The sequence below is a fragment of the Chelonia mydas genome, chromosome 12, assembly GCF_015237465.2.
Source record: "Chelonia mydas isolate rCheMyd1 chromosome 12, rCheMyd1.pri.v2, whole genome shotgun sequence".
NCBI lineage: Eukaryota > Metazoa > Chordata > Testudines > Cheloniidae > Chelonia > Chelonia mydas.
In genome coordinates, this window is record NC_051252.2 from 14,114,304 (window position 1) to 14,186,392 (window position 72,089).

The 72,089-nt window shown below is 39.2% G+C and overlaps 1 long non-coding RNA gene across 2 annotated transcripts; it reads left to right on the forward strand.

The window, feature by feature from the left end:
• Positions 1-16,221: 16,221 nt before the first annotated feature.
• On the forward strand, positions 16,222-43,047 carry LOC122462564. 2 transcript variants are annotated; one of them, XR_006285197.1, is made up of 3 exons: positions 16,222-16,749; positions 19,148-19,272; positions 42,845-43,047. It is a non-coding gene; the product is annotated as an uncharacterized LOC122462564 (long non-coding RNA). The 2 variants fall into 2 exon arrangements; XR_006285196.1 differs by lacking the exon at positions 16,222-16,749 and adding an exon at positions 16,764-17,488.
• The last annotated feature ends 29,042 nt before the right edge of the window (positions 43,048-72,089 follow it).

Consider the following 72,089-nt stretch of genomic DNA (forward strand, 5'->3'; position numbering starts at 1 on the left):
ATAAAAAGACACCACCATAATCAGGTCAAAATTGAAAGTCAACTTTCTTTTGGAGTATAAACTATCAAGATTGGTAATGTCTGATTCTGTGCTGTGGGACACAAGGGAGGCAGTGTGATCTAATGGACAGGGCACTGGACTTTGAGTCAGGAGACCTGCATTCTAGTCCTGGCTTAGCCATTCACCTCTTGTGTCACCTTGCACATGTCACATCACTTCTCTGTGCCTCTGCGTCTCATCCCACACGTCTATTTAAATGATATTGTCTTTGAAACAGACACTATTGTCTTTGTACAGTGCCTAGAGCAATGGGACCCCAGCTCAGTTGAAGTAACAAGGTGCTACTCGAACATAAATAATCATGTTCTATAAAGTATACTTCATGGTCATAAGAGTATTTTTTAGTGTTGTTTTTCTTTATGGAAAAATACCCTAAGAATTCTCTATAGTCAGTTTCATTCAGGGGTAGATGGAGGATATTTTTGAAAGAAATTAGTAATCCCTATTACTAACAGATTTTACAGTAAACGAAGAAAGAAGTGAAAAGTAGTCTTTAAAAAAACTCGGAGTTGACAGGTCAGACTTTGCTTTGTTTGGGTTAATGCTTAGAATTCTGAGTCCACTCTGTGGACTGCCAAACCCAAAAGGAGGAACACCAGTTTCAGGAGGAAAAGATTTAAAATGTAAATCAAAGAACTGGAGAGCTGGCTACTGTCACTGAGCTACTATTGTATCTTCATCATGCTGAACAACAGAACTGAATAATTCTTTAATCATTCTTTATAACAACCCAGGTAAAGCTATATATGAAATACCTTTATATGCAATCCACTAATGCCAGCTAATAAGGCTTTTAAGGGTACTCTTTACATTCATTCTCAATGGCTAAATAGTTGAATATTTAAATTGGTAGGGTGCAAAGTGTTAAGTGATATGAGTACTGAATCTGAAATATTCGTCATTTCTGTAGTTATTTCAGCTTATCCATGCTACTCCTAGTCACAGAATTATTTAAGCTGGAGGAAATCAATTGTGATTATAATGTTTTACATATAATTAGAACTGACTAGAGAATGGAAAAAAAAACAACTCAAACTCTATACTTGTGAATAATTGTAAGTTTTTAAAGGCATATATGAAATAACAAGGATGATTATTCTCAGAGCTTTATTCTTACACCTGTGGTGCTGGTCAACTCATATTTATTTCTGAATTATGAAATAAGAAAATGGCAAGTTCTCAATAAATATTATTTACAGGGAGCTATTCGACCAGCTCTTTATATGTAGTCCCTGACTCAGGAAAACATTTAAGCATGTGCTTAACTTCAAGCATGGGCTAAAGTCTCATTGACTTAGCACCCTTCTGCTTCGGGATGCTTTCCTGAATTAGGGCCATAACTCTGTGTGTAGGATGACCATATATTCATTGTGAGACATTGTCTTCTCATGTGGCTGGGAATGGGGCACAGGGAATTTTTTCGGTAGAGCTAAAGATGTCTGCAGCTAAGGGACAAGAAAAAGTGACTCCTCCTCCTTCCCCTCTTCTTTCTAATCACCCCATTCAGCATCAAACTGAGACTAAAATGTTTGGGAAGGGAAGGAAACCAGTATGGACGCCCGCATCCTTTTTACTGCTCTTTTACTATGTTTTCTACCCTGTGTCTGCAGGCCCTGGTTTTTTGGTAAATTCTTGAATTCAAAGTGCAACTGTGTTTCTTGTTCTCTTTTTACCTCTATACTCTGTCTTCCTCCTGGCCATATGGTCCCAAGGCTGTCCTTAGGATTTATGGGGCCCAATGCAGTATTATTAAACTGGTGCCCCTATGCCGGATGGCAGCCCGGACTCGCATGTGTATTTTAGATAAGGGGGGGGGAGTCTTTTGAAGGATTTATTTAAAAAACTCTGTCTGAAGATCCAAGCATTTAAGGCTAAAGCTGAATATTCAGATTGTGCATCTAAAAATCTATGCAAGGATTTTTTAGAGATGTGATTTTTGTAATCTTCACCAACACACTAATGAAATATTTTTAAAGCAGATTTTAAACTAAGGTCCTGTAGACTAACCTGTTCTCAGTAAATATTACAGTAATGCACAACTGTTTTTGTCAGTAAATTCAGAAACTGACAGTATATACCTGGGGGTTGGCAAATGCCTGTTAAACGGCTTCATTACCACTTGAATGGCTCTTTAACAGTTTCAGTGTTGTGCTCATAGGTCTGGCAGGCTAGAAAGCTTTTTCACTTTTATGTTACTAGATCTCCTCCAGAGGAAGACTCATCAGGCTTCAGCAGCCAGCTGTGGTGGGTGCCTGCAGGAAGGGTTAGAACAGGGATAGGAGGAGGTGGGTATATGGACACTAAGACCCAGGGGTGCCCCAAATTTTCAGGTGGCCTACTCAGCCGCAGATGCTGTGGATGCCTAAGGACAGCCCTGTATGATACTCTATGTATATGTGATCTAGCACAATTATTGCTGCCTTTGTCACCACTAGACTAAGTCACTTTAGTGTATTCCACAAGGAGCTGCAGCTTATTTAACAGGACTTCTTGAAACGAATATGTTGCATTTATGCTCCAGACACTATGCTAATTTCTAATTCATTTCTGATGATATCTGAAGTGTTAATTTTGATCTACTGCATAAAGCTCTCTTATGGTTTTGGGCCTATGTACACTATATTAGAGACTGTGGGCAAAATTCTGGTCTATCAAAGTCAAAGGGAGTTTTGCCATTGACTTCAGTGGGGCAGGATTCACTCTTGTTGTCACTTCTGTTTTCCCCACATCTGAAGAGTTTACAGTAACTGTTCCCTGTTTTAATGGGAGTGCGCTGGTGACAAGTTGTTACCAGTGGAAGGCCCTCGACTTTGAAATTGGGTTCTAGTCCATGACTGGCACCCCTAGGCATTACATCATCATAATCAGTAGTAGTTGAGCAACGTCTGATTTTGTTGTCTTCCAAGGCATACTGCAAGACCTAGCTACTCCTTATTAGGCTTTCTCTGATGATGGGCGAATGAGCAGAAAATGCTGAGTTGGGTCGTCTAAGCGAAGTGCCTTTGTGCCAGGTGTGATTTCTGTGTGTGATTTCAAATCAATTTGTTCATGAGAGTCAAGATTTGGAGATGTTTTAGAGTAGCAGCCGTGTTAGTCTGTATTCGCAAAAAGAAAAAGAAGTACTAGTGGCACCTTAGAGACTAATCAATTTATTTGAGCATAAGCTTTCGTGAGCTACAGCTCACTTCATCGGAAGCTTATGCTCAAATAAATTGGTTAGTCTCTAAGGTGCCACTAGTACTCCTTTTTCTTTTTAAGATTTGGAGAGTTATATTTTAACAAGTTGAGGGTGCAGAAGCTCAGCACAAGGCCTAAGCACCACAAAAGTCCTACCTAGGCCTTAGAGTAGTGTATAGGCCTTGTACTTGCCCTCTGCACAGGGGTGCAGTTCAGCCTAACCTACATGACTGAATGAATAAATATGCAACAGGTTCATAAAGCATCTCCCTCAAACTCTCAGGGAATCTCCTCTGCCCTGATTGCTGTCTTGATGTCACCAAACTTCACACTTTCTGCCATCATCAGTGTCTCTGATGGTTCAACATCCTACATAGTCTTTCCTGCTAAGGGCCCTGACATGTCACTATATCATACGCTACATACATTTAATGAAAGGCTAAAGCAAGAATCTCACTGGCAGCTTGGAAAAAGGTCATCTTTGACTTGAAATCACTTCCCTAGGGGAAAGTGGCCTTCTCTATCTTCAACTACAAGGCGGAGAAGAAGCTGACAGATGTTTCAAATGGAACAAATCTGGTGTCATTATGAATCATTTGCGTTACATGAAGTTCTTATAGCTAAAAATGAACTGTTTGACTTTTTAAAAATAACAAATGTCCTTGCCTATAAATACCAGGCAATGTCTCCTTTAACTCCATTGGAGTTTAATCATTTTACTTGTTCATTTAGTCTGCTGTCATGTCCAAAAAGCTCCAGCTGCCACTGCAGCTTCATTTGAAGGAGACTGGGCCAGATCAACCATCAAGAAAATAGCTGGCAGGGGAATTTAAATGTGGTGGCAGGGAGTTGGAGCTGAACACTTAGATTTTGCCTCCCTCCATGTAGTGCAGAGGAGTCTCCTTGGATTGCCTTATGGTGGCTCTGGCATGTGCGTGTGAACAGCAGATGTAACAAGCTGGCTGTGATGAAGCTGGTGTATGAAGGTATCTATAGAACATAAGGGCAGCTTTGCTGTAAGCCCTTTCAGTACTGTTAAAATCAGCTGAACTTCAAGGATGAAATGGAAAGAATAAAGAGATCCATTAGGAGAGGAATGGTCATTCCTTAGTCTAATACTTGCAGGGTGGACTGAAGTTGCAGTCTTGTGGGCTTGATTCTCTGTGGCCCTGTGTAGCCACTTACACCAGTGTAAAGTGAGTGCAAATTTAATGTCAAATGCTACTATTCTGACTTGTTAGCATTTCGTGCTCACTTTGCACTAGTAGAAATGATTACTAGTTCAGGGCATGGAAGAATGAGGACCTGTGTATTAGACTTTAGTCCAACCTCCATTGTAGCTGCAAGTTTATCTGTTTGTCTGCCTTAGCGGTCGCTAATTAAATGGAATAAAAACATCTCTAAAAACATGCAAGAAAACAGCAAGGGCCAGAACTGTCAAACCAAGAATTTCCCCAAAGGTCACAAAAAAGAAGAGCCCTCTAGTTTAGAAGTCTGTCCAGACTAAATAAATGCAGAGACGTTTGGGTTCCACTCCAGCTTCTAATGCTGGCCATAATGTGCTGGAAGGAAGCAGATTCTGAATCTAAATCTAGCTTCCTCCCTCTGCCTGCAGTTTGGAGGCACTCCAGGATTGCAAGTTTCTTCTGGGACTGTCTTTATAATACATCTATACATTGGAGGAGTGAGCTATCAGAATAAAGGTTTTCCTGGCCAAGAACAGGGATATAACACTCTGGCTTTCTTTGCCAGAGAGCTTCTCTGGACCAGCTGCAGGGTAGCAAATAGCCCCATCCTTCTACTTTGCACTCTGAGGATGGGCTTCTGGAGCAGAGGATGTTTTTGGTCTTCTGTGAAGCATTTGGATGCCAAGACTGAGAAGATATAGGCTGCAAAGCAGCAAAACCCCTAAACTCTGGTATCACTACTTGCAAAACCTTGCCTCTTAAGATTCCATCTTGTATCACAAATATAAAAGCCAAATGGTTCTTTACTACATTTAGAAATTATGTGCTGGATGTTTTGAGTGACATATCTGATTGTTGCCTTTAAACTGTCAGCCAAGTGTCATCGGTGGAGAGTACCTCTATACAAAGGGAACTGTCCACTGACTATCTCCAGCCATTTAAAAGCCAGTTGGTGAAAAGTGACCATATTGGACCAGGGAATCCAAGCTCATCGGGGACTAGCTGTCTCAGGAAATTAGTGGACAGGGTAGGATAGGTGGACAGATTTTGATATCACTCTTACATGGGTGTGATACCATTAATCTCAATGACTTCAGTGAAATTATTCCTGTTTTATACCAGTGTAAGATGAGAAACAGCCTGGGGAGTCTTTTGGATTCATATAGTCATAGATGTTTAAGGCCAGAAGGGGCCATTATGCTCATCTGTCTGACATCCTGTATAACACAAGCCATAGTGTTTCACTAAGTGGTTCCTGCATCCATCCCATAATTTCTGGTTGAGCAAGAGCATGTCTTTTAGAAAGACATTGATCTTGATTTATACTTCAAATGATGAAGAATCCACCATATCCCTGTGTAAATTGTTCAAATAGTTAATTACTCTCCAAGTAAAATCTGTTTCAAATCTATTCCAGATTAGCAGGGAGTGGAGTTAGGAATAAAATTCACAGTGAAGAATTTGTTAAATTTAGCTTCCCCCCACCCTGTTTGTTTGTCCACAGAGAGATAACAATTTGTTCATTCTTTGAAATAATTCAACAAATGACATATGTGCTCAGCCTTCAGGCTACAGATTGTTTTCAAATTCTTTCTGGATATTGTTTGGCATAGTTGATATTTCCAGTTCAAAATTTCAGCTGTTTTGACTGGAGTATTCAGGCTCTCTAATTGGATTAGTCTAATTTCTTAGAACTGTGGTATCGTGCAATTACTTACAATCTGAAAATCACTTTCTGGGAATATTCTGTAAAGTTGTCTTAAAGTCTGGAATGAGGTTGTGTATGTGTCAACATTCCTGCCAACTAACTTGTTTGTTAGGAAATGCATGGAGAGCAAACACAAAAGGAATATAAAACTTGAATGGGTGATTGCAAATAATTCTTTTGCAGAATTTTCTCAGCCCCGGTGGTGACTAAATGGTAGCAGCCTCGATGCGATGAGTTTTGTTGTTGCAGTCTGGTTCGTAGTAGATAAATGTCCATGGTACATCACAAAACCAAAACAAAAATGGGCACCGAGTTGCTCCTTTGTTGGTTATCTTGGAAAAAAATCCAAGGATTCCAATGGGACTTGGGACAGAACTCCTCCCTCTCACCTCTTGAGGTGTTATGCGTGCGGTATATGAGGAGGAAAGTACGCAGACAGGAACAGTGCAAGCTTCTGTATTGTGTTGCTGCTTCAGATAAATATATTTCAGACTCCTCGCCTATCAATCTAGCATATTGCTCAAGCACTAACCTCACTACATGATGGTGTGGAGGGACGATGATGTTGATGCAATATGGCTTTAATTTTTCTTTTCCCTTTGTATTTTTTCTTAACTTTTCTGTCCTTTGGAAAGAAAAAGAAATGCATATAAAGTTATTCCCACCATTTTTGTTTAATGTTAAACTGAATATTTGCCAATTACTGGAAAGATACATTAAGAAAAATTTTAATGAATGTAAGAATCCCCCCTCACCCCCACAAAAAAGTGTAAAAACAAAACACAAAAACCCCACTATTAAAATATATCTATATCTTAAAGCTCCTGCTTCACAACTGAATAAATAACTTATTGAGCAATAATTTGTGTTCATGCTGTTAATTAGAAGCATAATTAATTTTTGTAGATTATAAATAATGGTGCACAAAATGCCATTCCCAGCAGCTCAAATGGAAATAATATAAACAATGTTAAAAAAAACAAGAAAAGCTTACAATGAAGCTGATTTAAATGGATTATGGAATTTGTGATGTCTTGCATTAATGAAAACTATGAATTTGTGTCTGAAGTTAATTTATTGGCAAAATGCAAGGGTTCATTAATCACTCCGCTCTCTTATAGTTGGCACATATGGAAGGAAAAATCTCTGTTTATTTGAAGCAGTGATAAACAGTTGCATAAGTAGATTATTCCCAATAGAAAGATTTTCCCCACACCCTAATCTCAGAGCAATCATTCACTGATCTAAATGAGCAGTTTCTTAAACTGTTAAGAAGGCATGCTAATTAGCCAAGGAAAACTAGGAAAGAGTATTTAATTTGCGCCCCCCTTCCCCCCCCAAAAATTTCTGCTACCTTATTTCTAACATGCTGTTTAAAATCAGTTTCCTTGGATGTTGTCTTTAGAACTATTCAGTATAATATCATACTTAAGTTTACACGCTCAGAAAGATGGGTGCCTTTTTGAGGTTGAAATCTAAACCCTCATTTTTGCAGCTTCAGTTCGTTGTCAGCACAAATCTGAGCAGCTACATCTTTAACGTTCTAGTTAATTTAGGTACTTAAAAGCACAGCCTCTCGTATGTGCATCCATAATGCATTTTGCAGGTGCAAAAAATGCAAGGCTAATTTGCTCCTACTAACAGAGAAGCCAGACCTTAGCCCATCTGGAATCATGGCCCACTAAATACGCACAAACACATTCCCATCTTTCCCAGAAACCTGCCTCAAACCGCAAGGGCCAAATTGCCTTGACAGCAACTAAACCCATCTGGGAAATGTTAATAAGTTTTAAGGCAAAAAGCTCATTTGCACGGATTCTTCAACCAGCTCCTTATTTTATTTTGAAGTTGTTCATGGGATGATTGGCAAAGGCATCATGAACAATAAGGAAGATGGTTCTCATTAGATCCAATTGGTAGGGACTTAAGCCCAGAACCTCAAAGGTATTTCAATGGGAGTTAAGCGCCTATGTGCCACGTAGGCTCTGCCCTTATTTGGTATTTCTGAAAGGGCGTGTGTGATTGAGATGGAAGTCTGAGCGCAGTTGAACCTTACTGAGTATTTGAACATCAATGAAAACACACCAAGCACACTGTCTATTTGAAATATCAATGTATGCGATCTATAAGCACTAAGGGCTCTTTCTTGTCTGGTGGTTATGCAGATAAAATTTTGGAGACATAAGTCACCAGTTTGGCATTTGCCTACTGAACAGCCAGTCATCATTCTGAGCCTCTGCCGTGTTCCACATTAAACAGGAATGTGCTGTAACCAGCTGTACAGTGAACGAGAGACCGAAGACATAGGGGGAAAGACCTGTATTCTCATAAGCTGTGCAGGCAAAGCTGCATCAGCACATGAATTAATATCTGGTACGCATATGGCTAGAGCCAAAATACTGGCAGACTTCAGGGCTCTGCTTAGGGTGACCAGATGTCCCATTTTTAAAGGGACAGTCCTGTATTTAAGCCCTCCTGCAGGTGTCCCGACTTTTTCTTAAAAACAGGCAAATTGTCCCGTATTTTCTGTCTCCCCACCATCAGTACTGCTGCTGGCCGGATTCCTGCTCGCCAGCCGCCCGCCCACCAGCGGTGAGTGGTGGTGTCTAGTGACCAATGATGGGGGTAGGTGTGCAAGGCTGGTGATGGGGCAAAGTTGCAGCGCATGGGGGCCAGCTGGTCCCCCTGCTGGTCACTCAGCACAGCCTCCTGCTGCCTGTCGGCTCTCGGCCAGCAGGGCCCCACCCCATGTCCCAGGTCAGCACTGGCCATGTGCTGCAATGGCTGGTGAGTGCAGGTAGGCGCCAGGTGGCGGCTCGTTACATGTCGCTTCTGCTGCCCACCCATCAGCCCTTTACGTGCTCCCCTTCTTGAGGTCCTTCACTGCTTTGCCCTTTGCCCAGCGGCGTACATCCTGCTCCCAGCTTTGTATGGAGAACCTGCCCCCGGTCGGAGCGCTCAGCTCATTAACAGCCTGGCTGGCAGGCTCCTTCCATCTCCCACTTCCTCTCGCTGGGCCAGCGCCCCAGGAAAGCCCAAGATCCTCCAGCCCAGGGTGCTGGCCAGGAGGAATTGAGCCCTCCATATGCCAAAGCCCCTCACACTGTTGGCATGGGGAAGCCTCTCTGCCCCTCAGCTAAGCTCTGGAATGGTGTGGGGGGAAAGCAATTTCCAGCCTGTTCATGCCCCAACCCTGCAGGCCTCACAGCAGACCCCCCGGGCAGGAGCTTAGGGTCCTCTTCACCCGCTCTGTCCCATAGGCACCCTCATCTGCTGAGCCACCTCTCTGGCTGGGTTCGCTGAAGCCCCTCCAGTCAAGTTCCCTGGGCACTGATGCATCTTTATGGTTTAATCCCTTCCTACCCGCGCTGTAATCAGGGGACAGGTGGCAGCTGGGTTATGTCGGTGGCCAGCAGCAGCCTGGAGGTGTTAGCTGCCTTTTGACGCTGTGCGGGCAGGAAGGGACAAGCTGCTTCCAGCCATGGGGGTGGGAAGAGATGAGTTCTGCAAAGACATGGGCCAGGTCATCTCTTCCCTCCCACACAGTGCTGAAAGGCTGCTGCTGGCCACATTCTGGTATGAATCCTGGCAGAAATCTGGGGAGGAGGGGATTTGACCCTGTGTGCCCCACTACGTGTTGCCTCAGGAAGATGCGGCACCAGGTACCAGGAGAGGCAGGTCTGTCCTGGGGGCCCAGCCAGGCATGGAGGGCAGAGAGCACCAGGCAGGGACAGTTGGGTTCGTCAGTCAAACTACTTCTGTGTGGGAAAAATTGTCAGATTTTGGAGTATCGCTATGTGGAAACATAAGAAACTCTTTATTAAGGTGAAGTTGTGGAAGACAACAGATTTTAAGAGGTATCATACCAATCATCATCTGTTTTTTCTTTATTCTGAATTATTATTGCACATGCCTGACTCTGCAGCTCTTATGCTGAAAAGCACCATGCTCCTCAAGAAGCCTTATTGAAGCCAAGCTGTTACACGGCACGTTTAAGATTAGGTTTCCTGGATTTTGTGAAAATGTTTGAATCTCCAGGTTTCTAATTGTTTGGTTTAAAGCCATTACTTGAATGGAATACACTGCTATATGAAAAGAGAATTGTATATATGGGAATTATTTGGGGCTTTTATTTGCTAAAAACATCTTACCTGGCATCTGAATGGAAAACAACTTGGATTTTGTTCTTACGCTGTCATGAATAACAGATATTAACTAGAGACGTAGAAGATGATCCACACATAACAATTGACTTTAGGTACCCAAACATGATTACAGAGCGGTGGAAATGCTGCATGCACTGTAGTGCAATTTATTAAATACAGTGTGGGATGAAATTGCTGTTGTTGAAGCACAGGACACCATTAGAAATGAGTATCTCAGATGAAGAGAAAAGATAAATAACCTTATTTACTCACCTTGCACAAAGCATGTATGTTTTAGGAGATTGTTCTTTAAAAACAGTTGACAAACTTGCTGTGCTCCCAGAATGCAAATTCCAGTTAATTGTTTTATCATAAAGGAATAAAAATAGCATATGCTACCAATGTTTGTCCCATCAATATGCTCATCCCTAATCAACTATTGTGTGGGGAAATACATACATATGCACATCTATGTACAAACACAGTTTTTGCTTTCTAAACCACAAAATTTGGTATATATGTCATAAATTATGAGAGTAAATGTACATTGAATTTAAACTGATGATGGGTTTAGGTTAACGGACAAAAGTCTGATCCCATGAGCTCTTGAGTGGTGAGTCCAATAACTCAGTGGGAGTTGTGGGCACTCGGAACCTCACAAGTTGTGCATGGGGTACTGCATCTAATAGTTCAGAGTCGGGTTTTCAAAAGGGACTTTCAATAGTCACTTACATGATTTGCAAAATCACAACTTCAGTCTTCTCCTTCTAGCAATTGTCTCATTCCCGTAAAGGTTCTGAGACATGAATATTTTCGGAGTCAGCACTAGGTTACATTCTCCTCACTGTTATACTTGAATCCTCAAGCTGTAGAATAGTTTGAAAATTTCACCTGTGAAGTAGCTCATGTTTTCTACAAAGACTTGCATTTTTAAGCAGCTGTGGAGCTATGCTGATTTACAGCAGGTGAGACTCTGGTCTTAAATATCTAACTCCTATTCTAAACTCTAGTCTTCCTCTTACATGCATTTTATTCTTTCATTCTGTGTCACTTGTTTTTAATCTGTGAATGAGATCCCAGAGTTGTTCTGATTTCTCATGTTTTTGGTGTGTGTTTTACTAGTTTTCCAATCTGTTTCTAACTCTACCTGGCTTAGAGCAGTAAAGAGAAGATCATTCACATTACCTCTTTCTGGCTCAATGTTACTTTTCTCCTCCCACATCTGTTATTTCTCATTATATCTCCCTCTTCCCTTTCTGTTTTCATTAGGATCCTAATAACACTTACTCTCAGCGTGAGCCTTCAAACTGGGATCTTACAGTTTCAGTTCTGTTGTTGTTGTTAAGATTATTTCTCTTCAAAGAAAGAAAACCACAGCTGAAAAGTTTGAGTTTAGTTTGGATGTTATGCTTCATGTAGCTAAGAACCTGAGCACAAGAGCTGGCCGAGCAATATTTGTCAGATAATACAGTCAACCAATTTCATGATAGCTTTCAAGTAATTTATTCAACTGGTCTTTCCATTTTCTATACACATTTTCTGAAATTATGGAGTAACGTGTTTTTCTTTCAGTTTAGTGTCTCTTCCTGCTGTGTCATTCTAGGGCCCAAATTTTTTAAATGACCAACCAATTTGCATATGCAATTATTGACAACTTCATTTTAGCAGCTGATACTTCATAAACTATGACCACAAAACATTAAGGCCTACACTTTCATAACCTGGTGCACACAGATCCATATGTAAATATGTGCATTGAAATTGAGTACAATTTTCAAAAGCACTTATGTGATTTTAGGAGTGCAAGCATTTTTAAATGAAACTTGATTTTCAATATGAATTTGACTTAGAAAGTCAGTTGAGTTTTAATGGGACATGTGCTCCTAAATTACTTAGGCACTTTTGAAAATTCCACCATTGTCTGCAAATGATCATTTATGCATATGAATATTAATTCTCATACCCCAAACACATGCAAGTATCTGAAAATTTAGACCTAACCATTCAACTAAGGTTTTTTTAAAATAATTTGAAATAGTTTGTTTAATCATTTGAAATTTAGGATTCCAAAGTTCTCATAAAGGCATAAAGCATTATTATTTGAAACAGTGGCTGCTAAAAACATGACAGAACTGCTAGCAGGATGCTGTTCAAAATAACATGACTGTAAGGTCCAACTTTTTTTTTTTATTATTATTGGTATTTTGTCAAGGCTAGAAAAACTTTGGCAGAATCAAGTGCAGAAAACTTTTCCAAGCAACTGTTCTTCACCACTTACCACAAAAGATCATTTTGATTCCTGTGGCTTTCATATGACAACTCAAAGTGTCTTTTTTCATCCTCCAAGATCAGTGCCTTCTGGTTTGTTTCTTTTTAAAATTTATTATTTGGAGCAAAATACATTTTACATACTTATCCTGTAATCTGAATGTCTCCAATATTACAACCAAGTACATGGTCAGCCTTCCACAGATTTGCACCTAAACAGCAGGTTGAAAAATGTGTTGGTCATGTACATAGTGACAATTCTTAGTTCTGAATACATTCATCCTATATATTTTCCAGAATGTTTGCATTTCTTTACTAAAGGCTTTACATTGTGGTTGCTGGAGGCATTGCTCAGTCTGTTAATATACTAGCCTCTCAGCTCTGGACAGTTGGCTTCAATTAATAGTTTATGTCATGAAAGAGAGAAATAAGTTGTTTCTGCTCATTCTAGTATCCACTGAACATGTGTCTATTTCACAGTATCTGGCCCAGTTCAAGTAAAATCATTATTCTCATGCTAAGTTTGCAGTCTCTGGTATGGCAAAGGTGCTGCAGGCTGGGGTTTAGGTTGGGATTTAGAAGAGCTGTGTGGAAGCTTTTAACACATTACTTCCTCCCACCACATATGGCTTATGCCTCCCACCCAGCACATCCACACAAACACTGAAGACAAAAAGAAGAAAATCCTCCGAATGGCTTAGCAGATTTTAAGCATCTGAGATTTTACGCCTAAAAAAAGACCATAAAGGAGAAAAACAAGGAGCTGTGAGGTGGCATGGCAAGAGTGGTGAGACACCCTCCTAATGACTAACAGCATAGAACATTGTAGGAGGTTTACAAATGTACTGTGACCTTTACAAAGGCTAAAAAGGCTGATTCACTCGGATCTCTGACTTGATGACTCATTTTATGTTTAAAGATACAGTATACCCTCTCTTCCTACAACTTGTTCTTCTACTTTTATGTCTGTTTAAATTCCTCTGAGAGTCACCATTGTCTTTGCTACTGATGCATAGAGAGAGTGCCTATCCACCTTTCCTCTGGGATCTTTTATACTCTGGTACCGTACTGTGGAGTAGGAGAGGCTCTTGATTGACTCTGTAGTCTGTGCAGGCTTCCAGAAGAGGACTCCTAGCTGCTAAAAATCTGCCCTGCTCTGATGGGCTGGCTGGAGCTAGTTTGACTAGTCATCAAAGTACCTGATGTCTTGGTTGGTCAGGTCACCCAAGGATACTCTCGTACCTAAGGCAGCCTCTGCTGGCAGGGCAGCTATTGAGCTCTGGCTGCACAGTAAAACTCCTTGTCTTTGGTGGAGCCTCTCAGGGTAGATAGCAGTACAAAAATTACCTGCCCTCCTTTAGGGTTTAATCTCTCATGGGACAACAGTGATGCAAGAGAAGGGAGAGAATCAAGCCCAATAAGATTCACTCTGTTAATTTCTCTAATACACTGTGCCATCAAAAGTTAAACTAATTTGTTAATCTGCAGATGAATCTCACCCACTTTTACTTACACTGTATTCTTACTGGCAGAGAAAGTTTGCAGGGAATAACATGCAAGCTAGTGAGTGATCTCAATTGCAGTCCTTGAGTCATTAGAGTGTGTGTTTGTTCCCCCCCACCACCCCCGGTATTATTTTCTTTTAAAGCCAAAGTACAGTGTAAAGCAAGACTTAAAAATGGAGAAATGTCAAGGCTTGCCACTGTTTTGGCTAGCCAGGGTTGGGCTTTCAGGCTTTGGCACTATTTTCTCCTCACTTCCTACCCTCTCTATCCAAACCCTTTTTGCTGTAGACAAAAGTCTTTTATTTCAGATCTTGAGGAATTGTGCCAGGTTGAGCTGGCAGAGAGATAAGTGCCACAGCAGGGAGGGAGATTCATAAATGATGAAGACAGAAACTCTTCAACTCCCTCGCTCACAGGTGTTTTGTTATTAATGAAGCTGAAAAAGATGCTCCATATTACATCTCCTCCTTGACACGAGAGGCTTGGCAGCCCTTTGTGACTGAGATCTCCTGCTCTTGCAGGTGTGCGGGATAAACCTGCAAGACAGAATGGGAAAATAGGAAAGAGAAAAATGTCTGTGTGCTCAAGGGATCCTGTGAATGAAAGTGGGAGAAGAGTCGGGGGGGAGAGAGAAGCTAGATCAATGCCTTGTATAATGTATTCTGTCAATAAATGAGAAAAGAGATACCTACAAACTTCATCTCTGTGTGAGGATGTATTTATTTCTCCAACCTACATGCACCTGCCAGCAATGGGAATCATAATCTGCTCTGCTTATAAATTTGAACAAGATGTCAGTGTAGGGTTGCACAGCAATCTAAAGGCATCATGACTAAAAAAAATAAGTTACAAGGAGTTATTTTATATGTTAGAGCTTGCAAACTGCTCGAAAAAAAACAATAGATATGGATGTTAGGCTGTGGAATGAAAAATGAGACTGTTTACATTGAATGTGTTAAGACTCAGTTTACGAAGCGAATAAGAAATAATTATATTATGCTGTTTTATTGTTACATTAGGGACAGATGAACTTCATTTTAGCCTTTTATCGGCTCCATCTGTTTATTTCCTGGCAAGTATCTATGATGGCATCACCTGGTGGCATCACGGGGAAAAAAATGTCTTTGTACTAAGGTATCCAGGTAGTTCTGATCATTCAGATATGCAAGTCTCTGTCTCTCCCCATCACTCATTCACCAACACACACACACGTACACGCAAACTATTACCTACAGTTTCAACTGGGAGCTATTACAAATGGTTACCAGTTAGAGCTGGTTGAGAAACAGGATGACTTTGAACTGTTTGTGAATTTTTTTTTTTATTCTGTGACTCTGCCCTCCCCTCTCCCCCCGTTCTTCTGCCCAATTCAAATGTCAGTGAAAATATTTGCTAAAAAATCAATATCTGGACATTTTACCAAGCATCTTCATAAATGAGCTGATTTGGAGTCCACTGCACTTCTGAAGTCAGTTACAATTTTGCCATTGACTCCAGGCACAAGACTAAGCCCTGGGAGTGCTCCAGGATGATATGTGTGGTTTATGAAAGCTTTTCATTGGTTCACACTCATTCTAACCATTCTTCCCAGGGATACTGAAAATAAAGATGTGTTGCTTCCCCCCCCCTTTTTTTAAATTAAATGTTAGCAAGCATTTATACTCATTGATAGGTTTTTGCTTAGGGTATGTATATCTAACTATTACAAAGTCTCTTTCTGCACATAGAAACCAAATATCTGCACTTTTGTGTTAACAGATGTCTACCAATGAGACCCTTTAATTAAGACACTTCCAGAAGTCTTTACTATGTACAACACATTGGCAGGTCTGGGGAAAAAAGTATAGGTGCACTTCAGTATTCCCCAAAGCCAGGAGGTGCAGAGCTATGACAAAAAGTCTGGTTTTGATTTTAAGTTTAACTTCAGAAAGGGTTTGAATTTGGGCCAATATGCGCATTACCTAAAGTGGTCCATAGCCCCTTCACTATACGCGGCTCATCTTGATGCAGTTCAATGTGGAATAAATGTATTAAATTGGGAACACAAGAAAAATAATGATGATAGGAGCTTTAACAATGATGGGACTCATTTCTTTAGCATAAACATGATTCACTGTATCCTCCTCTTTCTGAGTCAATGTTTCTGTTGCCAACAATTTAGAGTAATAAGATCTAACACCTACTTTATATGGAGCACAGATACTTCTGCATCCAAATGAAGTCATCCATTATAATGCTGAACAGCTGAGAAGTTAGCCTATACCTAAGCTGCTGAGTCATTTATTTTGGATGAATAGAAGAATGCTGTCTTGTTTTCTCAAATTTGTATCAATAAGGATAATAGGCATAGATATGTGAAATCTGTTAACACAGGGCAAATGATTTTGGTCCCAAATTTTTTTTGCTGACTTGTACAGATTTGGGTGGTTAAACATTTTCTTGAATTTGCATTAACTGTGGCAGATTGTTTGGGTTGAAAGTAAAAAAGAGAGAAAATTCAGAAATGGCAAAACAATTGGCTGAGATAATGGAGGAAGCCTGGAATATGCTGTAGGCTGGTGATTAGGACACTCAGCTAGGAGCAGGGTTGTGTGTTCAAGTCCTGCCCCAGAATCTCTCCAGAGCATGGATTCAAACCTGTCTCCCACATCCCAAGTGAGTACTCTCACCACTAGGCTCCATCACCTGCTGCTCCTCAGGTTTGTGAAACTAGTCTTTCATTTCCTTTGCTTTGATTAAAAAAGGCTAAAGATGTGAACAAAACATTTTGTTTGATTGAAAACAAAATTTTTACAATTTTCTTCATTCCCTGAAAATTCTGAAAAATGTTGGTTTTGGTTTGACCCAAACTTTTTTTTATTTTTTTGTATTTTTCAGAGCCATTAGTGAACCCCCCCAAAAGTTACTTGTACCACTCTCCTTTGTGTGCTTACTAGGTTTTAAATTGCAAAGGGTCCAAATATTACCTGAGGGCTCTGTTTCATGATAACATAATTAGTTTCCATGGAGACAATTATGCTGCCATAAACAGAGGGTTATGACTTCAAGTGAGAGAGAAACAGCAGGAGCACACAAACTTCTAAGCAGCAAAGATGCTCCTCTTTTCCTTAATCTGCAGTAGTAAAAAGCAACCACAGGGAACAAAAGAACTATCTCTGCTTGTAATATTTTCAATGTTTAGTATACGAATACTGTATGCTAATGTTGCATGTGTCTACATGTATCTCACCTATCTTCTTTTAGCTCAAAAGGTGTGTAATATAGAGCTTGCAGCCCCTTCTGTGGATAACAATTTGAATAGCTGTACTAAAATGGAGCCAGATGCTCAGCTGGCATAAATTAGTCCAGCTCTATTTAGGTCAATGGAACTATGCTGATTTAAATCATCTGAGGATCTAGTTCCATGGTGTGAATCTACACTTTCAGGCAGCGGGTCAGGTAATATAACCATCTTTTAGCATTGAGGACAAATATCTGATTTAAACAGAAGCTTTCTTCAAACCCTGAGTGATTCAGCATCTGCTCTCCAATTACTGTCTACTCAGGAGTTCAGGAAATGAGTGAGGAATCTGTGATAGTGTTGTTTAGGTCACCATTCAGGCCAATTAGCAATGGCGGACTTATTCCCACTTTCTCCCTCCATAGTCACCCATCTCCTTTGATATTAGTGGTGAACCGCACATGCGTTTTAAAGGGAGTGGGGTGGATTTTCATAAGAGCCTTCACTTTTCTCTGAGGCTGTTTGCATCCTCTCTTTGGTCCTCCCACTAAATAATCCCCCTCACTTTTTAAACTAAACCTGTAGCAGCAGTGGAAAACAAATCCAATACAATCTAATGTCAGGATTGATATATCTTAAAGGACAGTGTGGTGGATGAGACTGACTGGTGCATGTTCACCATCCAATGAGTGAGTTGCACGATGTAACTAGGTAGGTTAGTTGTTGTGCACTATGCTTGTTGGTATTTTTAATTTTGCCTTATTGTAATAGGGATGTAACCTGTAAGCGGGGAAACATATTCAGCATTTGCAAATGAACGTCGCTCATTTTGTGTACATTTAACAATTATTCGACAGCAACAAAAATAAATAATTGCTATGGTAATAGTAATTATAGTTCTAAAAAGACACTGAGGGGCAGATTCTGCCACTCTCACTAATGCTGAGTAGTACTTTGCTCCACATGTAATTTTACTGAAGCCAATGGAACTCCTCAGGGAGTAAGAAATGACACAACTTGACTGAGTGTGGCAGAGTTTGGCTCTTAGATATTGTTTGGGTGGGTAGGAAAGACAATAACAAAGGGAATTCAAAACAGTTTCATCCAGCATGGAAATGAAACGTTAAGTATTTGATATATACTGTATATACTTATAAAATACACAGTATAAATATAAGAAGGGGTGTGTGTGTATATAAAATGGTGTGTATATAGTGTATTTTATACTGTATATAGTGTATGTAGTGTATTTTATATATACATATTGTAAATATATATTGAGACTCCTTCTCTCTCCTTCAATTTAGTAATTCAGTGGCACTGTCTTGGCAACACAAATGGCCAGTTTTCTTTGTTCAGTGCTGACAAGAGCTTTTACCATTTAAAAAAAATCTGACACAGTTCCAGCTTTTTTTTTTTTTTCTTTTTTCCAGGGTTTCATGTTACATGAATGAGAAGGATATATATACTGGGTGAACCTTCTGTGTTCAGCTGTTAAACTGACAGCTTTTTCTTCTGTCATGAGAAGGCTTTCAGTAATTTGGATATGGTGCCTTTTTCCTGTCACTGCCAAGAACAATGCTTCTGTTCAGGCTGACATCAGAGGCATAGAATTGCTCTGTGTTTGACCTCTGGTAGCTCTGCATAATAGATCTGTGAATCGCAAATACTCCACAAATAGTCTATTTGGGTGCATAGCTCAAGTCAAAGCACCAGTATAGATGACAAATATGTGTACGTCAGAGGGGACAGAGGTTGGGGGCGTGTGTGTGTGTAAATATCACGATTTATAGACTTGCCACTCTAGATCCCTATTTCCAAAGACGGGCCCTTCCTTATGTGGATGCAATATTAACCATGATTACACTTTCTTCCAGATCTCCATATTTTCCAGCAGCTTCTGAACAGTGGCAATGTGCCATATAAAAAGAGAAGCTTGGTCTCACTTATGTACAGATGAAACAGTGCTTTGGAAGGGTACCCTTTACAAGAACAGTTAAAGGTGAAAGTTGTGACTTGTTGTTTTGACCTTTGCATATGTTTTTGTGAAATTCCGTATGCAGTTTTGAATAGGGGTGGGAAGTGGGTATTCAGTGATGAAGGACCGTGAGGCAGTGGGGCATAGGCTGGATCACTCCGCTGTTCGTTTTCAGACATTCTGAGGTTAGGGTGTTTGTTTATTTTAAGTGCAGAATCTTTGTAAAGCATCAGTAATGTGGTTTGGGACTCCACTGAAAATCACTTTGACTTGACTCTTAGTTTTTTGTCCAGGAATGTTGTTATTTTTATTTTATTATATTTTGCATTGCCATAGCTCCTAGAGGCTCCACTGTATGTGTAACCCTTCTGCCATCAGAGTTGGCAGCAACAAGGGCTGGGTTCAGTATCTAGGGGTTTCATTCCAATAACACAATGCAAAACCGGCTCGAGCCCCACCCAATGACCTGGGACAAATATATATCACCGCCACTGGGCGCCTCCAGGAGGCAATACTTCCCCTCTTGCAAGCACAGAGTCTGAGTGTAGCAAAAGCCTTTTAATAACAGAGAGAAACAATGTGGCATTATGGTGGGGAAACACCACCAATAGGATTCATAACACAACCCATGAGCAAAAAAAACCCACCCCAAGCAAATTGGGGCATGACCTTTCCCTTGGGTTCCTGAACCCAGCAGCCCAAAGTCACACAACCCAAAAGTCTCTATCCCTGGTCAGTGCAGCTCCAGAGTTCGAAAGTTTATCTGCAGAGTTTTACCTCCTAACCTGGGTGGAGATGGGGGGAGGGTTAAGGGACACCTTACGTGGTCCAAAGCCGATTGCCCCACCTCTCCATGGGGCGCCGCTCCACTCCATCAGCCATCCCACGAATTACTCTGCTCTGCCAACTGCCCCCATGAGCTGCTCCAGCCACCCCGCAAACCGCTCTGCTCCAAGAGCTGCTCTGCCAGCCGTCCCATGAGCCGCTGCGGCTCATGGAATCAAAATTAGCTCTGATATTCCACAGAGAAGAGAAAGTACAATTAACATATAAGGCCCTCACCAGGGTACCCATACCACCAGGTATTAATACCTGTTCTCAGTCTCTCTCCATTCACTGAGTTTTGGAACCCATGTCCCTTGCTTAGCAAGTGCTACTTACTTGATGGCGAGTCCCTCCATCATAACAAAAGACCAAGTACAGTTCCACTGTCCTTGATTCACACAATCCGTATAATAACAATTTATTCTTCCTGCCCCAATAACAGAGAAACTGGGGATCCCACAGCAGCCAAAGTGACCATTTGGGCAGCTATGGGCTCATGCTAAGCGGGGTGGGTGTGTCTATGCAAATAAGATCAGCCCCTGAAGTTCTTTTCCACAACTTGCCACAACTCACCACCAGATGTCAGGGTGGAGCTCATCCTGACTCTGCTTACATATGTAAATAGTAAGAGTCTCTGCCCTGAAGAGCTTATAATCAAAATAGACATGACAGGCAAAGACCGGGGGAAATGGCGTATTATCTTCTCCCCATGCCTCCGTTCCTGATCTGCATGGTGGTTAAGGTACCAAGGTCACCAGGCAGCCTGTGCCAGATCTCCTGAATCTCAGTGCAGTGCCTCAACTACAAAGCAATCAATGCTCTCAATAGTGTGATTCAAGCACCAGCATCTTAAACTGAGCTGGTGTACAAGGTCTGCAGGAGGGGAGCCCTGCTGTGACAGATGTTAGGGAGTCCATAGGTATATGTGAAGATAGAATTATACCTGAGTAGGCTAAGGTGCCTTACCGTCCCCCCACGATGTGGGCTTGGGAGAAAACTGCAGAGAGGAGATGGCCAGAGACTCCAGCCAGTAGGGTAGAAGCAGCCAAAGCAGGGACCTCTGATCCCTTGGAAATTCTGAAAAGTCTTTGTAGTTTTGATTGGACTTTCCCTGCCCTGTGCTGATGGGCTATTTGCTCCAAATCTCGCTCTCCCTCTCTTAGTCTCTTCACCTCAGCTTCACTCTACATCTGCCCCTGTTGACCCCATCCTTTCCCTTGCTTTTTCCTTAGCTGATCCACTTTTAAGTAACACGCCCCCACAAACACCCTCCCCCCACAAAAATTAGGGAACTAAGATGGCACTTGCTGCCATCCCATTGTTCATTCTGTGTGTGTTCCACTCCTCACCCTGCCCCCGCTCCCATATCTGTCTTGTCTGGTTGCATTGTAAGGTCTGTGGGCAGTCTCCATCTACTATTCTGTGTTTGAACAGCACCTAGTACAAAGGGGCCCCCACTCTTGGCTGGCCCTTAGGCATCTCTGTAATAAACGTTAACTAATACATATGGGTTGAGGGAATGAGAGGAAGAGCAGGGGAGGCTATTATATGCAGGGAAAATTTCAAGTACTTTCCCTTTCTCTGTTCCCCTTTGTGTCTTCCTAAGGCTCCGTAGGAAGCAGGAAGACAAGAAATTGCATAAAAGAACCTCTCCTTCTGAGTGCTGCAGACTTGAGGAGTTTGGTTAGCTGAGCAGAGAAGAGAAAGATGTTTTTAAAAACACCCTCTCTCTTTTCATAAATATAGGTGAATTGCTGGTGGATCTTATCCCCACTAGCACTTAGTGACCAATTCCTACTGCAAGCAAACAGATGATCAACTCAAACTCTTATCATCAACTTGGGAGTAAGAAACATGCAAAATTCAAACATGGTAGTTAATGGATGGATAATCACCTCAAGATCTATTTGATGCCTATGGAGTGTGGTGACAATGGTTATTGTGAAGACTAGCATTAACGCCATTCCAAAATATAGTTGAGGGAGAACAAAAGGCAAGGCCTCTTTTAGAGGAAAACTAGAAAATGTCTGTGCTAAAGCACCCTCCAGAGCAAGACTCCAGGCTTTTTAAATTTTTTTATTATTCTCATTTGAATGTTAGTTGTGTATTAAAATGCTGTTTTGGGCCATTTTTACGGAAGGTATTTTATTTGTGAGGGGTAGTCTCCTCTATTGTCCTGGTCTTATATTATGACATATTGCCTTGTTGTGTAATTGTGTTATTTTGTTTGTTTGTTTTTGCGAAAGCTCTCTGAAGCCTTAGGGCATTGGTTGCCAAAGAAAATAAATATAGTTGTTATTAGTAGCAATGGAAGTGGTTCCAAATCTTATACTGCACTTTCCTCCCAGGATAGCTTTTGAAACTTCGAATATAAAAAGTGATATCTTTATTAGGATTAGTATACAAAAGGGTTTAATATAACCAGGACACAGTTTATATGGGTCTAAATTAAACCCTAGTGTAGTCTATTTTAGTTAATAGTTACATCATGGATGAATTTGGCCCAATATTACTACTAAAAGTTCGGCAACTTTCAGTTTCATTTTTTTAAAGTAAAAGGATACATCAAATTTTTCTGGAAAAGTAGAGCAATTGCAAGTTAGAAAAATGTTGGAACTTTTAAGGCAAATCTTCTTAGTAAGAGGAAAACATTATATTTAAATACCCATTAAAAATAAATAAAAATTTATAGTCTTAGTCATATTCCTTGGTGCAATATAAGAAGCAGTAACCAGCAAATCCATCTTTGGGTTGTGATTGACTAATCTTACTAGAAAGGTAGGTACTTTAATTTGACATATTCTCAATGCCACCGTTTACAGAATCTGGGACAATTACTGACAAAAGCTAGCATATTATAATGTCTGTATGAGAAGGACAGTTCTTTTTGGTAATAAAAATAATAAAGTGAATGTTTAAGTTTAAGGCTTGAAGTGACTAGACACTTAACTATACAATTTTGTCTCCTTCATAATGAAACCTTATTTTGTACATAGTAAATGAATAATAGGCAGTTTGCTTGTTGTTTACCAAACACCTATAATTTTGCACCAAATGGCAGACAATTTGTCGCATTTTGTATAAAAGTAAGATGATCACATTAGCCATGTCCTCCCAATGAAACTGCTTAATTGGCCTATAGACGATCCAGTGCAGTGTGTCTGAACCTTTAGCGTTTCAGAACCTCGGCCTGAGAGGAGGGCAACTAATTTACAAATTGCCAACTACTAGGTGCCAACTACTGTTTCTGCTACCAGTGAGCTGAGTTTCTTGCGTTAATAGTCCATCAAGGTAAAGCAAGATACCCATGGAAGCTGGCTGTTTTCCTGTTCATCTTAGCATTTAATGAAGATGTGGTGAGTCAGATCCACAGATGGTGTACACCAGGGTAGTTTCATTGAAGTTAGTAGAGCTGTGCCAAGTTACCCCAGCTGAAGATCTTGACTCACTGATCACATTAAGGGGTGGGAGGAAATGTCCCTTTGCTCTGCAGAACACAGTGTGTCCTAATCACAGTCCCTTCCTCCATCCCATGGGCAGGAGCCAATGGCCCAGGTCCCCAGCTGATGTACATTGTCATAATTCCACTGACTCCAACTGAGTAATGACTATGTACATAAATTGAGGATCTGGCCCATTATGCTACATATGTGCTAAGGTATGCCCAAAGGGAGGCCTGTTCCTGCAAATCACTATAGGTTCTCAGGACCAGAGCTGCAGACCTTAGGGGGTGTGTAGGAGAGCAGCTCCCTTTCTTTTGCCTGCTAGATAGCTGTATAACTAGGTTCTCCTCTTGAGGAGACACATCTGCCTACTGTGGGGTTCTTACATTGTTCTCAGACGCATCTGGTACTGGCCTCTGATGGGAGTCAGGATACTAGACTAGATGAACCTTGGGTTTGATACAGTATGGCAATCCCTATATTCCTAGGTCAAGAGGGAGTGGCAGGTTGAATGTGACTTCTAAATGTGACTTGCTGTAACAATTACTGTAGAACAGATTAATTGAACAGGTTGATAATAATTGAAAAGGTCAATAATTTGTACATTACAACACAGGTTCTTGCTGATGAGCCATGGATATATTTTAAATATCTTACTAGTTAAAATGATGATTTTAAGCAATGCTGTAAAATGGAGATAGAGGTAATAGATGTCTGTCTCAAGGACAGATTGTGGCAATTCTCAATGTGTGGGAAGACTCCACAAATATAAATCAGCTGCCACCACTGCTGAGTGAATTCTCATCACTTCAGAGCATAGTATGAATCCTTGATGGTGCTCTATTTTCCTATGAGGCATGCTGCTGTGTCTCAAGGGAACAGATGGGAGCATCTTGAGTCTGGAAATGAAAGACAGATTTGCATGTGTTCCGTGCGTGCAGGCAAAGATTGTATAATATTGATGATCAAAGATAATAGCTAAGGAATAGAAGTTGTGAATAGAAGACTCATATTGTTACGAGAAAAAAAAATCATCAGCATGCTTGCTCCAACACTTACTAACTCAAACCTGAGCACTGAGAACCTCACACAGCCGCAAGCAAACAAAGTACACTAGAGAGATGTACGTTGGGGATGGGTAGCTGAAGGGAAACAGATTTTCATCACAGTTGTTAGGTTTTATTCCTAACCACATAGTAAAAGAAGACTCAGCATGTTCAGCAAAATCATGCTCCCGATTCTAATTCTGTGTGTTACAGAAGAGGAAACAGTAGGATGAAAAGGCAGATAACTATATAAGGCCTTTAGCTAAAAATATAAAATAACCTTAACCTAGTCTGGGGTTAGGGCAGGAAGGATAGCAAAGTGTTGCTTTTACTTTCCGTCTCTATCTCACACAAGAAGCAGCAACAGGAGGAGGATTAGAAGAGATTCTCTGGTGCGTTCTTTCTACTGGATAAATGCAGGGGAAAGAGTCTGAATGGTTAGGTTGTCAGTACAAAACTGGTCCATCCCTCAAGTGTACAGTGATCTCCACTAATGGCTGTGTCCTCCAGGAGAGGGAGGAAAAGGAATACTTGATTTCTTTGTCAGTATTAAGATAACTGTTTTTCAGACTTTCTGGTGAAGACGGGACAGTGGAAAAGCTTTGACCTTTCCTCCCTTTCCAAAGACAGAATCAACATTTATTTTTACTAAGTGGTCAATAGAAGAAAACCCCATTCAGGGAACTTTCCACCACCTCCTTGTCATGACCATGGAGGAGCAATGCAACTGTCTCCCTGCATCTTCCTCTCTTTTCAACCACTTTCGGTGTGAATTGTTCACTTTCTTTTTGATACGCTGGCACATGAGAATCTGCCTGAGATACCTAAGGGTAGGTCTATGCGGCAGTCAGAGGGGTCACTGCAGTACATAGAGACATACCTGTGCGGTCTTTGGTCTAGCTAGCTTGACTACCAATCGCAGTGAAGCCATGGCAGTACAGGCTGTACAAGCCCACCCAGGACTTGGGTATGTACTAGAGCGGCTACACATGCCTACACATGCTGCAGTCACACCCCTGACTGCAGTGTAGACCTAACCCTTGGCTATATTAATCTCAGCGCCAGATTCTTACGTGCGTATGGATCAAAAAGAAAGTCGTAGAAAAGAAAGAGACAGAGAGACAGTTGCACTCCTATGCTGTGGTCTTGAGAGAGAGGAGGTGGTAAGTGCCCTGAATGGGTCTTCTTATGTTGCTCCCTCTATGAGTAAAAATAAAATTGTCTCTGCCTGTAGAACCTTAGCTGCATGAGGACTGAGAGTGCTCTTACTTAAACCAATTTTATATTAGAGCAACTTACTGCTTATTCATATCCATGTGAGAGAAGAATCAGCTCCATTGTACGGCAGGCATGATATAGTTAGTTATATAGTCCATCCATGGTAAATTCAGTGCTATTTCATATTGTAAGCAAGCTGCTTTATTAAAACATAAATAAATAAATAAATAAAATTACTGTGCACTAAAGTAGTTACTTTTTTTCAGGCCCCATCTAATACAAATATATTAGGTTTCTTCTTTCTTAGCGGAGCTCCTGCATAGTGGAAGCTCAGTTGGACTTTGTGGAGACAAGCCCTCAGTTCTAGAACAGTTTATGCTAAAAAATATTGCTCTAAAAAAATAGCTTGAAACTAATGAAAATGTCCATGATGTAGTCAGTCTTTTGTTGTTAATGGGAAAAGAACATTCCTAAGTCTATTGTATCTGATGAGGCTCTAGGGTTGGTATTTGAAGCTGATCGCTATATTTGGGGTTGGGAAGGAATTTTCCTCCAGGGCAGATTGGAAGAGGCCCTGGGGGTTTTTCGCCGTCCTCTGTAGCTTGGGGCACGGGTCACTTGCTGGAGGATTCTCTGTACTTGAAGTTTTTAAACCATGATTTGAGGACTTCAATAGCTCAGACATAGGTGAGAGGTTTATCACAGGAGTGGGGGGGGAGGGGTGAGATTCTGTGGCCTGCGTTGTGCAGGAGGTCAGACTAGATGATCATGGTGGTCCCTTCTGACCTTAATATCCATGAAGTAGGTTCACTTAAAAAAAATTGCCAATGTTTTGTGACCTTTGCTCTTTACACAACAAAAATAATATGACAAAAGCACCCAGGAACAGTTGGGACCCAAATAACTGTGTTCACTAAATGTACACAAACAAAGCCTAACTACATACCTGCTGCTGCTCTGACTGGTTCTGGTGACTTCTAAAACAAAGAACAAAGTGAGTTCCTCTAGAGGGCTCACAAACAATTTAAAGGAATACTACCTTATTCCTTCATATTACACATTGCAATTTGATTTTAATTTTTAAAGTTAGTCCACTTCCATTTTAGGTAAATACTGTGGTGTAAATAAGGAAATACACCGTATAGTATATTAAATCAAACTAACAAAATTCCATTCACTTATTGAACTAGAATAAATAAAATATCCTAAGGCTTTATACTATTAGGGTCAAGTGCATTTTGCACTTGGACTGATAAATTCCCATGACAGTTTTGGAAGGCTGTATTCAATGTTTTTCACACTTTGTTCCAATACGTCATTTCCAGTGGAGAAATATGCTCGTACCAAAAGGCTGCACTAGCACAGTTAGGTGCCTTTCCCATTGACTAACTTACACAGCTTCCCTCTTATCACGTTGGCTTTGTGGATCACAGTCTAAGGCACCTATCTCTCCCCATTCATTGTATAGGGAGCGTAGGCAACTAATTCAGGCGAACCTAACTCTGCTAGTGATCCATGAACTGGGGGAAGATAGGCACTCCTCTGCCTAAGTTGCATGTGGGACCCAAACAAAATAGCCGGGAGAGGAGAACCTCCCTTATCACCTTTAGCCTAGTGTGCTCCCACAGGATGTGAACTTGTTTGCCGGGGCCGAGCTGGTAGGTGTGCTTAGAGATCACCTGCCAAATCAGGCCCCGCCACGTGACTTTGGGGAGCTGAATTCTCATCTTTCCCAGTGTGTGAATAGCTCTAGGGCTGAGGTGGGGGATAGGTGTCTGGATGACTATCTGGAGGCAGTAATGCACTCAGGCAGGAGATTGGTGCCCAGACTCTAGCGTGAGGTGCAGTGCACATGCCCGGAGGAAAAAACTTTTAGGCATCTGCAGGGTTAGGCAGCCACTGAGCAGGAGTTCTGTGGATTGCAGAGGTGCTTAGAACTGGGACTTCAGGCCGTAAAAACTTTTGTGGATCCTGCCCAAAGGTCTTTTGAAAAACTGATACATGTAGCCGTTCAGATGGACAAGAACGTTACAAGCACTCATGCAATAACCAGTTCATTCAGGGATCTGTAAATCACATGTTCTAATACATTTTAACGTACAGAGAGATTTTTAGATTCCATAATGACATATTAAAATCCTAGCAACCTCCTCCAATTCTGGTTTCTTCCTGGCTGCTTACTGAGTATGGGCCCTGTCCTTGTGTTATATGAGCTGTGTCTAGAACAGGACTAAATGGGGTGGAGAGGGGAAGGAGAAAAGGTCGCTTTTATGCCACATTTATGTCCCTGATCCTGGAGCAGACAGGGAACTAGTTCAGCTCCAGCCCACCAAATTACAACCTGATGGTTGCTCTAAGTTTTGCCTAGCTGAAACAACACCAACTGGTCAGTGGGATAGATGGAACACAGCACAAATCCAGCTATGCCTCTTTCCCCATATGTCTCATCCCCAGTCAAAAAGGCTGTGAGGGGAGCAAGGCTTAGAGCTACACCAGCTCTGTGCTACTGGAGGATTTTCCTGTGAGAAGGACTCTTCAGCCAGCCCTTTAGAGAGCTTGTTTTAAGTCTGGTTTGTGCTGTCAAAGAGTCAATGACGTGGTTGGAGTGGCAGCCAAAGAAGATGATTTTAGCAGCCAAATTTTGTATGGCCAGGAGGGAGGCATTGTGGACATCTGGATGGACAGAGAGGAGATTTTGCTAAAATAATAAACAGCTCAGATGTCTTTCTTATTGTTAATTAAATCAAGATGGAACCTGGCTGGCAGATTGGGGCAGCCGCTGTGGTCACGATTCTTAGTATAGCTGCTTTCAGCAGGAAGCTCAGAAATGGCCATTTCATTACAAAGCTTCACTTTGAACATAACAATGTAGAGTTGACACCTGGAAAGATATTCTCTTTGCCGTGGCCATTGTGCTGAATCATATGAGCACAGTTTTCTATAAAGTCCTTTCCTGGGATCTGGCTTGTCTTTAAATTTTGCCTAATTTTGATAAGTCTGTTGTTTTAGGTGTCTTTGTACCATGCGATGACTGTACCATTTTCATGATCCATACAGTGACTGGCCTGATTCATTAGCTCCTGTAATGATATAAAAGAATTTAAAAATTAGTATGGGCTTGTTATCTGCCAATCCCCTGCACTGCAAATCCTGCAATTTGGCATTGCTCAAACTAAAATCACTTGATGGAAATTCAAACAAAACAAATACTCAAAAGTTTAAGTAGATTAGCGGCCTGATTTTTTTTTTCTTTTTATAAGAGCTTAGCTCCCACTTAAATGTGACCAGAAGTGTCACAACAGGAGCTGCTAAGTACCAGAGTTCTTGAACACTTAGCCCTTGGAGTCCAGTGTAAATAATAATATAAAATATTTCTAGAACAATAGTTTTCTTAAACCCAACCCCAATCTTGTTTTATTCTCATCATTAACTTTAACAATGGAACACTCTGTAGGAATATGCTCAAGGAATAGAGGTTTGAAGCAGGAAAGGTGTTCAATTAGCAGCTCCAGGGCTCTTATCTCATTCATGGTTTGTATTATATTAATGACTGACATACCTTATTATCGTACATACAATTACACCAAACAATAGCAGCTGGAAAATTAGATGTAAAGTTGACATAAAAGAAAGACAGCATTGTTACTGTAAAAATACATGAGTAAAGTATCTTTCTTTTTCAATTTTAAATTCATCTCTAGAAACATTTTACTGGAAAATACATAAGCAAATTAAAAATAATGTGATTAAAATGTCTGTTTTACCTGGTTTTTCTCTAGGTATCATGTGTAATTACTGTCTTATGATAACTGCGTTGTATTATGTGAATATGTGGAGTTAAGGTGACATCTCATGATATCATGCCATCACTGGATGTTTATTTACATCTGGATCCTCTACTGATAAAACAAATGAATAAATCAATGGAGGTCACTTTGACATTTGTGCATATATATTTATTGAAGGTGAACCTGATGTGACTTTTGATATCTTGCTAAAGATAAAGAAGTGAGTAATAGTTTTGCATTAAGTCATACCAATCAGTCAGAGTGCCCTCATTTTCATATGCTGGTTACCTGTGCTCCAAACTTCAGTACAATAGATCGTTAAACAGGTGGAACAGTAGATACTTACTGACATAACAAATTACTCTTTTCTACTATTCATGACCCAGGATTTTCTTCAGATATGTAAAATAAATAATTGACTTTCCAGCAGCAATAGGTCTGAAGACAAGATATTTGTAGGATGAGGCAGGGGTGGAGAATTTGGTCCCTAGTTTGGATGGAATTCACTTAGTCTTTTGGAAGTGCCTAGTGATGGTGAAGTGTAGAAAGAGATCTGTGTTCAGTCTTAATATTCTACCATGTGTGAACCATGAGACCTTCACATGGAAAGTGCTATACAAATGCAAAAAATAAAGTTACCACAATTTCCCCATGAAAATGTGACAGATCACTGTGTTTTCCCATGAGTGCTCTATGTCTCTCATCCTTCTCATCTTATAAACTTTCCAGGTCTCTCCTCTTTCTGACCCTTTCTCTTTTCCCCTTCCCCTTTTCAGCCAGGGCTGCCTCTGAAGAGCTGCCTCATTCCTGAGTGGTGCCATGGTTTAAGAGGTAGCACCTTCCCCCATTGTATCTTCTCATCTTTGTAAAGTCTTCGATCCTCAACTGGAAAGTGGTATAAAGTGCAAAGTATTATTATTAGCCCTCCTCCGCTCTCCTTACTTATCCTCATCATCAGCTCTTTGCAAGTGTCAGTCCAGCTGGTTGAAATGAAATGAGTTAGCTGCAGAAGGAGAGAAGGTACCCAATGCATATAGACAGACTGGCCAAGGATATGTTGTATACAGGTGGATTAGTATAATAAAAATGGCTATGAATGTGCTTACAGTATACCACTGGCCAGCATAACCAATCAGCTAGGTATCACAGGGGTCCTATTGGTAGTCACAGTCTCCCAAATTACACAATTACTTAAACAACAATCCAGCAATCACATTCAGTGTTAGTAATTACATCTGGTTTCACATTTTTTGGTAGACAGATTCTTATTTCAGCTGAGTTTCTTTCTCCTATCTGGATATTTAACAGTTAATTCATACAGAATAAATGACAGTTCTAGAGAACAGAGAAGAGAAATATTGATTAATTGTACACTGGTTAAGATTAATACAGATGACATCTATTTCCTTGGTTATGACTTGCTTTTTGATAATACGGTTACATTGCTAGCCAACAGACCACGATGAAGACATCTGACTTCCCTACTTTCTGAATAATAAATTTGTTGAAAGCAAACACATATATCTATTTAGACTTACACCTATAACCACTACCATCTATCTGTACACACAAGACAAATGTCATGATTCCTGGGTCTCTTTGTGGACATTTCAGTATGTCTGATCTGAAATGATCCGTAATGTTGATGCCCACTTCTTCATTTACCTACAGAATGGACTCATGCCCTTCTACATTATTGTTGGAAGTAGCAAACAGCATACTTGTTAGAAAACAAGTAGAAAACAGTATACTTGTTACAGCTGTGTGAAAAGGCTTGTACATTAAATGCAACTGACTAAATCTGCCTTTTTCCTGGTTCATGAAAGGAACTTCATCTTTAAGAGTTTTAATAGTTGTGTGCACTGCTAGTCAGGACCCATAAAGCAAAAGATCTGGGCACTCAACCAAAAAAAAAGTTAACTCGTATAAGTAGACAATGATGCACCAGAAGGTATAAAGCTTGGTATGTTTAGGAAGATGAATAAATAGGTAAGAGAGCAAATCATTATGTAAGACATGTTACTGACCTCAAAGAAGCTGAAATGGCAATGGTTTGGTTATGTGAAACAACTGAGTTGCAGCAAAAATAGTTTGCTCTTTTGTCCATCGATGCCAAACCTAAATATCTTCTTAGATTTCTTGGGAAAAGGTCTGTGCGCATTTGTGGGCTTTTCAGAGGCAGACTCTGATGCACAACTTCAGTGGGAAACTCTGGAGCAACATTCAGGTCTAAATCGCTTAGAAGGGAGACCCAGCAGAATGGTCTTCCTGCCATTGAGAGGAGAGCAGACAATTTCCCTGGTTACTTGCCCAAAAAAGTGCTAGCAGAAAGGGTAAGCCAGAGCATGTAATGGTTGGAAGGTGTTTGAAGGTCATGTGAAAGACGGATATCTTCAATGAGTTTGGATGTTCAGTTAAAGTGAAGATAATGTTGTTTAAACTAAATCTCTGAATTGTTTCAGTTTTGTCTTTGGGTGAAATTCACCTGTGTGGAGGGCAAGCTCTTCGTCATACTTGAGTGTGTGTGTTTTTTGAGTGCTTAAATGCAATGCAAGTGGTGAAAAGCTATCTAGGTAGAAATGAATTTCCACTATATTGTTTTTCCATTGATGGAAAGGTGAAAGACAAAGATGAACGAACAAACCCTAAGTCCTTGTAGGGGTCATGATTATCAGAATCAGGCAGGCAACTTTGACCTCGAGTGGGCAGAAAGAGATTGTTATAAAGATGCAAATAAGATCCATGAGATGATTGAAAACCCCTATTTATGTACACGGAAGTAGAACTGTGATTTGGTATCTACTACAGGGCACAAGTGCTGGCTCCAAATGGAAATGTGGGTGTGGCAGTAAGAACTGAATGATAAGGCATACAGAGTTGGACACCATTCAACTGATTAGGCAGATCTGGATTCACAACACCTGCTACAAGTTTTTGTGTGGCCTGAGGAAGCACCATAGACTCAGCTTAACAGGGTCTTGGTGGGAAGGAGAGTCATGCAGGGGAATAAGGCTGATTATGGGGAATATAATACACTGAATCTTTTTATTTATTAATCTAAGTGATTTTACTAACAAATGATATTTCAAATTAATAAGAATTGGCATGAATTGCTACTTGATCTGAATAAATGATTAAGAAATAGCAAAACCATGTAAGGAGTGATGTCACAATGTTTGAAATTCACTGCTGTGCAGAGGGCTAGCACAAAGCATAAGCATCACTAATGTCCCACTTAGATTCATCCCTTAATAGGACTTAAGATGTTCATAGGTCTTGTATGGGTCCGTTGCCCAGGGGAGAGTTTCACCTAATATGACTGTTCTGCTTGTTCTGATTGCAGATAGGCTGCTGTACTGCATATCTTTCACACACCCTGTTCCCTTTATTTCTTTCTTCTTATGATGGCAAATAAACTATATGATGACAAAATGAAGCAGTTCATAGAATGGAAGAAAAAAGGGAGGAGAAGAGGGACTAAAAAGACAAGTAGGCCTCTCTTTGAGTGCTTCAGTAAAGCAAAGAACCTGTGTGATAGTGAAAGATTTATCTTGGGGGGGGGAGGGGATCAAATTTTAAGAACACTAAAAACTCTTTTTCTGTGCATTTAAAAAAAAATCCATTAGAAATTAGAGAAGTTTTTATCTAGCTGATTGTTAGTTGTCACTTTTGGATCCGCATGGTAATGTAAAAGATGAAAGCCAGAAAAATGTGAAATTTATTTGACCTCCACTTCCTGCTGTTTTTATCTAGTTCTTGAGGAAAGGATTAGTGGTCCTGGGATATGACTATTAGGTTAAAGGAAGCCCTGCCTAGCAGCATCTGTTTTACTCCAAACATGTCTACTCCCTTGTGGAGAAAGCAATAAACTTCTGTGCTTCAGGTCACATACCTGAGGACTGGCAGTTCTTTTCAATATCTTAGATTAAATGAACTGTGAAATATTTGTTTTATTAGAAGAGCTTTAGTTTACTTGTGAGCTGTTTTCTAAATCATTTCTGCCCAGAGTATCTTTGGAAATCAAGCAGTGTGTATAGAACACAATGTTTAGAAACAGTCTCAACAGTCTGGATACGCAGTACTTCATTATACTGATTGTTAAAACACTCATAGGGGTCTATTCTCCTCTTGAAATGCACGCATAAATCTCACTGAAGCTAATGGAAGTTATGTACATGTATCAAAGGGAGAGCACGGGGAGATCCCGTAGCATAGTCTGTAAAGATTGTATGCATGACGTGAAATTTAAATTATGAAATAAGAGACGGGAGGAAAGAGAGTCTTGTGGTTGAGGCCCTGGACTGGGACTCAAGAGTTCAATTTCTGGCTTCTCCACATATTTCCAGTGTGACCTTGGGCAAGTCATTTAGTCACTCTGCTTCAAGTCCCCATCTGTAACTTGAGGATAATACTTTCTTTCTCCCATCTTTTGTCAGCTTTGTCCATCTAAGACTGTAAAGTCTACGGTGTAGGCACTTTCTCCTACTATGTGTTTATACAACATCTAGGGCCCCCATGACAATTGGGTTATATACGTATAACCATGAATACTACTACTAGTAACTGATATAATTAAGACTCAGTGACATGTAATAGAGCACTTCTGTATGAAAGGGTGTGAGTCTGTTGAGGAGATTGGGTTAAGCTGTGATCAATATAAGACACAAGACTAGGGAGACAAAGGTAGAATATTTACACTTACATAGGAATCGTAGGGTCACCAGATTTTTGATGAAAAAGGATCTTAAGTGCACACATTTCTAGGATCGTACTATATTTTACTTTTGTGCATCAGAGGAATGTTTCTTATAGTAGAGAGTTTCTAAGATCATTCGTATGGAGGGTGAGTTGTGTAGCAGAGCTGTATCTGGAGGTTATGAATGTCCCAGTCTCTGCCAGAGTTTCAGCGGAAGTGCTGAAAGTACCAAGGGATTTGTGGCCTAAGAGTTGTGAGCTGGACCCATATACCTCTTGGCTAGTGAAGGCCAGTGTGGAAGCGTTGAGGAGATTATTGGAAGGATATTACAGAATGATTGTTAGTTTCTTGAGGAAGGAAGTTTCTATCAGTTTCATATTAGTCCTGGGTAGAGCGTTATCTCTTACTGGACCTGAATATAAATAAATTGTCCATGCTGACTTTTTAAACCTGTTAAATGTTTTTTTTATTGACCATAGTTGACACATCTGTGATACATCTGCAGAGCCAGCGGAATTAGAGAGAGTCATTACTGAGTGACTCTATTCCTTTTGGGGAGATCTCTCAAGGTATAGGCAATTGCCCATCTGCTCTGATGACTCTTTCACATGGGGTTCTGGTCAGTGTATCCATGGGACCTTTGGGGAGGGAGTGTTAATGAGGAGACATGGGTTACAGTGCCTTCAGTATGTGAAAAAACACATCTCTATCTCCGTGTTATCTGACTTGGTCAGTGTGCTCGAGAGACTTATGTAGGACCTCATGGGCATTAAGATATGAAATGTAGGTGGCAGGGGTTCATTCTATTACATCCGCTGAGAATTGGGCCTGTGTTGTTCTTTTTGCAAACCTTCAAATATATAAAAGGAAGAGGAGTACTTGTGGCACCTTAGAGACTAACAAATTTATTTGAGCATAAGCTTTTGTGAGCTACAGCTCAATTCATCGGATACATTCAGTGGAAAATACAGTGGGGAGGTTTATATACACAGAGAACATGAAACAATGCGTGTTACCATACACACTGTAACGAGAGTGATCACTTAAGGTGAGCTATTACCAGCAGGAGAGCGGTGGGGGGGGGGAGGGAGAGGGAGCGGGGGGCCTTTTGTAGTGATAATCAAGGTGGGCCATTTCCAGCAGTTGACAAGAACTTATGAGGAACAGTGTGTGTGTGGGGGGGGGTTGTCCCTGAGTGGGGAGATGTACCTCAGGGCTCTGTGATATCACAACCTATTCAAGCTTCATTTGCACAACTACCTGAGATCATCAGGTTTCAGAGTAGCAGCCCTGTTAGTCTGTATTCACAAAAAGAAAAGGAGTACTTGTGGCACCTTAGAGACTAACCAATTATTTTGAGCATAAGCTTTCGTGAGCTACAGCTCATTTCATCAGATGCATCCGATGAAGTGAGCTGTAGCTCACGAAAGCTTATGCTCAAATAAATTGGTTAGTCTCTAAGGTGCCACAAGTACTCCTTTTCTCTTTTCATGATATCATCAGTAGCTCTTGATATGCCCTGATAGTGTTATAGCTCACAGTTGCCAGTGTAATCTCTCTCTCTCACACTCCATAGACAAGGGCAGTAGAAGATTTTTGCAAGCCAAACAGCAATTTGCATCCACATATCTCCATTTAAAATCAAGTCATTTTAAGGACAATTTATATTTTGTCTTATGTATCTTTTTAAAAGCAGTGGTAACCAGGATTTTTTCCCCTTTGTTTAAAACCCCGTTATAGCAGCTGTATTGTAAAGTGTGTTTTCTTCTGCTGTTAAATATTTTATCTTGACCACAGCTTGTGTATCAGCAAACTTGTAGCTTGTATGTTGACTGTTATCTTCTGTGTACCAAAGTACAAGATAGTTTGGAATAATTAAATAACATTGCTTCTCTATTATCCTCAGAGGGCTGATACTGTTTTCTTCTAAGAAGATAAAAGGTAAACATAAATTATAACAAATCAAACTGTGGGATGATAAATGTTATTGTAAGTCAGGATAATATAACAAAAACAAGATGAAATCCACCCTTTCTTGCTACATATATATCTTCTGTATTTATTTTGCTGATATAGCTATTGAAAAGGAAAACAATGAGTGATGCAACACTGCCTTTTGCAAGGCCATTGTAAATGCCTGAATAACACAATCAGTATTATAGCCCTATTTTTCATAGGTTTATAACTAAAGATGGATGAATAGATCTGGATAGAAAAAGAAGCAAGCCAAAGCTTCACTCATAACTCACTAGACGTGTTCTGAACCTTTATTCTGAGATTCAGTAGTTTGTTCTCATGACATTGCCAGTCTGATTTCTGCACATTAGAGGTTTGGATGATTTTGGGATAAGTTTTCAAAATGCTGGATGCTTAACTGAACTGGACTTTGAAACCTATGAAGTTTGCCTGCCGTTATTTATAACTTCTCTGTAAAATGTAACTTAGCTATGGCTACTTGTAGACTTCCAAAAGTTCAAAGGCCCTCTGATGTGTGTTATCTATCAGGCAGTTAGGGAAAAGCCTGCCTCCACTCTTAGAACATGCATTCCTCAACTTCATTTCCATCAGCATGACTGATAGTCAGATTGTGTCCCACCAGATTGTAACTCTGCCACTGGGAAAGGGGTAAGAACATAAGAACAGCCATGCTGGGTCCGACTAAGGTCCATCCAGCCTGGTGTCCTGTCTTCCAACAGTGGTCAATGCCATATGCTTCACAGGGAATGAACAGAACAGAGCAATTATCAAGTGATTCATCCCCTGTTATCGAGTCTCAGCATCTAGCAGTCAGAGGCTCAGGCATTGCTGAAGTTGAGATCCTAAAGCTGTTTGAGAGAACTACCTCTTCACAACAGAAAGTGGAGGAGCTGTATGTGTGTTTATTTCCATGACACACACAGTTACTTATCCAAGAACAATTCTTCATTGACTTACGTGGGGCTACACACGTGAGAAAAGGCTATTCACATCTAATAAGGGTTACAGGACTGGGACCCAAGTTTAATATTCAGATTATTTCCCAAATTAATAGCATATCTCATTTTAGATTAAACAGATTTGGTAGTAACAGATGGGATGCCTTGGGGGAGTTAGCTGTGGGGCAGAACAGTCCTTATGGCAGATTCAGGAAAAATAAATAGAGTAAATGGACAGTGAAAAGGAATGTGATCAGGAGGTATCAGAGGATAAAGTTATGGTACAGACATCTGCTGGTATCCTCTGCAAAATGTAATAATAATAATAAAAATAATTAATAATTAATAAACAATGATAGGTCATGATTTGCAAAAATACTGAGTGCCCTCAATTCTAGTTGAAGTCAAGGGATCTCTCCATGCTCAGCAACTCTGAAAAGCTGGATCTTAATGGAAGGCAATCATGATGAAGTGAGCTGTAGCTCATGAAAGCTTATGCTCAAATAAATTGGTTAGTCTCTAAGGTGCCACTAGTACTCCTTTTCTTTTTGCGAATATAGACTAACACGGCTGCTACTCTGAAACCTGTCATGAGCGTAGTGTTACATTTTCTCTTTCACATATTTTCTACATTAATGGACAATTTGAATGGGGGAGGAGGAAGGATTTTTGTTTCCTAAAAGTTGTCTGCTCCTGCGTCTTATTCTGTATAGGTGAAATTCACACCATCACAGGGCCTTTGGATTATGACAAAGTGAGTATAGAGGGCCTTCTATAGACACTCTGTGTCAGGATGCATTTCACCCTCTTTGAACTCAGAATTCACTGTTTGTGGCATCCCGATTGTTTTTCGGGAAGATGATTATGATGTCACATTCAGAAGATTATCACTGCAAATGGGGTATAAATAACGAAGGCAGAGGAACACTTAGGAAATAAGACCCTCTTGGGATGGAAACGTCCTTAAGTAACAGGGGAAAAAAAGCAGGCAGGAAATAAAGAGTAATGTATGAGACATCAACACATAATTGTTGGGGCAGATCCTCCACTGGTGTAAATTGTTTTTGCTCCATTAACTTCAATGGAGGTATGGTAATTTACACACGCTGAAGATGTGTTCTGTTATCTCTAAACAGATCCTTTTTTCAAAGTCTTCCAGGAAGTGTCTAGTGCTCTTAAAAATAAAAATGAAGTTGTCATACAGTGCTTTTAGTTTACTGTTTTTGTCACCATTTTACTGCGTACTAAAGCTGCCTTTATGCATTCTTCTTTACATCAGTCTATTGTTAGTTTGTTCTAAGAAGTGTATAATTTGTATAATCTCTAAAATACATTACATACATAAAGATATGAAGTATAAAAGTAAACATGTTTTTATCCATTCAATGTGTATTGCCTATCCGCTGTACTACAAGACCAACTTCTAGTCTGAGTAGTGGTTATTTGTTACTTTGAAATGCTGATGTGGAAAATAAAGGCATGCTATATGTGGAAAGAGTAATCCTTTCTTCTGTCTAGTCTGTTCATGTTGGTTAAATCTTTGGATCTTAAAAAACAAAATATCTCTTCTAATTGTGGTAGAGATCAACTGAAGATACTTGTATTCATTTTGGCAGATATAAGTGTGTAAACAGAATGGCCCGTACATATATTATTAAGTACTGCAGTCACAGAGAAAACTTTGTGAAACATTTAGTGTTCAATACAGAAGCAATGCTTAGAGGTTGACCTTGAAGTTTTTGAAATGTGAATTGATCCACTGGAACAAGTACAAAGCCAGCTTTGGTGCTAAATGTAAATTGTTAAAAATGGTGCAGCATAACATCTGCCTTGTAGTATGCCTTAATCAGCACTGTGAAAAATGAAAGTTTAACGATCTACTATAGTGGCTTCTAAGTGAAGGATAAACAAAGGATGAAAGAGTTTCCGTGCATGGTTTGTAACTGATGGCATGAAAAATGTCAAGAACCATCTGCCTCAAACTTATCCAAACTGTCATCAAGTATTCTAATCCAGTCAAACGAGATACAACTAGAACAACCTATGTAACTTGCTGAAGGCTTATCAAAAGAGTTGTAAATAAATAAAAAAAAAAAAGCCCTAAAAACTACCAACTGCATAACCACAGATTGCTGCCAGTTTGCCTGTGGCATTGAAATTCAATCCCATTTCTCTAGTCTGACAAACTGTACTAAATGGTAAAATGGATTTTTATTGCTTTCAGCCATTTTCATTCCAGCTGCTATCACTAGGTGAGTACTCAGTTTTCTAATACGAGAATTAAGGCTTCTTTTTTTCTTCTTTTTTGTTTTCCTTTATTTGTGTGTGTTTAGATTTTTGTGCATACTGCAGTTGACAATTATGCAGCAAAAAGGTGTAAATGTGGCAGTTTACACAATGATAGCTTTAAAAGCTGCTGTTCTTTCTCAACCGGGTGCACAAAACAGATCCCAAATATTTTTATATAACTGCAGTGTCTTACATTCTAGTGAATTGATATCTATTCACGTTAGCCTTCACAGCAGATATGGAAACACATTTCTCCCAGGACAAGATATATATTTTTAACGATCTTAAACAAATCTTATTTAAATTGTGCTGTGGCACAAATAAGTGTCCTTTTATTTGTTTGTTTAGCAATGAACATAGGCCCTCTCTCATGTTTATTGTTTATCTGCATCTTTGGGTCACTAAATATCTTTAAAAATCTGACCTTGAACAACTTGGGTGTGCATGTCCTATTGAAAGTCAATGGAAATTGTGCTTCTAAATCACTTGTGGTGGTGGTGGTAGAATATTGCCAATATAGCAAACCCTCTCCAAGGCCCTGCTCCTGCAAACAGATGTGCATGTGCTTAACTTTACAACCATGAGCAATTCTATTGATTTCAGTTAAAGTTAAACATGCGTGTGTATATGTTTGCAGGAGAGGAGTGGAAAGTCTTGAAGCAGACTCACTGCACTCAGGTGAAGGCCCATTGAAATCAACAGGACTCCATAATGGTGCAAAGGGGCATCGTAGCATATGCGTTTGAATGCTCAGGACCTAATATATATTAAGGATAGGAATCACCATAGTTGACTACATTAGAGTGGAAAAGCTCTCTGAAATCAGTTGTTCAAGAATGGAATGCTTCTGGGCATTGGATCAGGATTTATGTGAAAAAGGGGAGAGGAGAAGAAAGAAGAGAGGGAAAGGCAAAAAAAGAAGAAAAAGCAAGGATAATGCATCATCACATGCACATAATTTATTTATTTTTGTCACCTTATTCCTGATTTCTAATACTTTATAGCATCCTAGTCAATATAATATATTGAAGTTTGTTAAAACAATGAAATGTTAGGAATATGAGACCTTGTTGCAACTGTTTCTTTGCTTAGAGGTGGGGAAAAACCATGTATTTTTGGCCTGGGTTATCAAATATATATTTTAATGAGGTTCCAGTATGTTCCATATTTATTTTGGCAGTATATATGGATGTATTTAATTTTCACTTAAAATTCAAAAATTATTATAACTCATACAAACATCCATATATTCTATTGTTTGAACTCATAATTTATTTGCTACCAAGCTGTGATAACTTCTAATAGTTATGTGCAGTGTATAAGAAAAAAAATCTTTCTATTCTGTGTACCTGTGGTTTTCATTGGTTCTCAGGTGAATTTGTACACTTAATGCCGATACATTTGTCATGGAATATTCCAGTTTGCAGGAGGAAATATATGATTCAGTATAACTTTTTTTTTGGGTGATCAAATGGTATGTAATGCATTGGAAGATTAGTTATCTATAGCAGTTTTATGAAATGCAAATGTCATAACACAGATTACATTTCCATAAAACCAAAATAACACTTCAATATATGTGATTTAGTTTTACTGTGTACATTTTTATTTAGAAGTGCAGACACATTTGCTTCATATTCATAGCAGTATTTTTCCTCTTATGTTTAACAGAAAGGTAGAGAACAATTTAGAACGACAGTAACTGGTTCAGGGCTGGCATGGCTCTTGCGGGGGGGGAAAAGGGTATCTCCAACTCTTTTCGCTTTTCTAAAATAATTCTCCTCCCTCCCCATTTTTTTTCTTCCAACTTGAAGCAGTGTGACGAGGAAGTATGATCTAACCATCTATACAGCTCTCCTGATTCAATCATGGAATCTTTACATTCCTTGCTCACCCCTTGTGTGTCAATTCTTAGAGCCCTATAGTCAGTAAAAAGCATGTCTCGCTAACATAAATAGAGCCCAACTGTTTTGGCATCCTATGTTCTTTATACTTGGATACAATGCTTATAAAAGTAAATTGTTCAGGGTGATTTGATATTTGTATGGTAGAAATAGTTACTCATCTAATTCTTGGAACTGAATTAGGGCCCTATTATAATCTCTGTGATTTGCACTGGCTGTTGTTGGGAACTCTTGTTTTAATTCTGTGCTTTGTCTACTTGACTTCCTGCTAGGCTGGTAGGTTACACCTTTTCAGTCCGTGGATGGCTTATTGAAAGAGAGATCCTCTGCTGGAACATCTGCCCTCCTAAGATCCCCAGTCACCCACTCACTTGGTGATTTATTTATTATTTGTATTGCAGTAGCATGCAGGAGCCCCAGGCACAGACCAGAATCCCATTGTGCTAGGCACTATGCAAACACAGAGAAAAAAGATGGCCCTTGCCACAAAGAGTTTGCAGTCTAAATGTAAAACAAGAACAACAGATGGGGGAGCACAAGGAAACAATGAAACAATATTTGTCAGCATGATAGGCTGTGGCCTGAGCACATCAGCCACCTAACCATTGTCACATTTAGTTCTCCGATGTCTCAATCTGCAGAGTACCAGGAAGGGTTCTGAAGATCACTGGTTTGGTACGGGCTGTAGTCTGAACGTCACTGTACTGGCCACTGGCTATTTTAACACAGTGAGCTGTATCCGTGAAATCAAAGAGCCAGGATACTGTACGTGCAATAAAAGACAGGCACACATTGAAGCCTCAATTCCCACAGTATTTTTTTAGTTGGACTCATGTTTAATTTCTTGTTAGTTTTCATATCCAGAATGCTTGGTCCGTACTGGCATTTAAAACTTAATTACTGTTAATAGTCTGTAACTCAGTGAAGTCAGTGACCCCTGACTTCATGGGAGAATAATGGAAGATGTAAAAAGAATTTACTGTGGCATGAGGAAAGTGGAATTTAAAAAGCTACCATATAAAAAAGCATTTGCAGGACTTGGTGAGAGACTTGATAAGCATTTTTCAGAATAGTGTGGTATGGAGCCTGCTTACTGTGTTACCATTTATTTCTTTGTCATTTTCACCGATTACTGTACATACAACATTGTTTGTGTATTATATTTAGGTATGCATTCCATAGAAGGCTGTTTTTTCTTTCAGACTAGACTAGGTGTTTACTGTTATCTTTTAAATTGCTTTTAATTATTCATCATTTTCATGATATTTTACTGTAAACATCTTTTTTGTTGTTGTGGACACTGCATTCTGTTGTCGCTCTGTTGTCCATTCCGTCTGTAAAATCCCATGATATTCTTAATAGTCACCTTTTAAGGCTGATTTTATTTCCCAACACACAGGGCAATGTGTGTAATAGCACAACATGCTGTTGCATTATAATAATCTATTAAATGTCTGTTTCTTCTGTTGTAGGTTAAGCAGTTCAGGGGGAAAAAACCTGCTGCCGCCAGATGCTCAGATGACTAGATTCTGAATGAGCGAAGTAGCAACAAGTTATAGTGGCCTAAGAAGAAACATTGCCAATGCTGCAGTAGAGCTCAAAGGTGTGCTAGTTATGCAGCTATTTTCATTGATATGTGTGGAATTGTAATAAAAACAGAACAGAGGTCGCTCCAGTAGAGATTTGCAGACAGATTTTATTTATATATATTGATTTCTGCCCCAGTATTTATATATATAAAAATATTGGGGCAGAAATCATCAAAAGAACTGGACACTTCTGCATGCCCGGAAATATGTTGATGAACCTATTGGCAGAATGGAAAGAGTCCAGACACAATGGCTAGTAAGTTAACTTCAGCATGCTGAGTGCACTGTAAAGTTTGAGTGCCCAAAAGGAAGGGGAATCCAGATGGGTAATATTATCCAGTTTTCCAACGTGAACCTCCACAATACCAACGTTTCTACTGTGAGTACACTGCTTTGAGCAGAACGAGAGAATAAAATTGTTACATACGTAGGCTAGGATACCACACTGAATAATCTATTACCCTACCATGAGTCTAGAGGAGTCAAATGCTCAACTGGTGTAAATGAGTCTACCTCCATTGACGTCACTGGAACCACACCGATTTCAACAAGTGGAAGACCTGATCTTGTGGCATCAACAGGGCATTGCTATTGTTCCTGCTTTTATACAGCACCTTCACACCAGCACTAGCCACTTTCTGGTTTGAATGATTAAAAGTGAGCTAACTATGGTACAAATATAGATGAGCACTTGTAACTGTATTTGCTTTTTTTCCCTGTCTTATTACAAATGCGCTGAGTAGAAAAGGTTGGATGGATATTTTTTTTTTATTTTTTTTTTTTACTGACAATTAGCATGGAGAAAACATCTGTTTTGGGTAACATGAGAGCATTTGTTTCCTTTTGAGCCTCACCTTTGTTTTTATAATTTTCTAGGCTGCTGTCTATAGAGCACTCAAAGGCCAATGAAGACTTTTTTCCCCTCTCTTTAGCTGTAACAGTCTCAAAAAGGCCAGGTTGCAACAGAGATGGGGTGAAACAGGTTTATCGGGTTATACCAGTTTCATGTCAATTTCAGCTAGTATTTGCACAACTGGAATAATTTGACTGAGATTGGCCTTGGTGTTTTGACTGGTATGGGGGAGATGTGGATGGTCTAAAGGGGGAGGGGGAAACAGAGTTTCTGCTAAGCCCCTGGCTTACAGCCTTTTCCATACTGGGATGCTCCATATCCTAGCCAGTACCTTTCCCCCATTTAGCAATATGGGAAGGGCAAGGTAGTTGCAACCCCTGACACCTATTTGCAAGCCCAATTGTGGCTCCTAGGGTCTAAGAAACCAGGCATGGTCAAGATCAACCAGATTTTGTCTAGGGAGAGAAAAATTAAAACCGAAGGGGCCAAAACGCCTTGAAGTTTTCAGTTGGCCACAGTTCACAACAGGTAGCTTTTTCTCTCTTGCTCCATGTCTGTGTGGAACGGATGCAAGCAACGTAGGGAAGAGAGAGATCATGGAAGTCAGAGAGTTGCAAGTGGGCCAAACACTGGAGTGTATTGTCTGCACCGTGTGATCACGGATCACACAGAGCACAATAATTTATTTTGGTTTTCTGGCCTGCTTGACTTTATATGCCCTCCCCTATCACTTTTGTATCTGAGCGTCTCAGAAACACAAACACATGCATTATCTGTTCCTCCTAACTCCACTCCATGAATGATTGCAGGAGTGGAGGAAGGGCAAAGGTTTTTGTAAGCCACCCTTGTGCTTCCCCATATTATGAGCCAATAGATATGACCTTAAAAATAATCATTAGTATTAACTGTTAGTAATTATGAGTTTAGACATATTTTCATTTACTGAAAAGCACTCTTTATTCCATTAGTTTCCCTTTAAATATAAAAGAACTAGTTTTTCCAATCTCTATGTACAGTAGGTTTTGTATCTTGGGTTTTGTACAATGTTTCATCTGTTGATCTATTTTCAGTAGAGTCTGTGGATCTGTTCAACATTTTGCCTGAGAAATATTGCTTTCAATTTTAGGGCAGCCTAATAACAACAAAAAGAGAAGTTCTAGACATAATAATTGTTAAACTAATAAAACTAATAGAAATCTGAGAGGTTTAACTGCAGTCAGAAAAGTTTTATACAATAACTCTGGGATTGTGTGTTAACTTATTTAGAGTCTTAAGAATGTTCAACATGTTATCTTATCACGTATCCAAAGATAGCTCTGTCAGGAGCCCGCAGAGCATTGGCAAATATGCCAGACTTTCAAGAGTGAAGAAAAGAAAATGATTTTAAACCACAAAATGTTAGTATAAGATTTTCTGAAATCTTTTTAATACCGTGTGCAACAAACCCACAATCTATAAACTCAGATCTTGACAAATGCAAGCAATACTCCTATCACGCTCTTCCCTTTTAAATAATGCTGCTGATGTTGGAGTCTCGAGGATGGATTAGAAGCTACTGCAGCTTTGCTGGCAGCATGACATACTAATCTCACCTTTGGTTTTAAGGGCACTTTTTATTTTCTTTCCAGACTGAGGTTCAGCTACCCAGGGTGGCCAATGTTCCTGCTTGCATTTCTACTACTGATGTGTAACATGGTTAGTTCAAATAGACTACAAGTTACTAATAAAAATCTTCAGACTCCAGAGGTGGAGAACAGCCACAGTAACCTGCTGAAGCTCATGTTATCATTGTTATATTATGCAGGAAATAACTGATCATCAAATGTATCTTAGGATCTTGCTATTCTTAATCTTGCAATAATATTAAACAGATAAAATAAACATAATTACAAACATAAAACCTACCCACTTTCTAAACTGTTGTCATATTTGGTATTTACCTTCTGGCTCAAACAGCTGCTCAGGGGGATGTTATACTGCCTGAAATAACTTGTGATAGAATTTTGAACTATTTGATCCACGGATGACTTTGACATGTGGCTCAGTCATCTTGGTAGTTTGTTTGCTTGTTGATCCCCAGAAGAGACTTTTCTTTAGCAGTGGTACTTTTCCAGTGAAACTTTTCAGTCATCAGTCAGTTTTCTTTTTCTTCCTCCCATCTGTTTAAAAAACAAAACAAAACATTCTAGCTTAAGTCTAATCAGAACATCCTGGCAATAGTGTGAACAGAACTCTGATCCTCCTGCTCTAAACTCCCAGGTCCCTTGTGAAGGAGAAACTCCATGAATTCTCAGATGTATAGGACCTATGCCACACATTTAAACAGGTTTTTTTATTCCATCCAGTAGAGGACAGTGGTAGACATGCACACTAGCTGGTACATTACATTTGCAGTAGACATGGCCACTGAGAGCTCACTTTTACTTCCCTTGCCTTTGAAATACTATCTGATACTTTAAAAGTGTCTGCAATCAGGTGACAGATGGGAAAGGATAGATTTATAGCCTCCTGAACCAGACCACACAGTTTCTATATGTGTAACAGTTTCAGGTTCTTCATTTCTTGTTATGACAACAGTGTGGTGTGTTTATTTAGCAGTGTGGTGGTTGAGGCTGTTATTAGTAAAACCAGTTTTTTCAAGTTACTTTTCAGGAGTGTCTATTATTTGTTCTTCGGGGGGTGTTCTTTAGATATATGGTAACCCAAAGGTATGGCAGAAAATCAGAAGGGAACTGGTGGTAAAATATCTGGTGGGTTTTGCTTTGACGACCTCTTAGATAAGTATGGAGGGTCTTAAGAGGAATACATAAAACTGGCAAAAGACCAACCTTTTCTCTGGTGACAGGTTTCAGAGTGGCAACCGTGTTAGTCTGTATCCGCAAAAAGAATGAGGAGGACTTGTGGCACCTTAGAGACTAGCAAATTTATTTGAGCATAAACTTTCGTGGACTAAAACCCACTTCATCGGATGCATGCAGTGGAAAATCAGTAGGAAGATATACATACACATAGAGAACATGAAAAAATGCGTGTTGCCATACATACTATAATGAGAGTGATCAATTAAGGTGAGCTATTATCAGCAGGAGAACCCATGTGATTTATGCCATCATGTGCCAGCAATGTCCCTCTGCCATGTACATTGGCCAAACTGGACAGTCTCCATGTAAAAGAAAAAATGGACACAAATCAGCTTCAGGAATTATAACATTCAAAAACCAGTCAGAGAACACTTCAATCTCCCTGGTCACTTAATTACAGACCTAAAAGTTGCAATATTACAACAAAAAAACTTCAAAAACAGACTCCAATGAGAGACTGCTGAATTGGAATTAATTTGCAAACTGGACACCATTAAATTAGGCTTGAATAAAGACTGGGAGTGGATGGGTCATTACACAAAGTAAAATAATTTCCCCATGCTTATTTCCCCCCTCCACCCCACTGTTACTATCACCTTCTTGTCAACTGTTGGAAATGGGCCATCCTGATTATCACTACAAAGTTTTTTTTCTCCTGCTGATAATAGCTCACCTTAAGTGATCACTCTCGTTATAGTGTGTATGGCAACACCCATTTTTTCAAGTTCTCTCTCTCTCTCTCCGTGTGTGTATCTTCCTACTGTATTTTCCACTGCATGCATCCAATGAAGTGGGTTTTAGCCCACGAAGGCTTATGCTCAAATACATTTATTAGCCTCTAAGGTGCCACAAGTACTCCTTGTTCTTTTGCCTGGTGTTTCACTATATTTGTAGTTAAGAAGGTGCTTTTCTTTCTGAGATCATATTTTCATTGGCTTTGTAACATCTCCAACAAAACTATTTTGAGGGTTGAAATTTCTCATACTTGTTCTCTGTCTAGAAATGAATTTCTTTTGTAAAGTCTGAAGATGATCGCTCTGCTGATCAACTGCTGTAACTGTGGGGCCTGACTCAGCACCTATTAAATGTAATAGAAGCCTTTCCATTAACTGCAATGAACCTTGGACCAGGCCCATAGTAAGCGAGGTTGACAAACCGCAGGCGATAGGACACAGAACAACAGGGCCTGTAATTTGTAATGTAGTGAACTAAAGAAAATGACGCCTGACATAGCCAATATATTTCATAGTCCTGTGAACTCTGCTTTGCTCTACAGTTCTAAGCAGGCTTTATCCTGAAGCAGATATCAGGGCAAACCAGATGTGCTTTATATACTTCCAAATTCCCAATAAGCAACTACTTAAAAGGCATTTATTTCCTCTCTAATTTGTGAGATATGAGAGCAGGAAGCCAATATAACCTATGATGTGATAGTGATATGCTACTGGATGTGCCTGACTTTCAAGCTAATATATTAACATTTGACTTTTCTTAGAGTGAAGACACAGACTAGATGGGATTTTGATTTTATTTGATTTTATTTTGATTTTATTTCAGCTCCTCGTTTGGTAATGGGGTTTGAATCTGTACTCATGGCAAGTATTTTCTTTCAAGTTATTCTCTTCCTTCCTTTTAATGTTTAATTGTAGTGAAATATAGAATGTTTGAAGCTAGTTAAGAATAATAAAAAAGATTCCCCTCCTCTCAGTACTGGGGTATGAAGTTGCTGTGATATTTGCTGTAATTTATTCAGCTGACAAGGAAAAACCAACCCAAACTCAGAAGTCATACACCAAACCAAACAAACAAGTCTAAGGTAATGCATGTTCTTCCCCTCCCCTCCCCTCATCATGTCTTTATTCTCTTCTTGATGCCTCTTTTTAGGAAATCAGCTAAAGCAAAAACTGAATTCTTGCTCTGCACTAATCTGACCTGCTCAGGCTCCCACCACCTGATAAGGGGTGACAGTGAAAGAATTTGTCTGCACACTCATAGAAATCTGTTTGCAATTCCCCGGAAGACAGAACAGAGAAATTAGTCTCAGAGATTTCCATATGGTGCTCTCCTTCTCTTGTTAAAGAGCCCAGGAATGAACCTTTTTTTAAAAAAATCTGAGGTAGCAATTTCCAGGCTACTAATACCCTATTGTCTAGAAGAAAAACTACAAGTCTAGTAGGCAACTAAGCATTGGGTCCAGCTGGGAGGGTCCTGGAGACAAGATAAGTCTTATATTTGCAGATGCCAATTCCATGGTTTCTTTGGAAGAGTGCCTGCCAGCATATCATGGACCTGATTCACTGCTGTCCTGTACCTTGTGTAGTTACTTAAAACAGTGCGAAGTGAGTGTAAAATCTGTACTAGCTTAGCATGGTAGCATTTTGCGCTCACTGTGCACTGACTATGACTATGAAAATATGTAAAAATGACTATGCAGGGGGCAGGGCAACAGTGATTCAAATCAGGCCGTCTGTTCTAAGGGCAGCCAGCTGGTCCTAGCTAATTTGAGAGAGGGAGGGAAGGAAGGGAACGGAAGGGGATGGAGTTCCAACTCAGCACATTGCAAAATGACTTTTTTATTTTCCTTCCTCTTAATGAGAGTTAGGAAGAAAAATTTAAAAGGAAAATGAAAGAATAACTCAGCATTTTTAATGGTTTTTGCTCCAGTGCTGCAAAGCATTGTGGGATCTGGAAGATTATAAAAGCAGCTTAGTCAGTTTGCCTTAGCTGAACCCAGGTTAGGAGTGTTGGTTGAGGGCCTAGCTATTATTCTAATCTTGCAAGGGACTTACGTGTCTTCACATAATAGCCATTGATTTCATAGGCTATTGAAGTTGTCCAGTCCCCAGTAGGATCAGGTCCTTTAAAACCAAGTTATTTTGCATGTATTTTCCAGTATCTTTGGAAATGAATGTTGGAAATGATAGCTGACTGACAGAGATTTTCATGTCAAAACCAAATACCTCGATGCATTTCACAAGCCACTAGAACATTTGAAAAGCAACTCGCTATTTTAGTCTATTACAAAACTCTTGGAAAAGTTTGGAGGTGTTCTGTTTTACATGCTGTGGTGGCAGAATTGTTCGCAGTATTTCACTTATTTAATACCTATCTCTGAGTAACCAGAGCTCAGGGTTTTAAATCAGGAAACATTGTTCCAAACAGGGACAGCTCATCTTGGTCACTTGAGATATCAACTAACCTCCATATATGAGCACCAGCAGAATACCCATCCAGAGAAGTTAAATTCCGTCTCAGTGACTGCCCATGGTTTTCTAATAGAATATATAGCAAAAAGGAAACAAACATTTAGATGAATGTAGATATTCTTTCCCTGGGAGCTGGATGGAGACTAATCATTAAATACATTTTAAGGTGAATGACATTTAATCATGCTTCTAAAAATGTCACATTTGATAGCGAAAGATTATTATGTTCATGATAAAGTTACACTAGCCTCTATAATGCTTCTCTTTCTATGCTGGATTATTCTGAATTTCACTAAGAACAGGAAAAAGGCTCAGCTGGTTTTCTATCTGACTTTGGGGAGCTTTGTATTCACAAGACTTCAGTTAATGGATGCTGGTTTCCTATTTCAAATCTGCTCCCACCCACCCTTTTGGAATGTAATTTGGTTCTAGCAGTTTACGAGCCTAACCCTCATCATAAGATGTAAGCATAATGATTTCCAGTACAGAATGAATCATTGCTTCAGTTTTGAGAACTGTATTATATTACTTGTAAAACTATACATAGTACCTTTATCATGATCCCTTTTCTCCCAGTTACTGCTGAAGTGTATTGATTCCCTTTCTAGTTTTCTCTGTTTGTCCTAGTCTTTGTCCTTATTATCCAAACTGCAGCTGTGGATGAACTGATGCTACTTCCTTGCATAAAGGGCTTTAGAAAGAAGCTGGTTTTAAGAATCTGAACTTGGTTTTCCTTGTCAATGTATATCAGAGAAGTATGGGACAGGGTGTATCTTCATGTGAATTTTGAAACTTTAAGGTAGGGATGGATCAACTTGTTAAGAACATAAGAACGGCTATACTTGGTCAGACCGACGGTCCATCTAGCCCAGTATCCTGGCTTCTGACAGTGGCCAATGCCAGGTGCCCCAGAGGGAATGAACAGAACAGGGCTAATCATCAAGTGATCCATCCCGTGTCACCCCTTCCCAGCTTCTGGCAAAGAGAGGCTAGGGACACCATCCCTGCCCATCCTGGTTAATCGCCATTGATGGACCTATCCTCCATGAATGTATCTAGGTCTTTTTTGAGCCTTATTATAATTTTGGCCTTCACAACATTCTCTGACAAGGAGTTCCAAAGGTTGACTCTGCGTTGTATGAAAAAATACTTCCTTTGTTTGTTTTAAACCTGCTGCCTATTAATTTCATTTGGTGACCACTAGTTCTTGTGTTATGAGAAATAGTAAATAACACTTCCTTAGTTACTTTCTCTACACCAGTCATGATTTTATCATCTCCTCCCTTAAGTCGTCTCTTTTCCAAACTGAAAAGTCCCAGTCTTATTAATATCCTTAAATGGAAGCTGTTCCATACCCCTAATTATTTTTGTTGCCTTTTTGTTTTTGCCCTTTGTTGCCATTTTGTTCAGATAAAACCAACTGGAACAGTCATTTAGGGCCCTGTGCAGCGCCCCTTGAACTCAATGGGAATCTCCCCAATGGGCATTAGATTTAAAACTCAACAAAACACACTAAATAGGTTGGTTGCATTTTTGTTTTTGTTTAGAAAAAAAATCTGCTAATTTTCAATTTTCAGCTTGGATTGGAAGCAGAACAAACTTAGAATGGTGAAAGAAATGCTATGTATCACTGTGTTTCTGGCCAAGCTGAAATCAAGAATTACTGTCTAGAAATGGCAGGTTTTTAATGCGTTTCTGAACAGAACCATAGCTAGCGATCTTTAGTGGTTCATCCATCACTGCTTTTAGATGTACAGTAATTGCTGAGATTCAGGAAGACTACAATGGAAAGAAATGGAACTTAATTTAAAATAGTGTCTGAAATGCATGAAAAGCAGATTACAGTTCTACTCAATGCCTTCCTTACCTGATCTATTTAACATATCACTCATATGACATCTATCCAACTACTTGTCTATTTTGTCACAGAGAATTTTCCTTTGTCAAAAGAATATGGCTATGGAAATAATGATACTTAGGGTGATGTACATGCTTCACACAATTTTCTAGGGGAAATAAAAGCTCAGGAGATTTTCAAATATAACTATTACCAAAGTTTGAATTAAAACAAAACCAGATCAGTCTATAATCTGTACTGTTCCACTGATGAACCTGCGATACTGGGCTCTATTCTCCCTTCACAGAACTCCAGAATTGCTCACATGCTTTGAAGTGACAATGAACTCTTATGATATTTAATACAGATACAGTTCAACACCTTTTGCAGGAAGAGTGAAGCACTAGTGAATAGCTGATGGCTCTTAGAACCTGTGCAGTCTCAAGAAATTATCTCCTGATTTCCAAGTGTTGCTCTTTATGAATCGCAGTAATCTTTTTGGCTCTAATTTTACAAATGAGCTGAAGAAAAGCAGAGCTTGGTAAAGTATGTACTTTATAGTCATCAAATTGTGGATTTTTGGTTTTGTTTTTTACCATAGACTTAATTCCCCATTTTGTTCCTTGTGTCTATATTAGAACTTGTAAAAGTTTTTGGACAGTTTTGGAAAGCTTGCCATCTTTCTCTCTATCATATGGAATTATGTTCAAGTTCATCTTGAATAATATGCCTTTTTCTTAGCATCTTCAGTTGAAAAAGGTAACAATACTTTCTGGATAATACTTAATGTAGACATGCAAAAACCTTTATTACTGGGTGTTTATATTTTGATTGTTTAACCTTTGTAAAATATATATACAATGTAATAGCATGTGCAAAATGAACAACTAACATGAGGGGAATTTAAGAGGTTTAAATCAAGTCAGAAAAGTTTTTTTTCTTCAAAAGCTGTAGGGTTTTTCTACTCATTTGTGGAGACCCTGGAAGATTTATCATGTTAGCTTATCAGATAGTGGTTTTTCTTTCAGCTAAAATGGAAAAGCCTGGATGATATGCCCTTGGCATAGTATCTTACAGAATTTCTATTGGAGAAGGTGAGATGTACTGTTGTGGTTTTCTGAAGTCAGTTTTGACTCTGAGATTCTGAAGTTCCTATCAGCTGAAGTGCAATAGGTATCCTGAATCTCAGTATCAATTTAGATAAGTGCCATGTCAATCTTTTCTAAGTCTGTATTAACTGCTCTACATTACATAGATCTCCAAAATACTCGTGTTAGGGTAAGGGGGGCTGATAGAGAAAGAGGGAAAAAATGGAATTCATCTTCATCTGCTGGAGTGATGCTCCCTTAATTCTTTTGAACACTTTGGGCTGCATTCTAATCTCATCTACTGAGGTGTGCATTGCTCCATAGCGTAAAAAATGTATAACAACAACTTGTGTACATGGATAGCATCAGTTCTGTAAAGAGTACACAGTGATGTTTGAATACATTGTATGCTAATTGTAAGTTGATCCTATGGATTTAATGATGAGCTAAATTTCTGACTTGAGGTCCTGACCACTTATGTTCATTAAAAATCCCAGGGTAATTTTTTGCCCAGCCATGATGTCCTGGTTAAACTAACCATGGATGCTTTACGTTCGGATCTTGTGTAGGCTCAGTAGAATGAGTTATTCTTCATTTTCTCTGCTGACCTGTTGTGGGGTCGTCTGTGTATATAGTATGTAAGTGATGTCTTTCATCCTGGCCTCGCTTTTCCAGACAAGGGATTAGGCAAATGTGGGGTTTCAGCCCACAGTAAACACTGGGGACCTCATTTTCCCCAGCTGACTTAAATGGAGCTACTCCTGACTATTACTAGTGCAAGTGTGAGGAGAAATCATTAGCGGCTGCCCAGTTATTCTCAGGGACTAGGTCAGATGCTCCAAAGCAGCATAGGTTTAGCAGGATGCAGGGCTTCTCTCCCATCCCTTGTGTTTCAGGGAAGCAGAACAATAAAAAATAATGGGTGGAAGGGCTGTGGCCCAGGGATTCGCTCATTCACATAGTCCCGCCTCAGTTTCCACCCATGAGGGTCCCATGGCCGGGTCATTAAAAAACCCTGGAGCACTTACTATATCTCTACTTAAGTGTTTAAGGGGAGAAAAAAATGGAACTGAACTGGGGGGAAAAGGGACACTATGCTCAGGATAGGGTGTCTTTATTTGGGAATAGGACTTGCCCTCCTCATACGCTTCTTCATGGCATCAAAAAATAGGTGGAGACCACAGCATGGATGCTGAGGAAGAGGAGTCTGTGCTACTGCCCACTTCCCTCCAGGTGAATGCATTTCCAGGAGCAGGGAAATTTATCTGGTGCAAAGGTAAAATTCTAGAAAACATGAATCTTTGATTTCAATTCTCTCCTATAACAATTTTGACATCAAAAGTGCAGCTCCTGGAGAAAGGTGAACTGCAAAGAGCTATATTTAGGATATAACATGGATATATATTGGTTATAGGACAAATATAGTAGTCATTGTTATTTGGTGGCACTTCAGGCCCTGATCCTACAGTAATGCCCATGCATGCAGACCCAATGCCCACAGAGTCCCAGGCAAGTCAGTGGGGCCCTAGTATAGTCATTGTGTGATTGTCTCTCTCCTCCCCCCCACCACCTTGAAGTCCAGTAGTTAATTTTGTAGCTGTGGCTGTAATAAATAAAGCCGGGGGGGGAGGGGATAACCTATGCCAAAGCTTATTAAAATGGCATTTCCAAAGAATACAGACCAAAGTCCAGCAGAGATGGCAAATTCTATTTGTCTATTGAACCATATTTTTTCTAGTGAATAAGGAGAATGCCTTGTGGGGTTACCCTGATAATATTTAACAAGTCCAGGGGAAAAATAAAGGCTCCTCAGTGTTTTTGTAAATGGCTATATTTTTCCTGCATAGCTGATTACCCAAATCATACTAAGAAAACACCCTCTTCTTTTTAACCAGTGATTTAGGGAACATTATACTCTTGTTTTCTTGTGACATTTCCCAATAAGAGGAGAGTGAGGGGGAATGGATAAGGGCTAGAGTGTAAATTGTAGCATCCATCATTCAAGATCTCCATATACTTTGCAAATATTAGTTGTTTCCAAGCCCAGAGGGAATCATTGTGATGAAAATTAAGTAAGTCTCTCTCTGCTACAAAAGTAAATATCTCCATTTTATAAGATGGGGAAAGTGAGGCAAGGAGAAGTGAAGTGCCAAAAGTCATTCAGCAAATCAGTGATACAGCCCATTGATTCCTAATTCCTAGTTCCATGCTCTAACCAGCAGACCATTTCTTTATGATATTAAAGAAATTAAAACCACTAATAGAAATATCCTTTCAAAAGACCAAAGATCAGCTATTATCACACAGAAGACAGGTTACTTTTTTTGCTTTGCTTTTTTTTGCTTCCAAATTACTGAAGACATTTTTGCACATATTTTCACAGTTGCCTAAAGAAAAAAGTGTATTTTTGTTTTACATTGTTTTCTTGCCTGTCCAAATCTACCTACTTTCTGATGTAAGAAAAAGAGAGAGAGAGGTGGACAAAGAGGTCAGGTCTTATTTCTGAATAATTACATTTTATCCTGAACATATTGCTGCTTTTTCCTATTCGATCCTACAGTTTCTGGGGGTTTTTAACACCTAAGTGGAGATATAAAATGACTCAATCTACAATGACACATTTAGATTTGAGACGTTATACTAGCCAATATGTTCTTAGTTAAGCTGTCTTTGTAAAGTGTACATTTTTTTATTACTGGTGAAAGTGGTTTCAGGCATATTATAAGGAGCTGTGGTAAAATCCAGTTAGATTTATCAGAGCTGTATCCCCTACGGACATCTAAAAAGACACAATATCCCAGAACTGATTTTCTATTTTGAAAATGATTCTCAGTATTTGTTGTATAACATACAGAACGAAGAGGTACCTGCTTAATTTATCACATCTCTTATTTTGCCTAATTATGGATATCTCTGTGCAGGAAGACAGTTTCATTTTGGGAGGAATTATTCCAAATAATGTCTGCTAGTTCTGTGTGTAAAGGAGCCAACTGGTCATTTCAGCAGGTGGCATGGTGGGAAGTTTGGCACCAGTTGACTCTACTGACATTTAGCAACAATGAAACTTTATTAAAGCAAAACAAATCAACACCACACAAGCTTTAAAAAAAAATCTTTCCGTGTAAATGGGGCTTTAATAAAAATGATCAGAAATAGTTGTGATTGTTTTCTGTGTGTGTGTGTGTGTGTGTGCGCGCGCGCATGCCTGTAGTAGTAGGTTCAGTGAATCAATGTAATGGCAGGTAGCAGACAGGCACACAGGTGTGCCAGTTCACAAACACAGTTTGGAATGGCATTGAGGATAGCCTTGTGATTAAGGTGCTGGACAAGACTCAGGAAATCAAGGTTCAGTTCCTGGTTATGCTCAGACTTTGGGCAAGTCAAGTAATCTTTGTGCTTTAGTTTCCCAATGTACAGTGGGGATAGTAATCCTTTATCTATTTTAAATTGTAAGATCTTTGGGACAGTATTGTGTGTGACTGTGGTTGTATAGCATCTAGCACAACAGCGCCCCATTCTCAGTTGAAGTCTCCATTTTCTTCTGTAATACTAAAGATAAGTATTGTCTATTGATGTACCTAGGAACTTGTTTGTGAGGCAATGAGACCATACAGCATTCTCACAACATCCCTCAGAGGCAGGGAAGCACTATTATCCCCTTACACAGATAAGGGACTGAATCATAGAGGACCCAATCCATAGCTCACTGAAGACAGTGGGAATTCTTCCACTGACCTTTAAAGGATATTGGTTCGGATTAAGTAGCTTTGGCTGAGTTTACAAGGCCCAAGTCTGTGGCAGAGCTGTGAACAGAACCCAAGTTTCCTGTATCTCATTCTAATGCCTTAGTCATACTTTTGGGAAGGTTACTTAAGATGTCTGGTGTGGCTATATTTCCCTGGAAACCCAGAACAAATTTAGTTTGGGTTGAGCCTATACATCAGAAATTGAAGCAGTCCCTTACTGTTCAGCTTGTAAGATTTGAGAGATATAGTATTAATGTACTTTTAACTCTTTGCACTACTATTTTCTGTTTACTGATTTCAGGTTTCTAATATCGAATTGTTGTGGTGACAAAGCACTGAATTGCAAAGGCTTGAACAGAACTTACATGCTATGTATGCTACTTGTAAAAACAAAAGTTGAGAAGGAAAACAAAATCAGTCAGTCAAACACCAACCAGACTAAACACATTATGTCTTGTGTCCTGGAGGTCTTGGGATTTAGGACTCTGTTGCGCTGCCAAAGGGAGCAAAGGGCAAAGGAAGGAACCTCAGCAGAAATAACCCCTGACCTTTGGACATAGTGTTCATGTTCATGGAGGAGCAGTAAGAATTTTCCAGTGGGTCTCAACTATTGGGCTGGCTTGCGAGTCTGTCTCTCAGGTAACTGGTTCTCAGATCATTTGGGCATGTAAAGATAATCTTCAGTGCTCTCATGTGCCTGCTGGAAACACTTAGGAAGCCAATGAACACTAAAGCGCAGATGCTTTGTGTTCACATTGGCCCACATTGCTCAGGGGCGGAGGAAACTGTATTCTGTAGCTGCTGCGTAAAATATAAAGGGTAACCGCAGGTGGAGCATTTAACAGCAAAGCCCACAGATGACAAAGGTGTACATGACCATTGTGAGGACTGCATTAGACAGCCATGGCTGGAGTCTCTGACCCAGAAGCAGATAAGGAGGCATCAGGAGGCACTACTGATTTCCAAGAGTCCAGGAGCAGCTGTGGGTCTTATAAGACTTTGACAATTGGGGATGAAGAGGCTGCCTTTTCCTATTCCTTTAAATGCTTTCCCTGGCAACAAGCTTCTGTCTTATTCAGGCTAAGTCAGAGCCAGTTCATTTTCATCCAGATTGCTATATCTATCAGACAGTGAGGAAGCAATCAGATGGTAGAATCCAGGTTTAATATAAAGAAGACCTAGAACTGAGTATCATCAGCAGAATGTCTGTCTCCTCTATTGGCTAATACACACTGAGTAGGAGCAGTAAAATGGAATCCTGTGTGATCTCACATCCAGGGAGAAAGAACAAACCTAGGGCTTTCTTTTGGGATATTGCTGTGTGGGAGGAGAGAATACACAGGAAGCGGCAGTCTTTCCACTGCTGCTAGATCTCAAAGGCAAGTCGACAATGCAATTGAAAGGTTGTGGTCGATGGCGTCAATGGTATAAAAGTGCTGTCAATAGATTAACGATATCAGTGATGTCAACGTTGAATCAAGGCCCTGTGATCTTTGGTGTCAGGAGCTGCAGATAGCTTTAATAAAACCAATATGGATGTTTTATCACTGTCCACTTTCAATTCTCATCCATATTTATCAATATAGACTCAGTTCAGGTCCCAGCTGGATAGAGATCAAAGAAATTGGAGGAAACCAAGGACAGGTGGAATTGGTCAAAACCATTTTTCCAATAACATTCCCTTATGAAGGGGGGGGGGGGGAGGCTTGAGATATGATGGTAATTGTCAGCAAGGTGATTAAAGGCTTAAGATGCTTTGACTAAACCTTTGTTTGCTTAAGTGTGGCTGGGCACTTACCCTCAAGTTGTACCTTACCAGTAAAGGCTCTGTTGGCTTTAGTCAACATATCCTAAACTTTTGTTTGTTGAGTTATCGACTTATAGTCAGTGCTACTACATCCTGTTAGAGAGACGGCTGCATTTCAAATGGAAGGCTCCCAAAAACGCCAACTAGTTCTCAGGGTAACTCACAACAACAAAGTGCTTAGAGAATTTCAATTTTCTGCCTACTAATCAGACTAGAATAGACAAGCAAAATGAAGGGAGGCATCAAATGCATACCGATGTTCTAAGCAGCATACCCATGTTGTGAGAAGTGTTTGTTAACTTGGTCCGTTATAATAGGGCATCCAGCCTCTGACTAGGCTTCTAGGTACTGGAGGATGGAACAGTTACTGCATAAGAAGCTGGATATGTTTTTGGCCTAAAAGTGTAAATTTTCCAAATTTATAGTATTTTCCAGTTGCACTAAAGCATGCTGATGGTGGCATATTATATTGCATAAAGTATATTTTTATTTAACCTTAGAATAATAACCTGAGAGTTTAGAATTTATAAGTTTGTTTTGTTTTGTTTTAGCTTGTGACTTTAGAGTTTTTCTGCTTGTTGCCACAAATTCTTATTTTTTAGGATTCTCCAGAGACTACCCTTCCCATACAAAGGATATGAAAGCAGACATCATATCAAATTTTCCACTCCCCTCGTTTTATGGTTAACATAATTGCCTGAAGAGCTATTGGTTCTAACCTCACTGTTGTATTTCTCACCACTAGTGGACAAAATTCCAGTTTTATAAACACTAAATTACGGGCCTGAAGCATTCAGTTTCCTTTAGCCTTGCAGTGTGGATCCCATTGAATAATATTCAGCTCCTGTTTCAAAGACACTTGACTTCCTGCAAGAAGGTAGATTTGAAGATTCCAGGTCTGTAGCTATCACTAAAAACTCAATGACTTTGGATTATTCTAAGGTCACTGAATTGTTCTCATTCTTGTGACTGTGATAAATATTTTAGTGCCAGCCAAGCTTTTTCAACAGCATTCACAAGGTACAGCTAATGGAAATAGTAGTTCTGTGGCTGAGACTGGAGTATTAGAAATATGGTAGCTTCCTTAGCCTCATCTGAAAATCCCAGTTTTGTTGCTTTTAATCAAAGTCAATTTTTCACAACCGACAGCTGTGGCGGTCAGAAATCCTATATGAGTGGTAGGTTTGTTTTGGCCTGGACCAGAGAATATTTTGAAATGTTTAAATAAGAGTATTCCATAATCCTCAGGTCTCACCATGTTCGAGGGCTTGGTTTTCCATATCCTTGCTTGGGTTCCACATCCTGCATATCTTCTTGTATGGAGTTGTAATACATGATGGACCAATCCTGGAAGATGATGTGTGTCTCCACTTGATTTGAATAGTGAATACATTTGAGAAAAATAAAATTTTCTCATGGATATGTCATAAGCAGAAAAAAGAGGCTAATTTTGTCTAGTAAACTATTCACTGTTAATTATTTACTCAGCTCTACAAACTGAAGGAAACTTGTAATCATGTCGCTATGGCACCTGACATAATTTGTAAATGCCTAGTGCAACATCTATATTGTTGGGATATTTAGTTGTATAACTGGTCACAATCACCACAGTTGCTTGTACAGATGGGTAATTGTCTAATTGGGTATATTGTATGTGCAATGAAATGTCATGTGTAAATTAGACATACAATTGTGCGCTTATAGATCTGCAAAAACAACTGCCCAATTTTCTAAATCAGGTCCTTGTATTATCTCTTTAAGATAGGCTACATCTGAATAACAAACTGTATGTAAAGTCACTGAAGGCCATTATAAACTCTTCTTTCATAACAAAAACAGAGTTATTCTACAATACTCTTACTCTTGAAAAACAGCCACCCAGATACCACTATTCAAGGTTTTGATGCAAAGATTTTAAGTCTAATTTCCCAAACAATTTAGAAAATAGCTGATGAGACAACAAGTATTAAAATGTGAATATTATCAGGCCTATAACATTTAGATGTGTATTTAATCTGTGAGCCTAAATAAGGCTTTAAAGTCAGTGGACTTTCATTATTAATTCATTTGGTATATGTTTAATTGAGGTAAATGAATGTGGCGCTAAATATAGTTATATATTTCCATATCCATTTCTTTGTAATCTAGCCATGTTTAATGCATCATTATTGTAAAAGCACGACCAGCAAATGATTCTACATGTTCTACTTTTCTTTTCTAAGTTATTTATACATTTTTTTAATATCTTGTAATTTCAATTGTTTCTCTGCATCTTTCTCTGTGAATAGTTGAAGAGTAAGCACATTTTCGAGAGCTGTAGGGAGGCTCAGATGCTGGTTGCATTTTAACGATATGGTGCATTATCATTCTTACTGTAGCCAATTCTCTGTTAAATCATTGCTGGTTCTGCTTTAGCCTCCAGCTATAGAATTCTTTTCAAGCCTGCAGTGAACTTGGCAGATTGCCAGGAGAAAAATAAAGGTGTTTTGGTCCACCAAAGTATTTTGAGTGGTTCTTAGTGATACAGTTTTCTTCAGTGCATCTGCAAAACATTTTTTCTGAAGTGAATTTTCATGTGAAAAGCCTCCTTAATCATCACCAGTATTGTTTGTCTCAATGCAGTTATTTAACTGCACCCCTGGGTGCTTACAAAATAAACAAGAGAGTCTTCTAAAGAGTTTTACAAGTGGCAGGTGCTTAGTCTGTGCCCTATTCACTTAGTTTGCAATGACATTTTTGTCCTAATCTATAGACAAACAAGAGACAGGTGACACACAGCATCAAGTACAATGTGCTAAGGAACTGATTCAGTCGACAAACTTTGGTCTAGATAAAATGTTTGCACTGCATATGCCTGCAATAGCAACATGGATTTATACTGTTTACGTATAAATTCTATAAGTCTACAGCACTGGTAATGTCACTAATTTAAATACTTTTTAAAAATTGGTAGATAAAGGAGATTTGGGGTTTGTTTTGTTTTTGTTCTGGTATTTTAACATAAAACCATTTAAAAAACATCTCTGCCATTTTTGTAAACAAAGTGTGTTGTTCATTTTTAGTATTGCTGAAATAGGAGCATTAACTAAACCAGGAAGTTAAAGCTAACTGAAACAGACAAATCTGATCTCCCAGACTCCAGCCTATGAATACAATTCATTCATTATAAATTACAACGTCCATGACACTCAAAGTCTAACATTATTGTACATTTTAAGGTGGCATTCATATTGTTAAATGTTCTGTTATAAAATATATTCAGTCTGGAGAGAGAAGTGTCAGCTGAATTTAGGAGCAAATGGAAGCATGATATTCATCACCATTTTTCTGTTTTCAGTCTAATTTCTCCTGTTACAGTTTTGATGGCTGATTCAAAGCTTTTTAATGAGCCTGTTTGTAATCAGGAGCAACATTTAGAAGCGATGGGATAGGGCGGTGGTTGCCCATCTCTAAAGTTAAGCAATTGTTATCTGTAGTCTCTGTGAGTCAAATTGTTGAGGGAAGAAGGGCAGCTGTATATGCATCCTGGCAATAAGCAGTGTCATAGAATCAGGGGTATCCACTTTGTCTTTAAAATATCCAACAATCTTTGAACCCCTACAGCTGACAGGCAGTACTGTAGTCAAGAACACATTCTCTTTCACTTTCCATTCCTACCCTGCCTCTTTCAAAGGATAGCCACGTGCAACCCAGTTGGTGAGGGAGGCAGAAACCTACTATGTTATCAACTTCACCTCATTTTGCATGTGGGGCCATATATGTAGTTGCTTTCCCATATAAAATAGCAGGAGCGGAGCTGCAATACACACAGTTGTGTAGCTTTTGTTGATCTCCCAGTTTTTCTCCATTATTATCTCTGGCAGGTGTGGTTGAAGGCAGAGAGGAATGGACAGAGAGGGGAAATGTTCTTTTGAATGACAGGAAAAGTGTGGTTTTCCCCATTGATCTCAGCCTAACATCACATAAGTGGGGCCAGGATCTGTGAAACCAGAGAAATTAGTACTATGTGGCTGTAATAAAAATAATTCTGAAAAGCATTTCATTTTCTCTTGGAATGCTCCAGATTGCACAAACTGACATTATAGCAACATATTGTCCTGCAAAGGGAAATATCCCTCTGTGTGTGCTCAGTTACTCCCTCTGTAAACATTGTGGGTGTGTCTTGCACAAGCATTGGTACCCCAGCTTCTAAGATTTGTGTGTATACAGAAGAGATTTAATTTTAAGGCTCTACAGGAAATATTTATGCAAGGATATTTTAGAGATATAGAGTCATTTCCTAAACAGCCAACTAAAAGACTGAAATATGCTCATTTACATTCCTTTTTATATGCGTTAACAATGCCTGTTGGATGCCCCCTTTCTCAGGAGAGCCTAAATTTGTCACAGGAGTTGCTGTTAGGTCATTTCAACAAATAACACAGATCTGCTATATGGTTCAGATAGTCTTACATGGTGTTAATATACTCTAAAAATATCCTCATCCATTGTTGAAATGCAACACATCAGTAGAGGACAGCAGAGTGGTCTGGGACAGGAAGCACTTGAATTGAATCCACTTTATTTAGGCAACATGGAACTTGGCCTGCACTCTTGGGAAAATTAGAGTGAAATTTTCAATAATTACAAGGCACCGCTAATCCTGTACTGTGGTATTGAGCCATTGTGACTCAGAAGAAAGGGTTGCACGTAATAATCACCAAGGCTACACCTTGCAGCACCTTGATTTTTCCTTGTGGAAAATTTCCTTGTGGAGGGGGGTTTCATGGCCCAACTCATTTTAAAAGCTCTGAGAAAATCACAATCCTGTGTGGAAAAGTTGCAAGGCTACTCTTGAAGTAAGAGCGAAGGAGTGAATACCAAGATGTGTTGTAAATCTCATGGAAGAATCTAACTGCTCTTTCTGGGCCTATTCCATTCCAAAGAAACCCAGATTATGTGGGATAAATTTTTGTCAAGCTCAACAAGTTCTAATCTTTTTTGAGGTTCAGACATCAGCCGGACTCTGACCCAACATAGCACTTAACCATCTGAGTAGGGTCATTGACTTCACTGACTCTACTAAAGAGCCTAAAGTCAAGCACATTTGGGACCTACATGTGAGCGTCACACATGAATGATAGTGAGTCAGAAACTGCGCTAGCATTAGCAGCAGGCAAGCAGAGTGGTTGCCCTGGGTGAAAACTTTTGCGTTTAGGGGTGGAGAGGACGTAGGGGAGCATACCACATTGCTTTTTTGCTCAACTGGTCACCTTGGGAGCTAGGGAGTACCAAAAAAGCTTTCTGTCTTGGGTGGCAAAGGACAAAAGAGTTGGGGGCACAGAGTCCAAATTTCTTGCAAATCCAAATCTGCTGTCTTTACCTCTCATTTTTCCCCCAAGATGTATTTCTGCTTCCCTTTGTGATGCTACATTTCCATTTATTTGTAAGAGAAACTAAAATGATTTCCACCTTTGTTTCCATGACTACATTATTTCCTTCTTTGCTTTTTTCTCTCCTGGTTGACATAATCACTAACACTGCCCCTCCTAGTGAGTATCCCATCATGTAAGTAGTTTGTATAAATAATTAAAAGCTGGGGTTCACACACTGATGGCTGCAACAAAGGGCTTGTTTTCTACAACTTGATGGAAAAGATTTGATTTACATCTGCTCTGGGTATTTTATTCCCTATCTTATTAAAGCTTACAACTTAGATACACTATAGTTTTGATGGGGAACCTTGCCAAACATTTTCAGAGGAAGAGAAATTATCTCCAATTAAGAGAGAGTATCAGTGGAATAGAACGTTGTCACAGGATAATGGTCTCCTGCTGCTTTGTTAAATGCCAAGGTAAACCTGAGGCATTTATCAGAAATTAATGTCAAAGCAAAGTCGAGAGGTGCATCTTGAAAGTGGGAAATACTGAGCCTGTGAAAATGTTCTATTATAAAATAGTTTCCGTCCTTGCCCTTTATGCCTGGTAGTGACGGGTCCCATTGACTTCACTGGGCATATATATGAATTTAAAGTTAAGTATCTGCCTAGTAGTATGCTGAGCTATGGCCTTTTGTTTTTAGGATTTATGCTTATAGCCCAGTCCAAAAGCCCATTGAAGTCAATGGAAAGAAGTGCAAGGTTTGAACAGAAAAACTGGTCTGGATGCAACAGAGAAAGCTGCAGAAAGTCTCAGTCATAAAACAAAGTCTTAGATGGCTCTGAAACAGACTTTGTTCATCACTAGTCTGCTCCAATTTATGTTCCTCGAAGAGATTAAATAAAGTTTGTTTGTCAACTTTATATTGATGAAAAACCTATTCCTCTGTTAAGATCTAAAGCAAATCCTGTTAGAAGGATAAATCCCTTTAACTTCCCCCTCTCTCTCCTAGTGTCACAAAGTTTCCTATGCCTTTTAAACCCTAAATTAAGCATATCAAATCAACCTTAACAATTACTTAGTCATGTATTTAATTGGTCTGGAAATATGAATGCATATTTATAACTGCCTGCATGTTTTCTCAATCAATAGCATGCTGACTATGAGAAAATATATTATCCCCTGTTTCCATCCAGTTTTTTCCAATGGGCAAAACTACCTGTGCAAATCTGCACCTACTTTGAAGCTAGTGTTTATATCTAGATTTATATGCCTCTGTTTGAACATCCGTTGGGCCATACGTTCCCTAGTTTTTGCCATACATATGGGCCCAATTAAACATTGTCTTCTGTGGGACTTGGAGGAAGCCCATGTTGACTTCAGTAGGACTTGGACTAAACCCATCATTTGCCCACTTATGGAAAAGGTAGCCCTAGAAAAGTGAAGACTGAAATTTAAACCACTAATTTTTCTTTACAGCTAGTTTTGCTTTGTCACTTAACATAGGACCAGTCATTTTGTGATTAATACAATTCTGTCTTTCATAGGGACATTGTCAAATGTAGCCACAAATTTTGATTTATTTTAAAAAGGTTTTTACAAAACCATGAGACAAATCAAAATACTTCCATGATATTTCAAAAGTATTTTCATGGAAACAGTGGTCTGCGAATAAACATTCCTATGTAATGTGTGTAACTCACGCATTGCTTTACTTAAAATTTGAAGATGAAACTGACAATACGTTAAGTGAAGTTAAATTGATTTTTTATTGTCCTAACTATGAGAAGTGGGAAAGATATACAAAGGGTGTGAAAAGTAAATTGGATTTTTAAATGCTTTCAGTTTTAATAATCTAAGTGATTATTGGCACCAATATAGTAGGAAAAGAAATTTCTTTTTCAGTTGAGTGTCCTTCATCTTGTTCAAAATTAGAAATGGGCCAGGACAGAATGCTCAGTCCAAATTTTCCCAACATTTGAGGATTTCAAAATTAGTCTGGACCCAAATCTTGCAAGATGGGCCTATTTCCATCATAGGGTGTAGGGAGCTGCCGTATAGACAGACAGCTCCTATTCTTGTTAACAGGGTATTCTGGAAATCTGTGGAAAATCAATCTTCATCATAAGTGTGAGAGCTCTGAGTCCATCCTTACCAGACCCAGGTACTTACTAATCCAACTTGCTAAGTAGCTGAGAAGAGAATTGTATAAGGACCGCCACATTTTTGTTTTCATTAAATGTGGTTGTTGTTTTAACTTTCTGGGCAGAGTGATTCATTTCAGGCCAGTTTTCAGAAAACTAGATATTGGATAGTACTGCAGCATGCCATGTTTCATCAGTCATGCTGCATTATGTTACATTAGGTGTTGCTATGAATTCACTTTGGTCTCTGAGATTTACTGAGATATGAGGCAGAAAACCCTTTCATGAACACAGAGAAAAGGACAGTTAGGGACCATCTCTATCACCAAATGTACAGAATTCTTTTCTTTGAGGATTGGTGGAGGGTGAGAGCGGAAGTAGCAACTGATAAAATAATCACCTGCTTTCAAAACAAATTATTTTACAGATTTGCACATGGTATTAGAGCTTTATTCAGAAAACATGGTACACGACCTTGCCATGCATGGAAGGACTTAACAGGTTTTTCATTTTACCAACCAATTTACTACAGCAAAGAATGCCTACCCTAAAGACACACAGTCCTTAGCCCAGTCCCTAAATATATTCTGCAGAGACAAGCTGGGACAAAGATACTCCAGAGAAATGCACATTCTGGATTCATTATTTTGTGTGTGTGTATTAAAAACAAAAAACCCCCCACCTTAATCTATTTCTTTCTTTTTAAATGCACTCCAGCTTTGAGGCAGAGAAGCAATAAGGTATTCTCATAACCTCAGGAGAAAATCTGAAAATAGGAAAACATTTAAAACATAATCTGGCCTGGTAGAGACCTACTCAACAAAAATGTTGAACTTTGCTCTGAAGCTTAATGTTTTCTGTCAAAATATTTATTGTCTATAGTCTTTGGTTATGTTTCACAAACGTGAAGGATTGCTGTAGGATAAATATCCCTGACATGGAAATTTGGTCAATAAAAGGAAAATAAATATTTTATATAATTTAAAGAACCAGTAAAGATAAGACAACCCTTCCCAGGGAAGGGAAAGAAAGACTGATTCACCTTTAGGCCAAAATCTTGCACTTAGTGACTACATGAACCAGTGCAAGATGGTCATGAAGCTGCTATAGTAAAGTTTGTTTTAAAGAAAAGAATGAAAAGGGAATATTAAGACTAAAGAGGCTATTCCTTTTGTTACTTTATCAGAGCTCATGTGTAGGAATATGGTGAACTTACATAATATTTTCTATATAGCATAATAAATGTCTGAACAGAACTTACATTACTATACAAAAGGCATAAATAATAGCCCTTGTCAATTCAGACTCTTAAAAAAATAAATTGAGTCTAAAGCTATTCTTTCTCCAAATCTAGGCTACTTCTCTGTAACAAAGATCATTCTAATATCATTCAGGAAGAGGAATTTCCAAGCCCTCTGAAACTATAATCCCTATGAACAAAAGTGGCTGAACTCTATTTAGCTACACAGCGAACATTAGCTGCTCTGGAACGCTTCACATTTCATCACTGAAATGAAATAGTTTGTTATAGACCTCTGCTCCCATTGAAAACGTGATGTTAACATTCTGTGTTTTAATGTGATCTGCTTTTTGCAGGTTATTAACAGGACTGATATTACCAATGCTATTATTCTTCATTTGTCTTTACAAAAATCAAGTTATTTACATATTTTAAGTGAGCAGGAGCTTTTTCTTTCTTTGTTGCCTCTTGAAGGTGTATGAAGATTAACCTTCATGCTTCAAGGCATAAGCCAACCTCCAATTAGTGGAGGTTAAGAAAAAAATGTCCCTACTTTGTTTTCGCATCTTTCTCTGAAGCAGCTGGCACTAGCCAGTGTTGGAAACAGAATACTGAACTAGGTAGACCACTAATCTGATACAGAATGGCAGTTACGTTGTCCCTATTATTATGATGACCCTCACTGATGAGGAGCTCTAGCTGGCATGCTCTCTGTTGCCTGAGGATCTTCTGCAATGGTTAGCACTAAAAAAATAGCCATTAGTATAATTGTGATGTTTTCCTATGTTGCATTGCAGTATTTCAGTGAGTTGATATTGATAGGATACATTAATTGCAGCAGGCCCAATTCTACCTTCTGTTGCATGGGTGAGACTATTTGATAATTACATGTGTGTAAGAGAGAAGAACTGGCTCCTTACCTTTCAGTGTGCACCACTGCTTGTGGTTACCATGTGCTTTCTGTGTAACCGTTGACATAATCGGTTATGAGTCTGACTCTATTTCATTGAAGTCAGTGAGAGTTTTGCCATTGATTTTTGTTAGTGCACAATCAGGTCCTAAGATACTATGCTAACAGGTTCTGAAATTTGGGTAGGATTTAGCCTGAATACATAACTGAATGCACTTAACAAATTGGGACTTATGGAATTATCTTTTGAGTATACAAATGAGCGTGCTCATCTACCACAATGGTTAGTTTGTTTCTATCAGCTGAAATTACTGAGTATAATAGGCTGTACAGTACATCATTCAGAATCTGCTAAAAGTAAGAACAATATGGTAGTAAAAATGAGCTCTGAAATAGTTACACTGCTGAATCTCCAATTATGAAGACATATCAGAGAGAAGAGAGTTGCAGCCCATTACGCTACTGAACATCCTCCAAGGTGATATCACAGGGAGAAGAATACTGACTACTTGCAGTAATTTTTAGTGGCTTCAATGGTTCATGGCAAAGAAAGATGAATATTAGGAACCCCAAATAATGGAATTTCTTGCCTAGATTATTTTTTATATTAAAATCCTATCCTGAATAATGAAAAACACAACATCTGACGGAAAAAGAGAGTGAGAACTAAATAGAATTGCCACAGCAATTTGACTTTTAAATGTTTGTTTTAAAATTGTGTATTTAGTTCACAATTTGTCTTGACACTAGAAGTCAATGAAAGTGTAAGTGGCTTATTTAGGTTTGAAAGGTATATTATATTTGGGGTGGGTAGAACTGTGTGGGGTCAATTTGCCTGGGGTAGCTTATCAGTTTTCAGAAAAAGAAAAGGAACTGAGTGAAGCACTGACAGATCCCATTTGGGAAGCATGAGACAGCTGTTCTTAATATAGTTTCCTTGTTTTATCTACTGCTGGAGTTGCAGTTTTCAGTTGCTTGTATTGACATATTGCAGTGGTTTAAGGTTTGTGCTTACACCACTTCAGAACTGGTAGAGTCCATAGTATCTTATCAACAGCACTTCACACAAGCCAAATAATCAATAGGCTAGTTCAGCTATATGAAGATGTGATTTATACAGAAATAACTATACTAGCTAAGTGTTTTAAACTGTCAAGCTAAGCAAGACATAACTAGGACAAATTTGAACCCCTTTTGGGGGATAGGGAATAGAAAACATGAACTGGAAAAAGGGGAGCAACTGGGGAACTGTGGCGTTTTTAACTTGGTCATTTAAGAGTTTGACTTTGAAGTCACTTCACCAGGAATATTCCTATTGACTTCATAAGGACAGTGTAGGGACTGCAGAGATAACACAAATAATAACAATATAATATTGGGTAAGGGTCAGATTTTTCTACCCATACAGATGTTGAATAGTGGCACCTTGAGTAGTCCCTATGGTTTCAGTGAGACTACGTGTGGAATAAGGTGCTACTTAATGTGAGTATAGGTATCAGATTTTGCCACTTTAACCTTTTTTAGTATGGCTAGTTTTCTAGATGTCCCATTTTTGTATAACATGAACTGCTCTCTTTCTCAAGCTTGGCTTTTTGGTGCTCGTGAAATGTTTTTGATCACATATAATATCCTTTCTCTTTTTTGCTTTGCTAATATGGTAATAACTAATCTATGCTTTTTCATCTAGGCAATAGTCAACAAATATTTCATTTAAAAACACATTAACAGGATGATGTACAATAGAGATGGACACAGAAGGTGAAGAAAGCAAAGCACACTACTTGTCAAACATCAATAACAGCAAAGGGCTAGAGAATAATTTTGGTGGAAGAGGAACTGGAAGCTAATTCTGGGACAATATACCAGATCAGGGAGACGGCCATATTCCCTGAGAAAGTGCAACACAAGGGGGAAAAGAGATTTCTAGTGTTCATGCCAATACAGTCCCCCTTCAGTATTGATCCCTGAATCCTCTTCAGGTTGAAATCTTATTTTGCAAAAATTAAGTTCTCAGTTGCCAGGAAGAATTACTGTTTGTCATTTATTCCAAGAGAGTACCTTATCTCATGTGATCAGTTCACTGCATTTGCAATATGGAAAAAACATATTCTCCATTAATTCAGACTTCACTTCTATCTTCATGAGATTCCCAAAGCACCCTCCTCTAAATGTAGAAGTGCTTGCCTTCTTCCCCCCTTCAATTTCTTTTTTTAAATGAGATAGTTAGACAGCTAAGATTGATTCTATAATCAAACTGAGTTTGTAAGATGGCACTCACTTTGTGAACAGATAGCTTATCAACCTGTTCTATACCAATGATCAAATTCATGGCAAAGAAACGTAATTCTAGATTTTGTTTCTCCTTTTTTTAAAAAAAGTGATTATTCTCAACATTATACACTGAGTACAGATTATTCACAGGAAAGTAAGCATCTGTTATGTGCCTGGTTCTGTATGAAATGAGCTATCAAATCCTGCATACCAGAAACAAAATGACAACTGAATTGTAAGGGTCACTTAGTGGAGGACTCAAGTTTAATGCTGGCAACAAAGACTGGATATGTCATACACATTTGCTTTCCAGGGCATGGGAGGATGCCAGTAATGTCTGTTCCTTCAGTATATTTATTTGTTGTTGTTGTTGTCTGGTACCTAGGACATTTTTAGCTTGTAGTGGTCATATTTAAAAACTTGAACTTAGATGCTTTCATTGCAGTGGTGGTAATGGTGGTGGGGCAAGGGGGGGAGGAATTGGGAAGAAAGGAGACTGAAAGAGATTAATCTATGTAAAACCAAACATACAGTCATGCCAGATCATTTTAACATAAGCGTTGGCAGGAAGGAAAGAAGCTGAAAAGCAGGAGTAAACTGATTAGGAAAGAATGAGAGGGGTTATGACATTTCATACCTGGAGAGATTTTGCTGTAGGGTGATAAAAGTTTGACTTGTACTATGCCTTTAATGGTGCGTTTCCTTCTTTAAGTGTTTTTGTTCATGTTGTTAGAATGAACTGTTTGATTTTCAAGTAAATAGGCTAAAATGGAGGCATTTCAAATAAATTGTGTGCAACACACATTAGTTTACATTCATGACACAGTGTTTTGTCATGGGCATTTTATGGTATGTTCCAGAGACTGTTGGAGTGGAAAACGATGCCCCTTGTAACTAACTGCCATGTCTTTGTGTTAAATCACACTTCCTTTCCCAGGTCTCCAAGCAACAGTATCTTAAAGATGAAATATTCATTTCTGAAACCTAATTTAATTTCAGAGATGCCTGAGCTCTGGAGCTTATCAGTTCATGGAATCCACAAAATTCGATGAATTAACAACTCTTTCCCATAGATGGAGGTTTGGGGTTTTTAAAAAAATGTACAGAAATCTTTTTAAAAATGCATCTTCTTGATTTTAACCTTGGTGGGGCTGACAGTCTGATTTACTCATTTGTGATATGCGGGATAATGAGAAACACTAGAAGCAATAATCTCCCTGTCAATAAATGCAATGCATTGTTACTTTATAATGGGGATTAGCAGCCTCAGAGAGTATAGAGCCATACATAAATAAATAAGGGTTAAAGCATTTGAAAGCTTTTTTTTTAATGTTCAGATTTTTAAATATGGTTTTCATAAACCCCCAGGCTGGTGTGATAAATCATTACTGACATATACTAACCAGTTAAACCAGTAACAGATGCAATTGGGTATCAAACAAAATGGTGAAGATGAATGAATGCAGGAGTTCCAAAAGGCAGGCTTTACTAAATATTATCATTAACATAATCTAAGGAGAGATTTTTCAAAACCATCTAAAGGACCTAACTCTCATTGACTTTCAACGGGTGCTTTTGAAAGTCCCGTCCATAATCAACATACATTTGGAATGGTTTACCTTTACTTTTCCTCTTTTTATTTTAAATAGGGAGCAATATTTGAAGCTGAGAAGTGACTATCCAGAGAAATGTGGGGTATTCAGCCCCAACCTGGGATTACCCATTAGCACATTTGTGCAGTGAGTGTTGAGTATTTAAATATATTGCATCTTCAGGTACCTGTGTTTTTATCTATTCTCAAAGGCTAA